The sequence below is a fragment of the Megalobrama amblycephala genome, linkage group LG13, assembly GCF_018812025.1.
Source record: "Megalobrama amblycephala isolate DHTTF-2021 linkage group LG13, ASM1881202v1, whole genome shotgun sequence".
NCBI classification, from domain to species: Eukaryota; Metazoa; Chordata; class Actinopteri; order Cypriniformes; family Xenocyprididae; genus Megalobrama; species Megalobrama amblycephala.
In genome coordinates, this window is record NC_063056.1 from 17,954,112 (window position 1) to 18,015,059 (window position 60,948).

Here is a 60,948-nt window from a genome sequence, read left to right on the forward strand (position 1 = left end):
GAAAGAGAGAAACAGTAAAAAAAAAAAAAATGTAGTTGACTTTCTGCGAGACTGTGCTTGTTACATTAATGGTTGGTACCTGCCAATAATGTGGCATGTGCACAAAAATCAGAATCAGTGTAAGCCTGCAACAGTCTCTTAAAATGAATTCTCAGGCAGTATAAAGAATTTACGTATAATAGTGAAGAGGCAACATTATGGACAAAATGGCGGATAGTTGGTGTCAAAGAGGCTCGCTACAATGTGGCTATGAAATGCTTAGGGAAGAGTGCTATTTTAATCATGTTGGGCATAGACGTTGTTGAGATGTAGATGTTGAGGCAAAAGGGAGATCTGCAATGGAGTTGTTAGCATAGCAGTGGTGAAAGAAGATGTGATTGGATGAGCGGCCTGAATGACCTGGCGTAGATGGAGATGATTAGAGCTTCAAGACTTCTGGAACTGTAGTTGTTGAGGAAGCTGGATGAGGAGTGTGAGTATTTTTCTGTATTGAAAAGCACAATGTATATAGCATATTCTAGGTCTAGGATGTTGTTGCATATTTATGCCACCAGAGGGCAAACTCACTCCAAGTTATGCACGGCCTCATCAACCTAAAGCCATGCAGGTAAACTGGAGCATGTAACTAGCATGTGCAACTAACTATATAATCATATATATAGTTAGCTTTATAATATGTCTAATGCAAATACAATATTTGACCCATTTTTTTAAAACCTATTCAGCCTATGTCATGTTAATAATAGTGCACAATGCTAATACATTTTAATGTTTGATTTTTAAGAATATTCTTGCTTACATTTGAAAGATACACAGTTCTGGTACAGTTTTTTTTTCATACTTATGCAATGTACCTTTCAGTTTCTTTAAGCATTAGTTATTTTATGATTATCGTTTTGACGCGATTAGCAATTCCAACCCTATCCTGTTTTCTGCAGGCCTATGAATTCATATTGCCTGGAGAATGGCATGAGATGAAATAGAGGTTCCCACCTTGTGTGCAGAGATATTTTTCATTCTGACATTCTTTCTTGCATCCCTCAAAGCCAATGAGACATGTGGCGTCAAGAATGTATAGAATGTGTTGTTTCAGTTAAGCTGCTCCTGCTGTGACACAAAATGAAACAAGCAAATTGAGGTGAGGAGGAAGGGATGACAAGAGAGAGACAAAGATGGACAGTAACAGATGCTAATCAGAGGGATTCCCGAAAGGGGGGCTTGGGGGGGTCGATGGAAGGTAGGGTGATTACGTCACTTTTCCCTCAATAGTACATTGTGGCATTAATTGCATATGCGTCACACACTAAGGGGCCAAGTTTTTTTCAGTTTTATCATTAACAACCTTCATGCTCAAAATGGTTCATATAGTTATATTCAGTGTCAAGGTTGAGACAATGTCTCTTAATAACATATTGGCTTTACCAGCTGTTCAATGCTGTTATGAACAGAATCCAACTTTGTTTGCCTTTTTCCTGCCTGTCGCACACAAATTGTTGTGCACTCAACTTGTAACTCTTGTTTTGCCTTTTTTTTTACTCTTATATCTCTCTTCTCTCTCACTTGCTAGCTGTCTGTGACCTGCTGATACAGCAGCACACACCAACCTGTCCATCAAAGCCACCAAACAGGTGGTGCAGTAATGATCTCCCTTTTCCAACCCCCTCCTCTTCCCCCGGCCCCGTCTCACACGCATAGACAAACATATTTGCATGTTTGTGGATTAAAATTGAATCTTATTGGCTAATGTGATGTGTTTTATATGCTAAGTATCTCTATAGCTATATGTACATAACTTTTGATGGAGCAAATTCATTTTTTAAAGTACATTTAAACTGGATAGTTCACTCAAAAATGAAAATACTGTCATTATTTACTCACCCTAATGTTGATCTAAATCAGTTGCTTTCTTTTGTGCAACATATTTTGAAGAACATTAGGGTCCAAACTACATTGGACTTTCATTGTACGGACAAAATGCACATTTTTCAAAATATATTCAAAAATTAGGAGAAAGAAAATCATACAGGTTTTGAACAACATAAGAGTGAGTAAATTATAACAAAATTTTGGGTTGTACTATCCCTTTGAGACCTCATGTCTGCATCCCTGACTATTTTTTTCATTAATATTTTTCAAATTTTTTCATGAATATCGGATATATTTAAATAAAATTATGTAAATTAACTTTTTTTCAAAAATTGCATTTCAAACACAGTTCAAAAAGTAAAACTGAATGCCATGAAATACAATTTCGTTCTCCACATCCCTTTCTGATCCAGCAGTGTCACATGTCTGTTTGTAGCTTTTATACTGTACATAATGTGCTGCTGAAAGTCACCAACTTTTACAGTTCAGGTACCTGTGGGGGAAGGTCTGGCCTTGTCACCCATGAGAGAGAAAGAGGAGATAGGGAACACCGCAAGTTACCCACCCAGTAGTGTCATCCACATTGAATCTATCAGCAAATGTGTGTGTGTGTGTGAGGTTTGTGAGGGGGCAGGGGCAGGACGTCAGGGTGCTCTTTTGATAGCCCAACACAGTTGGCTCAACTCCTCGGTGTGGGGGTAGAGAGAGAGAGAGAGAGAGAGAGAACGAGGTGCGCAGGGTGAATTCTGCGTGGAAGAAAAGAGGAAGAAACACAGGGCCCTTTTCTCCCTAGATTCACCTGTGGAATGGAATGAACAAACAGGCGCAAAAGAAGATAAGGAACAACCTTGTCATTGAGCATTGCCTCGATTTAGCGTGCCTCAAGTTCTGCCCTCATTTTCCACCTCAATCACAAGAATCTCTCTCTCTCTCTCCACTTTAATCTCTGTTCAACGCCACTCTGACAAAACTCGGGGGAGTTCAGTCTGACTGTGAGTATTCATTTTCATTCATGCTATTGTGTTTATACATTTATCTTTGAATATATGTGTTCTTTTGTGAAGGCATCTGGGTGCGTATGTCTGTAAAGACTTCATCTGACAATAGAAGTTTTTGTGATTTTCATCTAAGGCCAATTTGTTGCTTCAGAAGCTGTAGTCAGTGGGTAGTGCAATATGAATAACATTGAAGAGAGATGTACAGTGAAAGGTACTTGAACTCCAGCTCTAGGGCACATACGTAAATAAAACCAATTATTTCTGTAACTCAAGCTTCTGAACATGCACTCACTCTTATCTGCTCCAACAAGCCATTTTATCCTTGGCTAGTTGGGCAAAAAATCCTCCGACTGGAATCATTTAAAAATATAGTTCATCTAAAAATGAAAAACTATTAACAACCTCTTGATGTTCGAAAGCTGTATAACCTTCGTTCTTCTGTGGAACACAGAAGAAGAAATTTTATTTTTAATGTACTAGTAGCTCTTTTACATGGAAATATAGTCAATGGGGACTGGAGCTTTTAAAAGAATATTACAGCCAAAAATGAATATTCTGTCATCATTTACTCACCCTCATGTTGTTCCAAACCCAACTTTTGAAGAATGTTTGTTCTTCAAAGCACAAATAAAAATATTTTTAATAATAATTTCTGTCCCTCCATTGAAAGTCCATACCACCAAAACTTTGATGCTTCAAAAAGTTCATAAAGGTATAGCAAAAGTAATCCATATGAATCAAGTAGTTTTCAAAGATGAACAAATGTCTTTTGGTACAACATGAGGGTGAGTGATGACTGAAATGTTTATTTTTAGGTGAACTAACCTTTTGAAGTTTCAAAAAAGGATTAAAAAGCACCAAAAAAAAAAAAAAAGTTGCATATGACTTTTGCACTATAAGCCTTCTGAAGCCACATGATTGCTTTGTGTGAGAAACGGACAGAAATCGTAGACATTATTTAATCCACTGAGATGTTGATCGCTGTGAGTCAAGAACCAGATCTCTGATTCATAAACAAATTATTCAGACTGGTTTTGTGAATCAAATCAACTGATTCATTAAAAGATCTGTCTCTCTACTTCTCTAGAACATGCCATGGACCATTAGTGTAGATGTATAACAAAATCAAAAATGTCCTGTTTCTTACACAAACTTATTGTATGGCAGCAGAAGACTTGAAACATAGTGCACAAGTCATACGAACCACACTGTAATAAATCAAAAGTTGAGAAAACTTAAAAGTTTTAGGCAACAAACTTCAGCAGATTTTTGAGTTTTTTCAACTTGTTTTTGTAGGAGATTTTTGAGTTTTCTCAACTTTTTGTTGTATAAACTGAATGAAAGTTGTGAAAACTCTGATATCTGCTGAAGTTTGTTGCCTTAAACTTTTAAGTTCTTCCTTTTTGAAGCTTGAAAGCGCTAGTCATTGTTCATTGCACAGAAAGAGGAAAATCTGTTGTATTTTAAGCAATGCTGTTTACTGTCTCTCTGTGATACTGTTAGAATAGCAGTTAGCTTCTGATTGCTCCTGTTCTGTCAGTCATACACAGACTACACCAGTTGTTTTTTTCTTGTGTGTTTTTGCCTTGCCGTCTTGATGGTGATTAGGATAAGTTCAGGCCTCCTGTGACTTTGCTTTCTTTCTCTTCAGGGAGAGGAAAGGGCATACGAAATCATCACAAGGATCTGCCCTGTAGGAGGAAGACGTATCTTTAAAGCCCCCACCCCTTCTTCCTCTGCTGTCTCTCCATTATGACCTTGCTGGCATCTGAGAGGTCACTGCTCATCCGCAATAAGTTCCGTTCAGGTAAGAACAAAGGAAGGATCACACGAGCCGGCTTTGAAAGCCCACATGTGTAGCTGTCTGTCTGTTCTGGTTGGTGATGTGAGTTCTGATTATGCTCCTAGTGGCTGTTCTGGTGATGGAGTCTGAGTGAAGCTCTTTGCAGCTTTGAAAACCCTGGTGAATGTAGATGGTTTTACAGAGCAGATGCCTGTTCCATAAAACAAGTTTACCAAATAAGCCAAGCTTCTTTTTTTTTCAGTTAGTCTGACTCATTGTCAGTTGATTTGGTTCCATAAAGTAAATTTAACATAGCTCGAGCTCAGTCACTCTGGCAACTTATGCTGGGAAACTAACCTGGTCCAGGGCAGGCTAGGGGGTCCAGGGCTCTCTCACATACCATTATGTGACTTTATTAACCACTATCAGTCCAAAAATAAATATACAGTATAAAGAAAAACAACTTAAATAAGCTAAATAGGCTACAGTGATAAATGATACAATATAGACCTACAAACGTGTTCAATTATATTGTATAATTTCAAATGTTTGATTGTTTTATATATATATATATATATATATATATATATGCTTCCTGTGAAAAGTAAGTTATGCACTGAGAAAAACACCACGTCACAAATGCAATAAACAGCACAAAATATGTATACTGTTTGCCATAGTGGATCAATCTGATCCATGATTGACCTTTAGGTCTGCTTAACCCTTTTAAACCCGAAGTGTACACCCTTAGCTTAGAAACTCAGCTTTTAATGCATCTAAAGATTTTGATCAACTCTTAACAAGTGCTGAGTAGTCCATCTAAAGCGGAGTGTACCGCCCTCAGGCGCCACCTAGCTACCAAAAGAATAATAATCATATTTTTCAAAACTGCAAAAAACATCATACAGCTCAGATAGTCATGTGTCATATGTCATTTGAAAGGTCTCACAGAGTGGAATACAACGAGCTTAATTGATTTGGGCTTTGACTAAACTTGAGAGAGTGTTTGTACGTAAAGCCAAGGGCTAAACAAAAAGGCTACCTTGGTTCTAAGTGCTGTAACTTTTGTTTACTTAATGTTATCACCACAAAATTTGATCCAGATGCACCTCTCATGTAGAGGAAGTTCACAAAAGAATTTTTCTCCTACCTTATTTCCTCCCTGAGTTTTTGCTTGTAAAATAAGAAAGATATGTAAAATTATAATATATATATATATACACACACACACACACACACACATATATATATATATATATATATATATATATATATATATATACAGTATCTCACAGAAATGAGTACACCCCTTACATTTTTGTAAATATTATCTTTTCATGTGACAACACTGAAGAAATGACACTTTTCTACAATGTAAAGTAGTGAGTGTACAGCTTGTATAACAGTGTAAATTTGCTGTCCCCTTAAAATAACTCAACACACAGCCATTAATGTCTAAACTGCTGGCCACAAAAGTGAGTATACCCCTAAGTGAAAATGTCCAAATTGGGCCCAATTAGTCATTTTCTCTCCCAGGTGTCATGTGATTCGTTAGTGTTACAAGGTCTCAGGTGTGAATGAGGAGCAGGTGTGTTAAATTTGATATCATCGCTCTCACTCTCTCATACTGGTCACTGGAAGTTCAACATGGCACCTCATGGCAAAGAACTCTCTGAGGATCTGAAAAAAGAACTGTTGCTCTACATAAAGATGGCGTAGGCTATAAGAAGATTGCCAAGACCCTGAAACTGAGCTGCAGCACAGTGGCCAAGACCATACAGCGGTTTAACAGGACAGGTTCCACTCAGAACAGGACTCGCCACGGTCGACCAAAGAAGTTGAGTGCACGTGCTCAGCGTCATATCCAGAGGTTGTATTTGGGAAATAGACGTATGAGTGCTGCCAGCATTGCTGCAGAGGTTGAAAGGGTGGAGGGTCAGCCTGTCAGTGCTCAGACCATACGCAGCACACTGCATCAAATTGGTCTACATGGCTGTCGTCCCAGAAGGAAGCCTTTTCTAAAGATGATGCACAAGAAAGCCCGCTAACAGTTTGCTGAAGACAAGCAGACTAAATACATAGATTACTGGAACCATGTCCTGTGGTCTGATGAGACCAAGATAAACTTATCAGATGGTGTCAAGCGTGTGTGACGGCAACCAGGTGAGTAGTACAAAGACAAGTGTGTCTTGCCTACAGTCAAGCATGGTGGTGGGAGTGTCATGGTCTAGGGCTGCATGAGTGGTGCCGGCACTGGGGAGCTACAGTTCATTGAGGGAACCATGAATGAGCAGAGCATGATCCCCTCCCATCGGAGACTGGGCTGCAGGGCAGTATTCCAACATGATAACGACCCCAAACACACCTCCAAGATGACCACTGCCTTGCTAAAGAAACTGAGGGTAAAGGTGATGGACTGCCCAAGCATGTCTCCAGATCTAAACCCTATTGAGCATCTGTGAAGGTGGAAGGTGGAGGAGCGCAAGGTCTCTAACATCCACCAGCTCTGTAATGTCATCATGGAGGAGTGGAAGAGGACTCCAGTGGCAACCTGTGAAGCTCTGGTGAACTCCATGCCCAAGAGCGTTAAGGCAGTGCTGGAAAATAATAGTGGCCACACAAAATATTGACACTTTGGGCCCAATTTGCAATTTGGACATTTTCACTTAGGGGTGTAACCACTTTTGTGGCCAGCGGTTTAGACATTAATGGCTGTGTGTTGAGTTATTTTGAGGGAACAGCAAATTTACACTGTTATACAAGCTGTACACTCACTACTTTACATTGTAGAAAAGTGTAATTTCTTCAGTGTTGTCACATGAAAAGATATAATAAAATATTTACAAAAATGTGAGGGGTGTACTATATATATATATATATATATATATATATATATATATGTATGTAGTTATTTATCAGCATTTTTCAGCACGAGAATGTACAAATGTAATGAGATATATATATGTTTTAAAAGTTTTCTATCAAACGTCACCTACCTTTTGACTCTCCTTGTTATAGTTCTGGAGTTATGAGTTTTTACTTTTGTGTATGTAACTAAGAAAAACAACTCTAAAAATGCCTTCAGGGCTTAAAAGGTTAGAATAGCATGTGTTTGAAATGATCTTGACTCACTGAACCTAGGTCAAATTAGTGGGATTGCATGAACTTAAAATGTCCTTTATGGAACAGAATTACCTGATTTGTTAGGTTAATTCAAGTCAGGTTTTGGATTGTAATCCCAATTTTTAGCGCACTTTGAGGAACAGGCCTCATTGAGGGTGGGCTTGCTTGTATATAGAGAATACAATTTTCTGATGAACTACTCATGCAGCTTTATGTAACTAAAAACTGTGTTGAATCAATAACTTTTCAAAGCTTAGAACCTTCAAAGGCTAAACATTCGGACTAGGCTGTCAAGCCATCATACTTTTTTTTTCTTTTTTTTTGACAAACCTTCCTTCTCTTTTTAAACGTAACACTCGCAGTTATATAGATTTCAGTTCATTATAACTGGAATTTAAAAGCATTTTCAATTCAATTCTGAATGGCGCACAACTTTGTGGGCGCACAACCCTGAAATTGTGGACCTTCAAATTTTACCAACCAACCCGTCTTCATGAGGTTCCATGGTCTCTCGTACTTGCCCATATTGTACAAATGGGGCCAGCAGTACGGTCCTCCCTGAAGGACATGTGGACAGTGGACAGATTGTCTTTGTTGGTTCCCATCTGTGGTTGGAACCCCTTCAAAAGCGGTGCCCTCTCTTCTTGGGTTCCCTATAAACATCCTGCTGGCAAGATTCTCAGACAAATGTCCAGCAGCACTCTTTGGTAATAACAAGGCTCCTCCATCAAAAGTGCATTGAATTAACATTTTTTAAACTTAAACAGTTTAGCTAATATTCTAAAAAGGACTGTCATTTTTAAAAGGAGGATCACATGTATAAACAGCAAGGAGAATGTAATGCGAGCAAAACCTCGTCCTGCTCTGGCACTGACCCTTCAATCAGCTGTGACCTTGGATATGTTGTGTTGTGTTGTGTTGTGAGAAAGATGGCTGCCTCTCTGGCAAATCCTGATCCACAATGTAAACAAAGGGTAAAATAAATTTGGATAACAATGTAAGAACGTTTAAGATTTATAACAAAATTGTTTATTTCTCATTGACTATATAAATCAGTCTTTAATGCTCCAGCAATTGATTAGCAAAAACAAAACTGAAGAAATTTGAAATGTTTTCATTTAACTTATTCATAGTGTGAGGATGAACATAGGGAAATTTGCCAATATTTATGAATTTAGTCCGTTTATGAAATTTGCATATGTAAAATATTACATAGCCAACAAAAATGTCACTGTTATTCATTATTACTTTACAGGCTATATGTGACTGATTTATGTGTTATGTGTTTATTGATTCATGTGTTGATTATACAATAAATAATGAATTAGCTATGGAGGGGTCTTGTATTATTTAGATTTTTTTTAATATATATAATGACATTTTCACATTTTACATGACTGCAATATTTTTAGAAAACCAGATTCCAAAGATCCTTGTAATATGTATTAAAAGTATATATATTAAAGATATATATTGAAGTCTTTCCCTCTGTATGTTTCTAAACACTGAACCTTGTTTTTAAAATTAGATTTCATTTCAAATTTCACTTGTTTGTTTCTTTTTAATACCACACTGCTAATCTGACAGATATCAGTGAAATTGGTGTCCTGAGAAATAACACTGGTCTCTGTGGCAGCCTTAAGCTCTGTAAACAGCAAAACAAACAAAAAATACACATAGCAGCCTTTAGTTTTATCATCTTTCGGGTCTAAATAAAAAACATAATGATAATACAATATCCTTATTAAAATAACTATTCAAAGAAAAAAAAAAAAAACGCAGATATTATTCAGGTCATGAATCTAAAAGGCAAGTTGTAAAAGTGAAGAATAAACACCATTTCAAAGACGCCAGAGATAATGTAAAACAAATGCATAAATTAGGAAAAGGGTACAAAACCATATCCAAGTGTTTGGATGTCTCAGAGGGCACTTTTGGCTCAATTATCAGGAAGGAGGCTTCATCAAACCGCCCAGATGCTGCCTAGAAAAGGTCAACCTCTAAACTTTCAGCACAAATAAGAAGGATACTTATAGAAGCCACAGAGAAGCCAACAATCACTTTGAAAGAGTTCAGTGGCTGAGAACGGAGTAAAAGTGCACCAGTCAACCACAACAGGAGAGCTACTTAATGCAGAGAAATACTGCAAAAAGGAAGTGCTGAAAGATGCTAGGAAAGGGTGCTAAGGTAGTACATAATTACCCCAAACTACACTAATGCTCTCATTCCTGCTCACAGTGGCTGTACACAACATTGAAATGTTGGGATCAATATACGGATTAACAGTTGAACTTCAGAATGTCTCATGAATGTCTTCAGAATGTCGTATTTGCTTCACTGATAGCAGCATTTTAATATAAAAACTTTTTTTTTTTTTGAATTGATATTTCTGTGCTTGAATGTGTGTGTGTAGTGGTAGTAAAATATGTAAAAGAGAATCTTTCTATTATTTTCTCCAAGAAACAAAACTAATTTAATTCTAAACTTCCATTATACAGTGAATTAGAGTGTTTTTTGTTATGTATGGATTTTCAGGCATTTAATAGTTATCTCAACGGGTGGTACAATATCATAAAATTTGAACTATCATTATGCATCTATGCCATTATTTGATCCGAGCACACCAGTTATCATCAATACTATAAGCTGCCATGACACTCAGTGAATTTTTAATCCCAGAATTCCAACCTGATTTGGCCTGATGCCACTCAGCATGTCATTCTCTTCGAGAGCAAAGTAAAAAAAAGGAAGAATTTACTTAGCACGATTGACAGCGAGAGAGGGAGTGAAAGACAGACAGCGAGAGAGGGAGAGAGAGAGAGACAGCTGGATGGGGGATGGGAACGATACAGAAATAGACATTCAGAGGGATAAATAGTTACCCCCTTCCTCTCATGTCCACTCTCAGATCTCAAAACTCAGCACAGAGGTGCATCATGGGACAAGTCACCATATTCATGACTCCTCCCACCTCTGACCTAGCTGTAATTCACCTGCTGGCTCAAGCATGGGTTTGTTTGTGCAGACCTTCTTTTATAAGTGCCTCAAACAGTGATTTGACTAGGTTAGTGAACAGTGTATGTTTGCAATGCCTATTTCATATCTAACTCATTTACGATCATCCGAATGGTGCAATTTACTTGTAATATGCTGGGCTTACTGTCATAAATTGAGCTATATGATCCACACTTGCACATTCCTCAAGGTGGGAAACTCAGGCTTAAAATCTTTCTGAAATGCAAAGACTGTATTTTAAATAAAGTATTGTAAATATTGTTTTTATTGCAAAATAATAAATATATATTTTTCAGTTCTGCAGTTGAGAATACAAAACCGCAGACAGCAGAATGAACTTAATGCAGAGTCTGGTGAGTCTGTGTGTGTGTTTATGAATTTTGATCATTGTGATTGGCCACAGGAAGTCTATGAAATTTCCCCTTATGTGGCAGGAAAATCATCATATATTTGATTCACACTTTTCAGACCAGCTGGACTGCTCTCTTTATGTATTTCAATTCTAAATAATAGCTTTATAACAGCTTGTCTCCACCTTTTTATTCATTCTCAATTTCTCTCTGCTCTATAGGTACAAAGGCCTCTGTCCCTGACAAAGTTGGGGAGAAAGAAGTCAGCAGTGGTTTGGTGAGCCATTATTTATCTATGTTTTAGGAGATATATAATGTAATATAATAATATAATGTCTCTATAGCTGATTATGTAACTGAAGCCTTTTTAAAGTTAAAGGGTTGGTTCACCCGAAAATGAAAATTCTGTCATTTATTATGCCGTTCCACACCCGTAAGACCTTTGTTCATCTTCGGAACACAAATTAAGATATTTTTGTTGAAATCCGATGGCTCAGTGAGGCCTGCATAGCCAGCAATGTACTAAAAACATATTTAAATCAGTTCATGTGAGTACAGTGGTTCAATATTAATATTATAAAGCGACGAGAATATTTTTGGTGTACCAAAAAAAACAAAATAACGACTTATAAAGTGATGGCCGATTTCAAAACACTGCTTCATGAAGCTATGGAGCGTTATGAATCTTTTGTGTCAAATCAGCGGTTCGGAGCGCCAACGTCACATGATTTCAGCGGTTTGACACACGATCTGAATCATGAATCATGATTGAAGCTTCATGAAGCAGTGTTTTGAAATCGGCCATCACTATATAAGTCGTTATTTTGTTTTTTTGGCGCACCAAAAATATTCTCTTCGCTTTAGAATATTAATATTGAACCACTGTACTCACATGAACCGATTTAAATATGTTTTTAGTACCTTTATGGATCTTGAGAGAGGAAATGTCATTGCTGGCTATGCAGGCCTCACTAAGCCATCGGATTTCAACAAAAAATATATTAATTTGCGTTCCGAAGATTAACGAAGGTCTTACGGGTGTGGAACGGCACGAGGGTGAGTAATAAATGACATTATTTTAATTTCTGGGTGAACTAACCCTTTAATTTGAGGGAGAAGTTCCAAACTAAAACTATTGTTAGATCTAATGGCTTCCAAGCTTGACACACTCCAGCAGCAGTATGTGTAAGCCTTTGGTTTATATGAAAACAGACTGATGTGAAACAGGGTGCCAGTGTAGATAAGCAAACTACTCAGTGATGCCAAAATGGTCTGATAACTGACATGAGTTGGTCTTCAACCTCTTTAGCATAATTTAATGTTTGTAATTACATGTCTAGTTACTGTCGCAAACTATTAGTATTAGCCGTGAAACGCTGTTAGCACAGTTAATTATGTTTAGTAAGACAGTAAACAGCAGCTGGTTCAAGATAATTACTGTCAGGAGGGAAAAATGTAGTCTTACAGGAGAATGTTACCACCCAAAACAAACAATTAGTTCTTTTCAGAAACTTCACCCATGTGCTATCTTTCATTAACTATTGGAAAAATAAAGGTTTTAAGTATTTGTTGATGTTTTCTGATGTTGATTTGACTGGGCTGTTTCCCAATGCAGCGTCAGACAGAAGATGGTGCCACTCAGAAGTCGCCCCCTAGTGGTCTGACTGCTCAAACTGCACCAGGTGATGCCATTGAGAGTTTGCCAATATTTCCTGACCTTCGGTTATAAAAGAATATTCCAATACCAGTACTGAACAAAGCTGTAACCTTAAAGCTGGAATGAGCGGTTTGTCCATTAGCCATTCACATATCCATCGGTCCCCATTCATCAAACAGCTCTTTGTGTTTGCAAGTCATTCAGCTGAAGGTCCTTCTGTACGCCACTTATTATCAGTAGCTTTCTGAATGCCTGAATTGGATTACTCAACAACAAATTCTTTTGTGAAAAATCATTCATATCTGTCTTTAAAATATTCCTCCTCTTCTCCTCTCTTATTATAAAGCAGAGCAATTGATCTTCCATTTACATTCCTCATCTATTCATTTTGTTCTCTCTCTGATTCACTCGTTTTTTGTTTTCACTTTCTCTCTTCGTATGTCTCTCGCTCACAGACAGGAGTTATAGTGGAGCTCACAGGCAGAAGAAGGCTCGTCTGGCTGAGGATCTGAGTGAGAAAAGTCGGCCTGGACCACTTGAACTCCTGCAGAGGCATATTCTGCCTCTAGAGAACAGTGAGTCATTGAAAATAACTGAAACTGATGCTTCACGAAATAGCATAAACTCAAACTAAATATTTTATGTACATAGACAAACACACACACACACACAAATCCTCTCATATAATAATTTTATGCTAACATTTTTTGGGGGGTCATATTTCTCATATTTGTTTTGTGATTAGCAAATTAGTTTTTTTGATTAACACTAAAGAGAGTATGCTATATAATGCATGTTTACACAATTATTGGTTTTCGCAATGTGTGTGGATGACACTTATAGCATAATATATGACATTATAAAAAACAAACAAAAACATAAAGTTGAACATTTTAGGGTACACAGGCTAAGCAAGAAGGCTAATCGGTTAGCGCTATGCTAAGTGGTTAGCTTGTAAAACATAAGCCAACTAAAAAAATGTTTACTTTCTCAATCTATAGCTTCGTGTTATGTATTATATGTAACATTAATGAATATATTTTTAATGGTGATAATAACATAGTTCAGATGATGCACATCATAAAGTACCATACCATAAAATACTAACTGAAAGTTTTTTTGAGCCAATGGGCAGACTTGATTCAGCAGGCAGACCAAATTGTCTAAATAAAGGAAAAAAAGGAAAAAAAACCCCAATAAAAATAAAAAATTAAAAACTATATTCTCACAAACTTATTTTACAGTTTCACATTTCCACATAACATTTAACTTATACACAGAATTGTATCAGAAAAGCTCACACTTCACCAATTCCTTTGCCTCAGCTGCTTCGTTGCCATCAGATGTCTTCGATGATGACAACTCCTCTTCTGCCTCTGCATCTCCCGAGCAACTCGGGATGCACCAATCTCCTGGCTTCTCATCGTCACCTGGGCAAGGAGGTGACCAATCACCAAGTGATGCGTCACCTATTGCTACACCCATCAGCCCAAACAATGTACAGGTATAAGAGGCATAAAACATCTACCTAATATTAGACTAACTCTTTGGATAAAGTACTTTTTGCCGTGTATCCTCTTCTTAAGTTTAAAGATGAAGTGTGTAATTTTGCTGAGCTATCAAAATATGTCTTTGTTCATTTGAGCATCCCTACCAGCCAAATATAGCAACAGTGGGTCAATCTGGTGATATTGGTTGCTATATGTTTGCATTGTTTGGGGGGAAAAAATGATAGAAAACCGCTGATGGAGAACAAGTTCTGTTTCGTGCCACTAGTGGCGCAGAAATGACACATTTTACCTTTAAAGGATTAGTTCACTTCTGAATGAAAATTTCCTGATAATTTACTCACCCCCATGTCATCCAAGATGTTCATGTCTTTCTTTCTTCAGTTGAAAAGAAATCAAGGTTTTTGAGGAAAACATTTCAGGATTCTTCTCCATATAGTGGACTTCACTGGGGTTCACTGGGTGGAAGGTCCAAATTGCAGTTTCAGTGCAGCTCTACACAATCCCAAACAAGGAATAAGGGTCTTATCTAGCGAATCGATCGGTCATTTTCTAAAAAAAAATAAACATTTATATACATTTAAACAACAAATGCTCATCTTGCATTAGCTCTACGATCCACACACATGGCGTAATCACGTTACAAAGGTCATGCGTGACATAGGCAGAAGTACCGATCCAGTGTATACTAAGCGAACGTGCAAAGATTAAGCCAAATGCTCTTTACAAAAAAAAAAGGTAAAACGATATCGGATGATTTTGAAGTTGGAGGAGAAAATTAGATTAAGTTTTTCACATTACCGCGGTATTTCCACCTACGTCACGCGTGACATTTCAACAATGTGTGGTGCCTCGCAGAGCTAGTGCAAGATGAGCATTTGTGGTTAAAAAGTATATAAGTATTATTATTATTATTTTTTTTTTTTAATGACTGGGATCATCCTTTGAAGCTGCACTGAAACTGCAATTGGGACCTTCCACCCGGTGAACCCTACTGAAGTCCACTATATGGAGAAATATCCTGGAATGTTTTCCTCAAATACCTTAATTTCTTTTCGACTGAAGAAAGAAAGACATGAACATATTGGATGACATGGGGGTGAGTAAATTATCAGGAAATTTTAATTTAGAAGTGAACTAATCCTTTAAGTTCAGGTTAAATGGCTGGAAAATGGTTGATCTCAGAATGTTCACCACCATCAACTCATCTTTTCAAAGCAGTGCAGATTGGCATTGCTCCCGGCAACCGAGTGCATCAGCCAACCAATGACCATGACAGTAATGGGGTCAAACTCCATATCAACAACTGGGAGACCCAAAGGGATGTACATGCCCTCCCAGACACCACCACTGCTGCCAAAGGTACGTATTCACACAGAGATTTAAATAATGATTTGTTTTACTACTCACCCCATTTCATCATTCATTATTTCCCTGATCCACTTGCTCATGTAATTTTTCCAAATAATATTACTCACATTCTCTCTTTGTATGCCTCAAGACAGCACAACCTCCAGCTCCATCTTCTCATTCCATTCTGGGTGGGTCCTTAACTTCATCCCGCCCTCCACGGCCACGAAAGCCTCGCGATTCCAAACCTAAAATGAGGAAGCTGAAATACCATCAGTACATTCCCCCAGATCAAAGGACTGGGACTGGAAGCGGAGCCGGAAATGCTTCGCAAAAGAATAACAACAGTCAGGCTCCGACCACTGATTCCTCTTACTCCCACCTCTTGCAACAACAGCAGGTGTTCTTACAACTACAAATTCTTAACCAGCAACAACAGCTCCCTGTGACAAACAGGTAAACCTCCAAACAAAGCACCATAAAAAAGACCATGAATTGTACAACTAAAGCCGGGTGCATGCTGCACGATTTTTACGGTCATCTTGAGTAAAATCCATGGCACACTTTACAAGATCATCCTGTTATGTTAGTCTGTACAGAGTTGCCGCTGACCAAATTGGGTGGGGTGGGGGGTTAAAATCCTCAGGCTAAATGGCTGTAACCATCATTCACAATGTGAAATCTGTCAACTCCAAGCTCCCAAAATGTGTAGATTAACTCTGACTCAAGGCAATTAGCATGGACTTGCCCCAACTGCAGATTGCGGCAAAAGTCTGGGTTTAAGTTGTGTAGTGTAAGCCAGCGTGATATAAGACTTATGCATAGCTAGCATAGAAATCGTACAGTGCACACCCAGCTTAAGAGATGCTATTCTATGATCTGAATGGTAATCATGAAAAAGTTACTAATATACCTTTACTATAAATCTAAATAATAGTGAGAACCATTTGAAGATTTCCGGAACTACACCTCAAAGTTCCCCTCAGTCTGGAACCCCTTCAACAAACCCTTCTACACCTGATTCAAGTCCCATCCACCAGGCAGAGTTACTCCCCTCAAACCTCGATGACCTAACGGTAGGAAATCTCATTGGTTAAGATGACTCACTCTAGATCCAGGTGAGCAGGTGCCCAATCCTGCTCTTGGAGGGCTACTTCCTGAGTTCTACTTCAGTTCCAATCGTTCTTCAACACACCTACCTATTGTTTTCAAATAATCATGAACACCATGATTACCTGGTTCTTGGGTGTTTGATTAGGGTTGGAGCTAAACTCTGCAGGACAGTGGCCCTCCAGAAGTAGGTTTGGACACCCTTGCTCTAGATTATCTGATCTTCATAAACTGTTTGTATGAATATGCTTTGTACAGCACATTAAATGTATTTCCTCCTTCTCAGGTGTCAGTTCTTCGTCAGCAGTTGCGGAAACGTGGACTCCCAGTTTCCGGCACTAAGCCAGCACTACTAGAGAGACTCCGTCCTTTCCAGATGCCTCGTCCCCCGTTAACCCCAGCTCCACTTTGCCAGCTAGGGGCCACACTAGAACCTTCCCACCCTGCTGGCCTCAACCAAATCCCTAGCAGTGTAGACAATGCCAAGTCTGCTCCAATGTACATCCACCCTTCAGGTTTAGCAGAGCAAAGCTTAACTGGTGATAGTTACCTCACTTCTTCTTCAGCTGGCTCCAGTCCCACCTTACATGCATCCCCTCCTCCAATGCCCTCTGGCGCCACGTGGAGACCAGGCCAGGCAGTAGATGAACTTAGTGTGGAGCTGGAAATGAGAGAGAGGATGAGGAGTAGACCCAGAGAAGGAACAAAGGACACTCAGGTGAGTATGGATAATCCTGGCTTAGGCTAAGCCCTGTCTGTGAAACCAGGCCTTAATGTACTATTTTATTCCTTCTGTTTTTTCCAGCTGTGTGGAAGTTCGATTCATCCGTTCCTGCAACAGGAGCCAGGATGCACCAGAGGGAAAACAGACACAGGCGGACACGAACTGCTCTTTACGTACTGCACTGGTGAAGGAAAAGTACGTACTTTGAGTATTTAGTTAGACAAGCAGGGACATACTAGTAAGACAGTACTTTGGCATACTACCAAATTGCATCTTGATGTATTGAGTTATTTCGTAGTTGAAATGAATGTGGGTAATGTAAGGCAAAAAAAACAATCCCCATTGAAATGAATTACATTCTTTGTATTTATTCCTAATTTTAGGTTAACTGCTGTCAGCTTTGTGATGCAATTGGTCAAGACTTTGATTTGCCAATGCAAATCACTGCCAGTCCAGCACAGGCATCACCCACTGTCCGGAGTTTGGAAGAGGAACTACAGGAGGCTATTCAAAGAGTGCAGGTGAGTGTTTTTGAGTTTGTGTGCTGTCTGCTGTCTCACAGTTACTTATGTTATGCGACTATTGATGTATTGATTGCTGTTCATCAACAATGAGCACTGAGCATTCGACTTCCTGTCCACTCTTTCTCTCACCATGTAAGATGGACCCTAATCAATCCATAGATGACATTTTGGACGAGACTATTGGTTGTTCAGGTGAGTGAAATTTTGAACAGTGGTGGTTAAAACATTTCAGGAGAGAGGAAGCAAAGATGTTGCTTACCAATGGCAATTCATAAGATGACATTTTAGGTTGGCAGGGACATACTGACATGCCTGTGTTGGTCACAGCTGGCAAATAGGTTACATCTGACTAACATTTCAAACACCATGAAGTAACCATGAACTCATGTCCTTATCTTTCAGATAACTCCTCACTCATCACAGACGTCCAATCAGCTTCTACCATCCTTTCAGGCTCCTCCCCTGTACCGCAGCCTGACCAATCACAACTCACCAAGCGCCAAAAAGAAGACAACTTTCTTTCCTCTCCTCTGTGCTCTTCGCTTCTTTTAGAGCTTCCTCCCTCACCTAACAACGCTCCACCCCTCGGTTCAACCCCAACTCTACTTCCTCCTCCCCCCATCTGCACCACTCCACCATCCAGCTCACTGTCCAGGAAAAGAAGGTCGGAGGTTCTTGTTTTTGACCCTGCTGATTGGCTGGAGAACTTGACCTCTGGCTTGCACCCGCTAACGCCCCCCGCCGCCCCATTTTTAGAAAATGATTTTGGCCTTGACTCAGACCTGAACGTCAACAGGGTTCTTGACCTGATGGTGGAGCAATGGTGAGGAAAGGGTGTAGTAGTGTGTGTCTGTATGTGTGTGTGGCTAATTGGATGCATGATTGGAAATTAACCACCTTTCAAATTGTGTACCCTCGAGAGGCGACCCCTCATCCTCTCATTCGTTCTTCCATTTTTGCATCCATCCATCTCTGTCAACTGATGTGACCAAACAGATCTGACTGGTGTTGACTGCTCACCTCTACTCCACGCAATGTCGAGAGAAAGAGGGAAAGGGAAAAAGAGATATGCTTTGGTAACTCGTTCAGAAAGAGTAACAAAGAGCCTGTGCACATACGCCACACTTTCACAATGACTTGTATTTTTATAAAAGCTTTAAAAATGAAGAAAAAAAAGAATATATTATACAAAAAAGCGGGTTTCCCCGTTGATTTGCCTCTTGCTTCAGTGCCAGACAAACTGTCGGCATGTGGCAACTGCGTGGAGCAGCGGGAGCTTTAAACAATCTGTGTGTATTTACAGGGAAGTGTATGCGCTCCCTGTATGTGTGAGCACGCTTCTCTTGGCTGCTTTGTCCGTGCGTGTGTGTGTTTGTGTTGGCACATACACACTTGCCAGCATGTTCTGTATCTACAATTTCAATGCAACATAAATGAGGTGCCTAAAGCATCCAAATGCACTTGTGTCTGTTTATACTGGTGTACATTTTTCCATTTAGTATCAAGTTATTATCTGCTTTGTCTAGTGCATTATGGGACTGATGTTATCCCAAAAGCATTGGCCTAACAAAAGATCCTCTGAAGATTTTAGAACAGAATAACTCAAGCTACCTTTAGACACCAATACAGAGCAAAATACTGCTGTTCTGACGCCAGTACGCACCTTCAGCAGGATTGAAACCACAAATTAGAAAATGTGATTTTTAAAAGCCTAACATAATTAAGTTGGAAAATCTCGAGGCTTTTGAGCTGATTGATCAGCCTGCCCAGAAAACACTATGCAAAGTTAAAGAAGGAATCTTTCAACTGCTACTGTTTAAATTTTCTTAATGGGACCCATATCACATCGTCTGCCATTGTTGTTTACAGACATTTGACCTTTTGACTGCCCGTTGCTTTTATGCATTACTACACAGGGATACACATTTAAATGTCCAAAGAAAGTGAAACATGAACTCTTTATTCTGTCCCAGTCTTATATGTATGTGTAAATAGGACAATGTGTTTGATAATCAGATGTATTGCCCTGAGTTCAGTATGCAGACATGTGCTGGAGAATCACAGCATTTGTGCAGCTGGACATTGTTGGTTCTGAAATGAGTTTTTTTTTTATTATTTATGTAACCCTTCTAAACACAACTACTGTTTCTTTTAAGCCACATGTCTAAATAAATCAATGACCAATTAACCAACCAACAAAAAGCAAACATATCAAGTGTTTAATCAGATATGTTCACTGATATATCTATCGAGTAATTTATTTAAACTCTGTCAACTATCCACATTAAAGTCCTATAGTAAACTTAAAATAGTAAAATTAAAGTCTTAATTGATTTTCCCACATGTGTCTGTTTCTTTCTTTGTTTTTAAGACTTTTTTGTTAGATTTTTATTTTGTTATACTGATGAGCTCAGTATTTACATACATTTTTTAAAGGAACACTCCACTTTTTTTGAAAATAGGCTCATTTTCCAACTCCCCTAGAGTTAAACAGTTGAGTTTTACCATTTTCAAATCCATTCAGCCAATCCCCGGTTCTGGCGGTACCACTTTTAGCATAGCTTAGCATAGTTCATTGAATCTGATTAGACCGTTAGCATCTCGCTCAAAAATGATCAAACAGTTTTTATATTTTTCCTATTTAAAACTTGACTCTTCTGTAGTTACGTCGTGTACTAAGACGAACGGAAATTGAAAAGTTGCGATTTTCTAGGCCGATATGGCTAGGAACTATACTCTCATTTCAGCGTAATAATCAAGGAGCTTTGCTGCCGTACCATGGTTGCAGCAGGCGCAATGATATTACGCAGTGCCTGTGACCCCCTGCTTGCACATGGAGCATGCCTTGTAACCATGGAGACATTTGTGAGAGACGGTGCATAATATCATTGAGCAAAGTTCCTTAATTATTACATCAGAATGAGAGTATAGTTCCTAGCCATATCGGCCTAGAAAATTGCAACTCTTAATTTCCGTTCGTCTTAGTACACGACGTAACTACAGAAGAGTCAAATTTTAAATAGGAAAAATATAAAAACTCTTTGATCATTTTTGAGTGAGATGCTATAATGAACTATGCTAAGCTATGCTAAAAGTGGTACGGCCAGACCCGGAGATCGGCTGAATGGACTAGAAAACAGTAAAACGCAACTGTTTAACTCTAGGGGAGTTGGAAAATTAGCCTATTTTCAAAAAAAAGTGGAGTGTTCCTTTAAGTTTTATTATTATATACGTTTGGTAAATTTAGAATATCTTGTGCGAAATTACTCTAAGCAATCATGGTGATCACTATGCTTTCATTTTCTGCCTTAGGCTGCCTAATTGAATCATTTCACTGACCATAATGTTCCTGCAGTGCGGTGTCAGCAATAAATTCTTCGCACACCTTTTCAGTCTAGCCGCCTTCGCTCCTGTTGGAAGTGGGTTGAGCCTCTGTGAAGTTCATTTAATTTCCAACATTTCAAGTCTACATTTGTAGATGGTTAGAACTTAGCAGGAGCTTGATTGCCTTTCTGTCTAGAATCTAGATCATGGTTAGTGTTAAACTACACTGTTAATCATCTAAGCAGAGATGGCTTTTGAAAATGCTGGATGGTAGAAATTAAATATATACATCAGGCAACCCTTATGAAAAGATCTGCTTTCAGATTTGAAACACACTGCACACCAATCACATTAATTCACACCAACTGATTAACTATTCAGTGATCCTAATAAATACAGTTTACACAACCATGCATTATTCATCATTGCTACCTTTTGCAAAGCAGAATTTCAGCTTCTCTGTGCTTTAATTACTTGAATGTGTTAATTAGATCGCTCAAAATGTTTGATACGGGCTGTGAGCTCACTAACACAATGTGACAAATTCAATACACATCTTGATCAAAGAAAATATGTCAAATTGGCGGCAGCTTATAAGGGACATTGGCATAATATTATGATTTATTATAGGTAAGAATATGTGTCCTCTTTTGGTAGGATTCATAAATATTGTTTATTCTGTTATAATATGCATTACAGCATATAGATTTCTTCATTATTATTATAGTTTTAGATCATTGTTTTATTACACAGCTTTCTGTTATTAATTACTGACCCCCATGTTGTTCCAAACCTGTAAGACTTTCGTTCATCTTCAGAACACAAATTGTTATTTTTGATAAAATCCGATGGCTCAGTGACTCCTCCATTGCCAGCAAGACAATTAACACCTTCAGATGCCCAGAAAGCTACTAAAGACATATTTAAAACAGTTCATGTGACTACAGTGGTTCAACCTTAATGTTACGAAGCAACAAGAAAACTTTTTGTGTGCAAAAAAACCCCAAAATGATGACTTTATTCAACAATATCTAATGATGGGCGATTTCAAAACACCGCTTCATGAAGCTTCGAAGCTTTACGAATCTTTTGTTTTGAATCAGTGGTTTGGAGCGCATATCAAACCGCCAAAGTCACATGATTTCAGTAAACGAGGCTTCGTTACATAATAAGTGTTTCGAAATTTCAATGGTTCACCACTGGGGGGCGTGACTTTGGCAGTTTGACACATGCTCCGAAACACTGATTCGAAACAAAAGATCCGTAAAGCTTCATGAAGCAGTGTTTTGAAATCACCCATCACTAAATATTGTTGAATAAAGTCGTTATTTTGTTTTTTTGGCTCACAAAAAGTATCACTTCATAACATTAAGGTTGAACATGTAGTCACATGAACTGTTTTAAATAGGGCTGCACGATTAATCGCATGCTATTCTCACGCGCATTTCGTCAGTAAAGCCGGTTCCCTGATTACCGCTAAATCGCCATCACCTGCTTTCAAATGAAGCGGCATTTAATAGACAGAGCCGTAGGTCACTGAAAAGCCACGCAATATCACGTTCATATCGCAGATGAATCGCCTGCGATAATGAACGCGATATTGCGTGGCTTGTCCGTGAACTACGGCTCCGTCTATTAAAAGGCGCTCCGTTTAAAAACAGGTGATGGCGATTTAGCGGTAATCAGGGAACCGGCTTTACTGACGAAATGCGCGTGAGAATAGCATGCGATTAATCGTGCAGCCCTAGTTTTAAATATGTCTTTAGTAGCTTTCCGTGCATTTGAAAGTGATAAGTGATCATTTTCATTTTTAGGTGAACTAACCCTTTAAGCTCAACACAAGTAAGATAATTTCAAATCAATTCATGATTTCATGTCCATGAAATTATATAGCCTTGTAACATTCAGGATAATGTAGCTTTCAGATATTATCACCAAATAAACAACTGATGTGAAGTGGACATATCCCTTAACGCTTGTGAAATATGTAAATGGCTGAAAATGAACCTACAATAGTGACTTTACAAATGAATGTTGAAATAGAAGGCTTAGCCTACTGCAAATTTCACAACATGGAAACACCTCTTGCAATTACCAACAAATTCAATCTGACATAGGCCTACTCAGGAAAATTAAGATGAATAGCACATGGATTTTTTTTTTTTATGTGCTGCATTTCACAGATTTTTTGAAAAGTAGGATGTTCAGAGAGATAAAAAGGTTCTTAAATATGTGAACTGTGTAAAACGAAGATAACCATCAAACAAGCAGCCTAATCCAACATAAATCAAGCATGCATTCATCCGTCTCCACACTCAAGGCCTCGCTCGAGCCAATCCAGCGATTTAACGCTCTGCTCACGTGAACGGTATGTAATGAGTTTCCGTATAATGACTTATGCTGTCACGGATAACGTGCTTTTTTGCTTGCTGCTGAGTTTTACTCCCGCTTCATGGAAATTAACCGCTAAAAGGTACATTTCATGTGTAAAGCAGCCGAGGAGAGTAGAGGTGGAGTCTCTGTGCGTGTTTTTGCATTTCCGTTCTTCCGCCACGTGAATCCGCTGGGACTCGCTGTGGGTGATTAGAACAGCGAAAGAAGGTCAGGTTTGTTCGATCGCTCACTACACTGACCCTGATCAACCCCTCAGGCGCACGAGCGGAAGGAGCGTTTAATTGCATGGATTTGGAGCAACAGAGGCTGCGTCCGAAAACCTAGGTAGCTGTCTTGCTGCCTCGCTGTCTTATAAGAGAATGACTTGTACTGCAGCGTTTGTGCATGAAGGCACCTCACGAAACTGATTTCGGACAGACTTCTGAGGCAGCGTAACAGTTTAATGATTTACAGCAATATAGCGCGAGCTTTGGTGAGAACTAAACAAATATTTAATTATTACAGTAGTAATTTCCCAATAGAAATTATATCAAAATTTAAATATGTTGGTCAATACGTTGGTATACACAAACTGAGCAGCAAACGCAACTTTCGGACGCCATCTTTATTTTTCTAGCTCAACTGTCACAGAATGGAAAGCACAGGATTGTGGGATATCAAAGGCAGCTAAGGATACATCTATGCTTCCTTCAAAAATCGATCTGAGCAAGTTATCTCATGAGACAGGAAGTGAAGCTAACATTGGATTCGGACATACCTTGATGCCTTACTACCTTGAAATGTGTCCTCAGAAGGCAGCATTTTCCAGTTTTCGGACGCAGCCAGAGTGTGATCAGACACTTGAAGCATGGTTTTCAAGTAGGTGTCCAGGAAAGTATATGATAACACCTTACAATAAGGTTTCATTGGTTAACACTAGTTAACTACTTAACATGTTAACTAGTTCACATGAACTGAGATCGAACAATACTTCTACAGCATTTATTAATGTTAGTTAAATGTTAATTTCAACATTTACTAATATAATTATTAAAATCAAAAGTTGTATTTGTTAACATTAGTTAATGCACTGTGAACTAACATGAACAAACAATGAACGACTGTATTTTTCTTAACTAACATTAACAAAGATTAATAAATACTGTTACAACTGTATTGCTCATTGTTAGTTCATATTAGGTAATACATTAAACTAATGTTAACAAATGAGACCTTATTGTAAAGTGTTATACATATTTCCAAAAGAAACCTTGTATAATCTTTGGTTGATTTAGTTGCTTTTCTGTAAAACCAGATAAATCTCTCTCTGTGCAATACAGTAGTGGGCCAATGAACCCAAAGTATGGTAATTTAACCCTTTATGGTACACATTATGTTCTAACCATGAAATATTTTTTCAAATAAGTTTTATTACGTGAAATATCTTCAATTATGCAAATCAAAAAGGTTTTTCTGTGGGGTTCTTAGGGAAACAGTGTTGACTGAAAAGGCCCGTTCACATCAAGTATGATAACGGCATAGGAAACAATATCATTGAAATAATTTTAACATTTTTTTTCTAGCTTATGAATGATAAAAAACATTGACAGCTAATCAAAATCCATCCTGCTTTAAAGAGCTTTAGCATTTAAAGTGGGAGACAAGTGCTGTGTGCTTATAATAATCATGGGTCCAAGGTTGACAACCTCTGAGTTAGTGAGACTGACCCAGTAAACATAAAAAATGTGAGTATATCAATCAGTCATTGTCTGTTTCATATGTCTGAATGTGTGTGTGTGTGTGTGTGTGTGTGTGTGTGTGTGTGTGTGTGTGAGAGAGTTAGAGGAGCTCATGATCCATGCTGCTTGCCTGAGCTTTTATTGATCCCTTTAGATTCTCTTACCTTGACCGATCATAATTTTTACAACTTGAGTCGTATTCACTCCATTACACACTGAAGACAGACCACACATCAGTACTATGTGAGAGCCCTGCTGGGAACTGGAGACTTTTATATATTACTCAGTGGTCTAGTGTGATTTTGATGATTTTTTTTGTTACAACTTTGCCTGTTTTAGACCTAAAACAAGTTGCCTCAGCAGTATCTTCGGAAGGCATGGAGTGATTTGAAATGAAGAGGAGATACAAGGGTTTTACACTATTAAAATTGGGTCCAGTGTACTTTGTTAATATAAAGGAATTTCCCCTATTTATTTTTCACAGGTTTTGTGTGTTGTGTTTTAGGGTTAAAAGAAATGTCTGTAAACTTCCTAGCAGAAAATGACCAGTATCTTTTCGATTTTTATATATATTTTCTTACAGTGCTCTTCAGTGCCTCCCATAAGCAGAGTCCATGTGCCCATTTATTACTGAACGGTTAGTTAAAATGTTAAATCAAGGAACGTCTGTATACATAGAAACCTCACTTCTATTTATTTTTTCAGTTTTCTCATTAATATATGTCCAAATCAAGGGCAGACTTAACGGTGGCAAAAAGGTGCTGTTTTTGGATAGGGTTATCAGATTATGAATAAACAGGCTGCATTCCAGGTGATAAATAGATACAATTATATATTCAAGAGCTCATCATGCATGTATTATGTAAATGAAAGTTGCCATCTGATCTGCCAGCACTTCACAACCACCTCACATTGCTGCCATTTTCAAAGAAAGTGCAATAATGTTTAATCGTCATGTTAAACAGCAACTGTCTACAGGCCATGTTTGAGTTTGAGGTGTCTCCATCTTCCCTAATGGTCAATAGTCCCAGAGAGTCCATTTATAAATCAGCCACTAAACATTAAAGAATTGATCGGTTAGTTATAATAACCAATTAGCACAGTGCTGGAAACCCCAAAGCAATTACATTCCTAATCAGCTGCACTCAGTTCCTCTCAGGTTTGATGACTCATCAGCACCATTGTAAGGAAGCAGCCCATGGGGGAATGAACTGCCCTGACCTTCTCAGACACTGATAAACACACATTGGGGAGGCTGGGGGCTGGTTTAAAATATTTCTGTAACTCTGAGGGTTCTACCTGCCATAGACTGTTTACTTATCTGCATCTTCCTATTACTGCATTTGGTGCAAATAAAAACCTCACAGGTCTCTCTGCATCTGAGTCTGGTATATTCCCTCACAGAAGACCAGGCCAACACAGAATGAATCCAGCAAACTCCTCTCCATTTAAGAACCATGCAGCATTGTATCCAGTTCACCCTGCTGACCTGCTCCTGTCTCTTTCCCAAGATGGCCGCCCACTAGAGGATTATGTGGAGGAGTTCCTTGAGCTCTCTCATCTGGTGCCCTGGAACGATGATACCCTGAAGTCAGTCTTCTGGAGTGGATAGGATAATCATCTTATTCTACAAATACCAGCGGCAGCTACCATGTGTTCCCTGGAGTGATACATTGAAAATGTGCTGTGGCTGAGTGGATCCTCCTTCATCATAGGTGAAGCTGTTGAAGACCCCATTTCCCCTCAGTCACAACCACCCTAGACAACTCATGTCTTCCAGACGCCAGTGGTCATCGCCACCGAAACACCTCCTGTCTCGAACTCCTCCTAATTCATGCACCATCCTCACTCACGTGAGCTCAAGAGTCTCTTTCCGGCCCAGAAGTCAGCTTCAGGGTTTCCGTACCCAGGTCGGGAAGGCTATTTCTGCAAGTATAGATCTGATTTCCAAGTTGGCAGACCCTCCAATAATGTCAGTATGGGTGGCGATGAGAGGGCTTTGTTTCTCTACACTCGAAAGCTCCTGTCACGGCTAGTGAGACCTTACCAAGTCCCCTCATATGGGCCAGTGAAGTCAATCCTGTAGTTTCACCCTGTCTAGAGTCCGCTCCAGCCCATGAACCCAAGTTCTAGTGTCACTCCAGCCCAGGAATCCGCTCCGGCTCCAGAGTTTCAACCAGAGCCTACTCCTGTCCTGGAGCTCCATTCTGAATTCCCCATATTCTTTAATTGGGGCACTACTGTGGTCACGGCACTATACTGAGCCCAGAAATCTTCATCAGAATCAGGAGATCCTAGAGTTTTTATCATTGTCGTCTGAGCTTTCTGTGATGGCTACTGCCATCTTGTGAGCCATGCACACTTCTGCAGCTTCTCTAAAGATTGTAATGTCCATTTGTGAACTTTCTGGAGGGGGAGGGATGTAAGTGTCTCCCATCAAAAACCCAGTCATTATAGCACACTACATCTCCCAGCAACCCTCCTGTTCCTCACCTACACTCACTCAGCCATCACCTGTACCTCATCAGCACACCTCTGGCATATAAGCACTCACCTCAAACACTCATTAGCTCCGTCCCAATTCAGAGGCTGCATTTGAAGGCCAATTGCATCATCACCGTGCATTGAATGCGGCCCTTTTTCGAAGGCTTCTTTACATGTGGCCTCCAAATATGTCCTTCATTTCCCATGAAATGAAAGATTCACGGCCTTGCCTATCCCAGAATCCATTGCACGCCAGTGACGGCAGGATTTTTTTAGAGAAATTGCCAAATTACACTTGTAAACGTAAGTATTGGATTTCAACTTACTGAAATATCTAATGATATGAAAAAAACTTTAAAGCAGTTCAAATATTGACTTGTATTTTGCCAAGATGTGATTATATATGGTTTATACTCTTTATTGTGTAGATATATGGACCAAGGTGAACACATTTAGACAGGTTGTGAACCCTGTTTTGTTTTTAGGCAGTTGAATATAACTTTTAAAAAAGTCAAACGTTTCTGCCGCTCATCAACGGCATCTGTCACAGTTGCTAGGTGACAACAACAGTCCTCTGTAGGCTAGACTGTCCCATTTAACAATGCTCAGTCTGACCTTCGCAGCCTTCGAAGACGTGGCCTTTGAAGTCTGAGTCCTTCGAAGGATTCAGCTTTTGAATTGGGACACAGTCTGGTCCCATACAGACTACTACCTGTATGCTTGCCTCCAGTGATTCCTAGCGAAGTTCCTACTACTCTCCTTGCTTCAGCATTCCCTATCCTCACCTGTAAGATATGGTATTACGTGTTATTTACCTGCTACTCACATCTGTTGAGGTGTGTGTGCTTCCACAATCTCCTCATCCACGATCACCAATCAAACCTGCATCACAGCTATTAATCATTAATCTCCTGCCACTTTGATTCTACCTGCCATAAACTGTGTACTTCTCTGCATCTTCCTATTATTGCATTGCTGCAAATAAAAACCTGTCTCTCTGCCTCTGAGTCTGGTATATTCCCTAACAAAACAGTCCAGAAGTCAGAAGTATAGAAGTCTGGTCAGACTTGTATATTTGTGTGTGTGTGTGTTTACATATACCATTCAAAAGCTTGGCCAGTAAGATTTTGCTTTTAAAGAAGTCTCTTATCCTCACCAAGGCTGCATTTATTTGTTCCATTTGTTTTTTTTTAAAAAGCATTTCACAGTATTTTTAAGTATTTCACTGTTTTACTGTATTTTTGACCAACTAAATTCAGTATTAATTACCCTAATATTTTTTAAAATGTAATTTATTCCTGTGATGGTAAAGCTGAATTTACAGCATCATTACTCCAGTCTCCAGTGCCACATGATCCTTTAGAAATAATTATAATATGCTGATTTTCTACTCAAGTTACATTTCTAAAGATTATCAATGTTGAAAAAAGTTAATATTTTTTAATAATATTTTTGTTGAAAACATGATCCATTTGATTTTTTGATAAATAGAAAGTTCCAAATAACTGCATTTATTTGAAATAGAAATCTTTTGTGTCATCACTTAAGATTAATTTAATGCACCCTTGCTGAATAAAAGTATTAATTTCTTAAATTAAGAAAATATATATCCTACTGACCAAAAACTTTTGGATACTAATGAAAAGATTTCATGTTTGTTATATATCAAATTAAACAAGAAAACCTGCTGATTTGTTCATCTTCAGAACACAAATTAAGTTGTTTTTGATGAAATCTAAGAGCTTTCTGTCCCTCCATTGACTGCCTTTGTAACTTGATCTTTGTCGCTTTAAAAAGTTCATAAAGAGATTGTAAAACTAATCCATATGAATCAAGTGCTTTAGTCCAAATTTTCTAAAGAGACTTGATTGCTTTTTAAGATTAAAGGTGCCCTAGAACTTTTTTTTAAAAGATGTAATATAAGTCTAAGGTGTACCCTGAATGTGTCTGTGAAGTTTCAGCTCAAAATACCCCATAGATTTGTTTTTTAATTCATTTTTTTTAACTGCCTATTTTGGGGCATCATTATAAATGAGCCGATTCAGGGTGTGTGGCCCTTTAATTCTCGTGCTCCACACCCCAACAGTTCGCGCTTGCCTTAAACAACATAAAAAAATGTTCAAACAGCTAATATAACCCTCAAAATGGATCTTTACGTGTTCGTCATGCAGCATGTCTAATGGTGTAAGTACAGTGTTTATTTTGATGTTTACATTGATTCTGAATGAGTTTGAGGCTATGCTCCGTGGCTAACGGCTAATGCTACACTGTTGGAGAGATTTATAAAGAATGAAGTTGTGTTTATGCATTATACAGACTGCAAGTATTTAAAAATGAAAATAGCGACGGCTCTTGTCTCCGTGAATACAGTAAGAAACGATGGTAACTTTAACCACATTTAACAGTACATTAGCAACATGCTAACGAAACATTTAGAAAGACAAGTTACAAATATCACTAAAAATATCATGTTATCATGGATCATGTCAGTTATTATTGCTCCATCTGCCATTTTTTGCTATTGTCCTTGCTTGCTTACCTAGTCTGATGATTCAGCTGTGCACATCCAGACGTCCTGCCCTTGTCTAATGCCTTTCATAATGTTGGGAACATGGGCTGGCATATGCAAATATTGGGGCGTACAACCCGACTGTTACGTAACAGTCAGTGTTATGTTGAGATTCGCCTGTTCTTCGGAGGTCTTTTAAACAAATTAGATTTACCTAAGAAGGAGGAAACAATGGAGTTTGAGATTCACTGCATGTCTTTTCCATGTACTGAACTCTTGTTATTTAACTATGACGAGGTAAATTCAATTTTTGAATCTAGGGCACCTTTAACAGATTTAATTTGATTCATTTAATTTAATTTAATTAATGGTGGTTATGTATAATAGTGATTTCAACCCTGTTGCTTATTTCTAATTAGTTAAACTGATGGTGTAACTCACCCTTCCACCACATTACAGATGTACATGAACAAGCTATAGAAATAAAATAATCTTAATATGATATGTCAGTATTTTACTAGTGGCTGGATGGCTTATGAATCCAATTACAAAAACCCACATGCTGTCAAAATAAGAGGAAATGGAGAACATTGGAAAAAATAAAAACACATAAGCTCTATGTCATCATTGGCCAGCAAGAAAAATCAAACTCTACACCTGTTTACTCCAGGCTCTCACTTTTCATCACCAACCAGGTCTCCAGATTCAGATTATAGTCAGTTAGTGATAAATTATATGATTTATATCACACGGTTTAAAATGAATTTAAAATGAAGTTATAGAAATCACACTTAACTCACTTAAATGGGTTGGCTATGTTGTTATATGGCTATTTGTCATGTAAATTGAAACTCCTAGCGGCAATAAACATTCAGATTAATCGAATCTATTTTGTTGTTGATATTCCAAGCCATTTATGCCAAGGTGTAAGTGAACAATGCTGTGGAACCGATAATATAAACCATAAGAGCCTGCCTAAATCCAAAAACAGAAAAGCAAGACATTGATATATTGGTGTGACATTGAATCTGGAAATAAATGAGACTAGAATTACCTACAAGTGGTTACAGCTGTGGGACAGCATGATGCACCTGACCTGTCCTTCCTGCTTTCACTTCGTCCTTTTTTTGTCCGAAGCACAGTGAATTACTAGAGTAGAGGTCAACATATGAGGCAGGCGCACGTATGCGAGCGGTGTGTCAGTGTTTGAGCGTTAGCTGAGTAGAAACACATTGTGGTGTATCTGTTGTCCCTGCTGGATGCCTGTTTGAACAGGTGGAACCGTGGGGGCCAAATGAACCCAGAGAAAATGATTACATAATGACCAACACATCATTACCTTACATATGTCAACTCGGCCAAGCATACAAGGTCAATTCAGCTTTGAATCTCTCCTTCTGTCAGCCGATCAGTTCCATTCAGCACGAGGCTGTTTATTCTGATGGAGTTGTTGTATTCCAATTGAAATGTTCTGATCCACAGTCAAGGACTTAACACTCAGTTAAGCGAAGTCATGTTTAATATGATTAAGCTTTTTTAAGCTCTGAAATGATGTAATGGATGGTGTTTGAATGCAATAAAGTGCAGTGGAGACGGGGGTATGAATTTGTAGGTCAGACAGAGAGGAAAGGAGGGATAGAGTCGAGAGAAGAGGTATAAAAGACTCTTTAGAGTAGAGAGAGGAGGAGAGAAAGTGTGAGGGCTCTCTAAGTCTCAGGAGATGTGCCTCTTGAGTTAGTGATTATAAGCTCTTTCAGTATGTAGATAACAATCTGAACAGCATGGCGGGAGAGAGAGAGAGAGAGAGAGAAAGAGTAATTACAACCTCAATTAAACAAGAGAATCTGAGATTAGGGTCAAGAGCCCTATCACACTACATCACTGATACAACTCTGCCACTTCATCTCTCTCTCTGTCTTTTCTCTTTCTTTTTCTCCGTTTCCCCTTTGCCCATGTACTTTCGATGTCTCTGGTTTTTGTTGCTAGTAATTTTTAGTTTTATAGTAATGAAACTTTTGATATGAGCTGCGGCATTAAGCCCACAGGGAGGTCTCACCCATCCCGGCTAATAAATATTCATAAACGCACAGTCGACCATCTCCCCCATCTACTGAAGGTCAGCCATTCTGTTTTTTCCACGAGGGCCCTGACTTATCGGAGAATCTGTACATCGGAAAAGCGCTTCAGGGCCATTTGTATCCTATGGGAGGTGTTACAAGATTATATGAATGAACAGCAATGCATTGCCAGTTTAAATTTGCAACCAGGTTTACTTAATATTGGATAAAGTGCGTGCTCCATATTTTGAATTTTTTGGAAAATGGGATTTTGTTGTTGTTGTTGTAATTAATGATGTAACTGAATTAATGAACTATGGACTAATTATTGAACAATTATTTAATAACTCATTCAATAATTAAGCTGTTGTACGCCATTTTTTACGTAAATATGTCACTTTTTATGGAAAAGTGTCATGCAATATCACACCTCTCTAGGTGTGTAAGGTTCTGTATATGGAGGACCAAACCTGCAGGAAAACAAACAAATAAATAAAAATGTAATATTCCCACATGTATTTATTTCCAGATTTATTTGTTTATACATTTTCTTTTTCCTCTTCGTGTGCAACATGTAAATGAGGGAGGCGGTCCTTTCATAGCTCCAGTGCATCATTGGTTGAGCGCTCACAAGGAATCTAATCCATAGAGATCAGAATTTGTTTTATTTTCCTATTATTTTATTTATTTATTTATTTAGTTATCTGTAAACTACAAAATAAAATAAAATAAAATAAAATAAAATAAAATAAAATAAAATAAAATAAAAATTCATATAATTCGCATGATACCAATGCCCGCGCCACCTGTCAATCATTTTGTACGCCCACGGTCACCACAGAGCCGTTAAGTATGGGAGCAGAGAGCTAAGAGCGTGTCAGTTCACTCTGACAGTGATTTGCACTGACATGTCAACTGGACATTGTTCATTTTCGATGAGAGTTGGCGATTCCCCGCGGCCTCCAGCGGTTTTAATCGTTTTAATCGCTGTCAACGATCTCACAGGTATTTTTTAAAGGCGGGGTCTTGGAAACTGTGGGCGTGTCTAATAATTGATATTGATTGTAGTTATGTCAAACCTCTCAAACGCTTCTTCAACAAATCACCCATATAGGTACGTCCTGGAGTAGGAAAAAGCTTCGACAGCATTCCTAAGGCAGGTCCATCATGCAGAGGAGTACAACTCTTTCTTCTAAAGATTAAATGAAAAGTAGTGAGGGGTTTAAAGCTTTGATGATTGCATCATTTTTTTTTGTTTATTTATAGTCCTCAAGTGTGCAATGACCCTTTGTTAAATATTTAACATTGCTTCTATCTATCTATCTATCTATCTATCTATCTATCTATCTATCTATCTATCTATCTATCTATCTATCTATCTATCTATCTATCTATCTATCTATCTATCTATCTGTCTGTCTGTCTGTCTGTCTTTGGCAACATTTGCTGGTGGCTATCTGATGTTTTAATAGAAGCTGATTTCATGAAAATTGTGGAGATTCCCTGGTTTCCTGATTAGGATCTCATTACTATTATGGCCATGTTTAGGGTGGAGAGGCTTTTTGGCTGCTTGTTGGTGAAGCTTCATTACGTAATGACATCTGATGACCCTTGTATGTCACGCCCTGTGTGTTTTTGTGTGTGCATTCACATAATGTCTATATAATGACCATACTAACAATTCATTTTCTACCCTTGTTTGTGTCCATGACAACACTCAAGGGTATGTGTGTGCAAGCTTATGTTAATATGTGTGTGTGAGTATATAATTATCACAATGTGTGCTTTTAGGTTCTCTGCTTGTATGGAAAAGTGTAATTCCACCTTTGCGAATCAATAATACATCTCTATTAAGATCCATTGGGCTTTATTAGGCAACATATGCTGCGTTGTAGTGCAGTTCTGGCTATGTAATTAATGGGCTGGGTGGGCCAATTAAATTTGGGTCCTTTATGGTTGTGTTGATTGCTATGTTTAGGGCCTGAATTTCAATGAATGCCTCCCAAACATTCCCACCCTCTTGGGGGAGTATGTGCGTGCATGTGTAACTCTCTACATTTGCTTGCATGAGAGGATGCTTGTGCGTGTGCCCGTGTGTGTGTCGACTAGGGGTGGCTCCAGCAATATAATTACTGCTCATAAATTACCCTTGAGATCTTTTTAACCCACCTATACTTTTTTATGATGATAATAATGATTAGAGACAGGCAATAAAGGCATCGGTATCTGGGTTAGTTTGCAAGGCTTGGGTCAGTCTGTCTTTTAAGCAGCTGGTACAAGATTAACAGATCTGCTCTATTGATCCAGTTCGCAGTTACAGCGAATTCTATGAGAAAATGAGTGATGTTATCTTTGTCAGTTAAGTCTGACATTTAAAGGATTAGTTCCCTTTTAAATGAAAATTACCTCAAGCTTTACTCACCCTCAAGCCATCCTAGGTGCATATGACTTTCTTCTTTCTGATGAACACAATCAGAGTTATATTAATAAATATCCTGACGCATCCAAGATCTATAATGGCAGTGAACGGGACCAGCAAGTATGAAGCTCAAGAAAGTGCATCCATCCATCATAAACGTACTCCACTCCACGCTATAATAAAGGCCTTCTTCGATGTGTTTGTGTAAGAAAAATATCCATATTTAACAAGTTATGAAGTAAAATATCTAGATTCTGCCAGACCGCCTTTTTTCGTAAGTTGAATACAGAAGACTGGCAGAAGCTGGATATTTTACTTTATAACTTGTTAAATATGGATATTTTTCAGACAATTTGAATACGGAAGGCGTAGGGTGTTGCATAAGCATTTTGAACCGCAAGATTTTTACACTTTCTCCGTAAGGTGAATATGGAAGGCGGTCTTGTGGAAGCTAGATATTTTACATTATAACTTGTTAAATATGGATATTTTTTTACACAAACGCATCGCTTCACTTCAGAAGGCCTTTATTAACCCCCCGGAGCCATGTGGAGTACGTTTATGATGGACAGATGCACTTTCTTGAGCTTCATACTCATTGGTTCCGTTCACTGCCATTATAAAACTTAGATGAGTCAGGATATTTATTAATATAATAATGATATATTAAAGGAACACTCCACTTTTTTTGAAAATAGGCTCATTTTCCAAATCCCCTAGAGTTAAACAGTTGAGTTTTACTGTTTTCGAATCCATTCAGCCGATCTCTGGGTCTGGCGGTACCACTTTTAGCATTGCTTAGCATAGTTCATTGAATCTGATTAGACCGTTAGCATCTCGCTCAAAAATGATCAAAGAGTTTTTATATTTTTCCTATTAGCTACATTGTGTACTAAGACCGACGGAAAATGAAAAGTTGCGATTTTCTAGGCCGATATGGCTAGGAACTATACTCTCATTCATATAATAATCAAGGAACTTTGCTGCCGTACCATGGGTGCAGCAGGTGCAATGATATTACGCACCGTCTCTCACAAATGTCTCCATGGTTACAAAGCACGCTCCCTATGCAAGCAGGGGGTCACAGGCACTGCATAATATCATTGCGCCTGCTGCAACCATGGTACGGCAGCAAAGTTCCTTGAATATTACAATGGAATGAGAGTATAGTTCCTAGCCATATCGGCCTAGAAAATCGCACAACTTTTCATTTTCCGTCAGTCTTAGTACACAATGTAACTACAGAAGAGACAAGTTTTAAATAGGAAAAATATCAAAACTCTTTGGTCATTTTTTGATCGAGATGCTAACGGTCTAATCAGATTCAATGAACTATGCTAAGCTATGCTAAAAGTGGAACCGCCAGACCCGGAGATCGGCTGAAGGGGTTAGAAAACTGTAAAACTCAACTGTTTAACTCTAGGGGAGTTGGAAAATGAGCCTATTTTCAAAAAAAGTGGAGTGTTCCTTTAATATTAATATAATATACTCTGATTGTGTTCGTCAGAAAGAAGAAAGTCATACACACCTAGGATGGCTTGAGGGTGAGTAAAGCTTGGGGTAATTTTTATTTTAAAGTGAACTAATCTTTTAATGGTTGTGAAACAGATGCAGATGGATATTCTGTATTTCAATGCAGTTTATTACTTTGAGATAATATGGGCTGTCAGATTCATGCTAGATATGGTGTTGATACTTTTACTTTGTGAAATGCAAAATGTGAATTTTTGATATCAAATAGCTACTATTTTCAATATAATGAAAGAAAGTGGATGAGGATTGGAGGCTGTTCAGCTTTAAATGATGGAAACCCTGCATAATAATATAATAAAAAAAATCAATACAAATCGAATCATGCACAATATTACTAGTGTTTACATGACATGTTTATTGTGTAGGTTCTATGATTTAAAGCATTTTATTCCATTGTGCTGTTTATTCTATTCTGATAGAGAGAACTGATCTTTTAATCTGCCTGCACTAGTGGTACTGCTTTAGAAGCTTTCTTCTAATGAAATTTATACATCAGAAATGTTCTCCTGAGAGCAATAGAAATTGGGATGTGAAGGAGGGGCAGTAAGGAAAGGATGAGAGAGAATGCAGATACTGAGAAATTGAAAGAAAGAGAGAGTCAGAGCTGTAGCAGAACAGCCTGGAGTCCTTTGAGCTCTACTAGAGGACTTCAGGAACCATGGATTCAATCTTTGCCTTCCACATCCCTTCATCAGAGAGATAAAAAGAAGAAGGAAAAAAAAGCTAGTAATGAATGAATATGGCAATTGGAGGAAAAGGAGGAAGCAGCAGCAAGGATCTTTGCAATTATATGTGATGAGAAAAGGTGAATGTACTGATGACAGCAAAAATGCAGTTCTTAGAAACGCTTAAAGCTTACAACATGCTTGCTCTCAGACTTTTGTTTATAAAGTCACTTTTTATTGATGCTTTTTTGGGTTTTTTACCTCATACCTCATCAAGATGTGAGGAATTATAAGCAAGTAGAGATGCAGTGTTAAACCTGGCTAATACAAATAAACCTATTTATTTATTTCTTTTTAAAACAATGTACCATTCAAATGTTTGGGGTCAGTATTTTTTTTTTTTCTTTTAAAGAAATTGATAGTGTTATTCCGCAAGAATGTATTAAATTGATCAAAAGTGACAGACTTTTATAATATTACAAAAGATTTCTATTTAAAATAAATGCTGTTCTTTTGAACTTTCTATGTATCAAAGAACCCTGAAAAAATGTATCACGGTTTCCACAGAAATATTAAGCATGTTTTTAACATTGATAATAATAAGAAATGTGTCTTGAGCAGCAAATCAGCATATTAGAACGATTTCTGAACAATCGTTTGACACTGAAGACTGGAGCAATGACTGTTTTGCCATTGCATTATTTTTAAAATATAATAAAATAAAAAACAGTCATTTTAAATTTTAATAATATTTCAAAATATTAGTTTTACTATAATATTATTATTATTATTATTATTATTATTATTATTATTGAATGGTGGTGGTAGTATGTACAGTATAACAACTGAAATGTTTTAAATGCTACAAGTGAATTTAGTGATTATGTACAATATTAAAGATGTAATTTTGAGATTTGCCATAGTTGCTAACTTACATTTAACAGTGTTATTAAATTACTTGATCTTTAAGAGAGCTATAGATGGCAAAGATGATCTGAATGTAAAAATTAATAAAATATATCTGCAGATACTGAGTGATAAGTTAAAAGAAAACTGTAATATTGGCCCTACCCAGTGTGGTACAGATGTATCATGCATCGCTTAGTTTATTATAAAAGTTTAATTAAAAAAAATGATTATAAAAAATGTTACGATTTGACCTTTTCAGCATTCCTCTGTTAGTTTGAGCTGCTTGACATAGCAACATTGGCTTAACCAATGATGTGAGTTTGGGGTGTGGCTACTTGTTTGTTCAACAAATGCCAAAAATTATAACCAGAGACAAACACAGAATATCACCAGTGGCATGTATCCAATGACAGGTGTGATATCAGTGTCAAATAATGGATAATGTTCCATTGTAGTCTTTAATCTTCTCACCAAAAGTACTAATGATAATGTTCTATTTGCTGCGCAACTAAAAAAATCAATAAGGTTCCTTCAATGTATTGACACAGGGTCAATAACCCGTAACCCACTAGAATTTTCGGCTAGTTGCTCACAATCGCCAGAATCCATATGATTAGGTTTCACTGAACCGGTCTACTGATTTCGTCCATATGTCAATTGAGGCTTTTTATATCCATCCTGTGCTCAGGTTGGTCTGTGGTCCCCTTCATGTTCATTGGCTGTGGAATAGACAGTGTGTTTAATCCATTTTGGTGATGTGGGCTTGTCTGTGAGGAAAAGCGAATTAAGGCACTACAGTTTCACTCCAGTCTTTTACATAATATATAAAATTATTTAGTAAGATGTTTTTGTTAATGTCAACCTCCACATGAACACAAGCATGCAAGTCCAGTGGGAATGGAGAGCTGAGAGTGACAATGTGGAATGTCTTTCTATCAGTTTTGGAAAGAAGAGGAAGTCCAAGTCGAGAGAATTGTGGCAAATTTTTCAAGAAGTGGTACTGGCAGTGGTCCTTGTGGGTCTTATTCCGGGGTAGAGTTTAATCTCAAGGGACTTTTGAGGGAGGAAGGGCTGGAGGAAGAGTCTGGCATGGCTACAGTCTTTACCCCCATCTTTTTCAGTGACGATTCATCCGTAACAGAGATGGAACGAGTGAAACTGGGTCGCACTGGAGGAGCAGAGTCTGAAAAGCAGACAAGAGAATCAGTTTTTACCACAAATGCTTCTGATTTAGCGTATCATGTTGCAACAGTTTTGTTAGATGAGTCATGATGACTTCCATATTATAGTGAAGTTGCATCACAGTGCTGACTAAACTGTAACAGCTGTTATGCAGTGTGAGACATTCACCAATAGAGGGCAGTGAGAGATGACAGAGAGTTCACATTGAAGATCTATAAATCTAGAAATGTTATAATGAAAATTTATTAAAAAAAGTATGGTTCAGCACTATTTGTAGGTCATGATTCAGTAAGCAAATTTGTGATATTTATTGATATTCTTATTCTTATGCTATGCTGATAAATATAATTTCAGCATTTTGCTTGCTTCTTCTCTGAGATGTTACCTGTTAAGGTAATGTCACTCTTGAGTTGGCAGTTGGTTTCCTCCTGCTGTTTTCTCTCATACTCTCTCACCTGCTCGATCGTCATTCCTGCAAGCACAAATATTTGTTGTACGTTTGCTGTGTATTTGCGAAGAATTAAGACAGATGACTTACAGCATTCGAGTCTCAAGTGAGGGATCAGGATTCTCATGTGTACTTAACAGAGCATGTGATGAATTATGGTAATGAAGCATAACTATACGTCTCATTTACCATGCCACTCGTCAATCCATGCCACCGCCTGTCTGTGTCCCACCAACAGAATGTCACGAATGTTCTATGATGAATCATAACATGCCGTAATATGACACATGATGGGAATACATGAATAAAAAGCTTGATGTAATGCATGGGATGTTATGGTCAGTACCCTGTGAATGAAGTCCTCTGTTCTTCCCTGGAAGCCGTAGACCTCAAAGCTACAGGTGACTCTCTTGTAGGAGCACATGATGGGTTTAGTGGTGTTCCTCCAGCCATCCACTAGGGGTCCCCGGCCTGTTTTCTCTGACACCCAGTGTCTCAGATCCTGTTTGTTTTAAGTAGATACACATTACCTGCTGAGTGAGCAGATCATTGCTTGTTCTTGTGTGTGTGTGTGTGTGTGTGTGTGTGTGCATGCTGTGCATGAATCACTGTGCAGGGGTGACATTACTTTTCACAGCTGGTCATGTGGTGTCCCATTTTTAAAGCGTTAGAGGCACAAATTCCATGCTTTTTGTTGTGTGACCTATCAGATGCGCTTGATAAATGATTATCTAACATAAAATTAACCTAGCATGAAAAGTAGCTAATATTAAACACATACATTTTGTTATCAGCCTTGCATAAAATGAGTGATTTATCTAACAAATCAAATCTTTAATATTTTAACATAATCAGCTTAATCGATGTTCAGTTAATTTAATGAGCAAAAATGTAATATTTAGCTTTGTCCCACATTTTCTTTTTGCTTAAAGGGGTCATGAACTGCGTTGTTTTGTTGTTTTATAATGTTTCCTGGGGTGCACTTATAATGTTAGTATTCTTTTTACATCAAAAATTGTCATAATTTAGAAATATAAGGCATTTTTCCTACCCTTATTTTAGCCCTCTGATTTAAGGGACGTCTGCTGTGAGACTTCAGTGTAAACGCCCACTGCTGTGATTGGCTAACATCTTTAAATGTGAAATAACTAAGTATTACTCTCTCGAAAACATTTAGCAAGTTTACTATTACCGCTCTCAAGGTTAACTAATCATCAAAAGTGTTGATTATTGCATTATATTTAGATCTATGGCATTATATTTAGATTGCGGCATGAAAGGTTGCAGTGATGAACATTGTAGCCGAACACAGACATGTTGTTGAGCACATGAAAGCAGTGATCTCGTCATTGCAACTCAATTTCTGCACACTAATGAATGCTTTCATCATAACTAACAGTGCAAACGTGATATAACTAAGAGATTCGATGAATAAAACGGGAGTTTTGGTGCAAGTTGCAACTCAGTCGCTTAAAATAACTTGGGCTGTTTGATTGACAGCTCCAGCGATCGTAAAGGAAGCATTACAATTAACACAGTTAACATGTTGTTGCATTACAGTCGAGTCCATAACGTAAAAGTCATGTGATTGATTTACCAAAGAATCCATGGTGAAATGTACTGAATACAAATAAATAAAGCTCAACTGAGACATTCACATTGTTGAAAATAAATAACCATATTCCTAGCATTAGGATCCTTTGATAGGTAATGTTATTTTTGTCCTGTATCGCTCTTCTCTCCTCGTCATCTCACTAACACGCCAGTGGGTGGGGCTAATGTTGCAATGATGAAGTAGGCATTTCCGCTATCCCTGGGCCGGGTGTCAATCAAAGCTTTTATTTGACTAATGAGGAAGTTTTCAGTTTTGAAACTTAAAGGATATTCTTATAGTACAATGACCTCTTATAAATCAAAAGCTCACAGAAAAATTGATTTCTCAATTCATGACCCCTTTAATAATGTTACTGCACCCCAAAAAGTGTAACCTTTCCTTTCAATTGTGACACCCAAGAAGTAACATTATTTGGACCCTTTTTAAAGCTTGACAACGTAAAGTCATCTTATTCTATTTTCAGTTTCCACAAGTTGTATTGTTGATTGCATTTATCAAGCTCAACCAATCAACTCTGTTACTGTTATATTGTAACAATTATCAAACAAATAATTTACTTCATGGGGAAAACCACCTAGCTCCTATTTTCCATATTTAGCATTCATTTTTATTTAATGCTAATGGTATGTTAATATAATTTTAATTTCTGAAGATTGTCAGACCCTATTTTATACCGTTTTTTTAGCACGTTTATTTTAGCACTGTGATTATCAGGCTCTGTTTTTGTTCATTTATTACAGTAATTGACAATTACAGAACATAATTAGTCTTTACTATATTATTTGAAGTATTTATTCACCCGTCTGTTGTTTTGGTCCCTTTCGTCTGTCTGTATGATATAATAGTTTGCCTTATGTCAACAAGTCTGAGTTTGTCTTTGTATCTCAGCTGGGTTTTTTTTTTTCTCATTGAAAGAACTGTAATCCTTGGATTTGTCCTATTCCTAACTCGGCATATGACAGCTATGGATTTGAGGTCGCACATGACTGAATCAGAGTGTAAAACATGCTTTCCTCTGATGTATTATTTGTCCACTGAAAAAGCAGCAGATTCAGATGAACTGTATCTCTAAGTGGAGCACACGGAGAAATGTGGTTTTTATGTAATGTTTGTCTTGTGGTTTTTGTTTCTGCACTTGTGTGCACACATACTTCTGTAGAGCTATGTAAGTCTCTGTTGTGTCATTTAAATGCTAGCTTTGAAGACCTTTGCACTGCTGTAAGGGTGCAAAGACCTAGAGAACACAGTAAACTGGATGGTTATTTATTTGTGAGTCAAATTTGTTCACCGTTCAGAATTGAACTGAGAATTTAATTCCAATTAAATTTGATGAACATGATACAGATGATACATAAGATTCATTTTTAAGGAAGAACAAGCAATTTAGTCAATAAATTAAGTGGATTTAAATTGTTATTTTTATAAAGTTATCTGAAAACAATGTTGCTTAAAAATTGTGGTGCTGTATTATTTTCAAACAAAAAATAAACATCCATTTTAAGAAGATTTTAGATTTTTACTGTTCGATTCTGCCTTTTGTTTCTGATTAAATCAGATAAATCATTACTAATTTGTTCTTTTCTGTTCATTTTTAATACACTGACTATATAAAACCACTAAATTAATTTATTTATGAAATCATCTTTAATACATTTCTCACATAGTATACATATAATATATAATTGCTTTATATTTGAGGAAGGGGGTCTCTCTCAAGGGGATTACTGTATATTTGTGGGGGGTCCTTTACATAAAAAAAAAATGTTTTGAAAATTTTGAAATTTGATGTTCTTGTTAAAGGGATAGTTCACCCAAAAATGAAAATTCTGTCATCATTTACTCACCCTCAAGTTGTTACAAACCTGTATACATTTCTTTCTTCTGCTGAACACAAAAGAAGATATTTTGAAGAATGTCGGTAACTAAAGTGTTGATGGGCCCCGTTGATTTCCATATAGAAGTCATTGGGGTCTATTGACGGTTTGGTTATTCATATTCTTCAAAATATCTTCTTTTGTGTTCAGCAGAAGAAAGAAATTCACACAGGTTCCCTTGAGGATGAGTAAATGATGACAGAATTTTCATTTTTGGGTGTTATCCCTTTAACTTGACAGCACTCAGTTTAGTCTAATGAGCTGAGATTTTTTTTTTTAGCCTACATATCAGTAGATAAATAGGCATAATTAGTCAAAATGAATGATTTATTTATGTTTTGACAAAACTTGTGTTAGACTAATGAAATTCCTCTTATGTAGGCTGCTGTTCCATACATTCCTCTTCCTGACGTTCCCGATTCAAATGCCAATTTAGCATCCGGTGGCGTGTGGCCAATTCAATTCACATTCCAACTCATGAATTGAAAATGAGCCCACTCATAAATTCTAAATTTTACCCACCCCTGATTTAGTTTTGCCATGCATTTATGCTGAATGTATATGTACCTCCGACTTCTTGTAATGCTTATCAGGGATCGGATCGCACAAAATATCCAGAAAGCAGACACTGTCTTTTGGAGTTGGGTCATCGCCAAACATCTGCACAGGAGACATCAGACAGCATGGTCAGACAAATCATATCAAAGAAAACACTGCTTTCTTATTCCAGCTAGTCTACAATGCCCAAGTAAAATATGACACTGTAACTTAAAGTTTTGTAAACATAGAAGAATAAAATTGCACCAACTTCTGCATCTGATTGAAGACAAAGGGAAGCTGTTTCAGTGCTCAGCATAGCTCAGAGCAATCTTAATATAAAATGCCACACAATGCAACCGGTTAAACATTCTGTAGCCCATTACAGAACCTTGACACACTACATAACAGAAAGACCGTAGGGCGTAGGCAGAGACTGTGAATTAATGCAAAAAACATGGAAACAAAGAGTGCAAAATCAAGCCTACTATAGGCAGAAGTACTGAATTATGCAAACTACTGCAGGCCAATGGAGAAAGAAACCAGATAACAAGTCTTAACTTAAAGGAGACTGTGCAGCATTGCAGGTGCTTTTTGCACCCGCTGGAATCTAAGAGAAGAGAATGAATGAAAAATAAGCAATTAAGAAAATAAGTGGTGTTCTGTTCTCTCTTTTGTGGTCTCTCTCTGTTTCAAAAACTTTGCAGTCTTTTTATGTTGTTTATGGGTTAAAAACAATGCAAGTGTTTTAACAAACCCCTGCTCTTTTCCCTCTCCTGTTCTTTCCTCTGTCTTTGTCTTTTTATCTCTGTCTCCTCATGAGAAAAGCTGTTTACTGCCTCTTGTCTGATGTGTTGACACTTTCACCAGTATTATTTTGATTTGTTTGGCTGTGCTGGAGTTGTGAAACTTGTATGCAATGCCTGTATGTTGATGTTCATTTGGAGGTTAAGTGCATATGTAATATACACAGTGCTGGATAGATTACTTACAAACTGTAGTCTGTTACTGATTCCAAATTACATGACAAAAATTGAAATTAGTAATGTAATCCATTACATTACACATTTTATTTGATTACTTTTAGATTACTTTTGGCAACATGAACTGGATAATATTCTACCATACTGATATTAAAATACAAAGAGAAAGAAAATATATCCCATTCTTTATCGACAACATTAAGTGCATTAAACATTGCATTTTGTCAGGGTTTCCCAAACTGGGGTTTGTGAAGGAACTGCACAGGGTTTGTTAGTTTAATAAAAAGCTAATAATTAGATCAAAATTAAAGGGGTCAAATAAGTCTCTGATGTCCCCAGAGTGTGTATGTGAAGTTTTAGCTCAAAGTAGCATGTTAAATTTGTCACTTTTTGAGGGAGAGCAAAAACTTTCTGTTTTTGTGTGTTTCCCTTTAAATGCAAATGATCTGCAGCTCTTATGAAGAGGGTGGAGTTTCAAGAGCTCGTGTTAGCAGCTCCAAAAGAGTGCCCCAGGGATGACGCGTTTTTGTAGTGCCCCAGGGATGACGCGTTTTTGTAGGCCAACCCGGAAGTTAGCGGCGCACGGGTTCCCTCGGTTGAAAGCCTATGCATTTTTCCCATAGACTTTTGGAAAATCGCAGAAAATAAGCTCTGTGTTTAACAAAGGGTTATGACACTTACACGTTTTGTCTATCAAGATAATCTTTACAAGTGAACACAACATTTATAGATTTTGAAGCCTAAATAAAGTTGTCAGATATAAAAAGCTAACAGTAGGCTATAAACGGACTACAGCACACCATGGTCGCGGATCAACGTCGTCACCACCAAGCGTCCTAAAACTGTATTTAAAAAACAACTTTATTTAAAAACATGCTCGCTGATTATGATCTGTGCTGTTATGAATACTTTTCCACTTTTTCATGAGAAATGCTGTCCAAATGTCCCGTTTTTAGTGATGACGTCTAAAGTCCCCGCTAAAGGAAGTAGTCCCTTTTAGCAACTTGTTAGCAACCGCCGATTTTAAGACACAGTAAAGGTTTAAAAAATCACAAGTGGGTTATAACTGGTGTGTTTTATGTCATAGATCAAAACGTGAAAGTATTTAGAGGCTTTGTTAACCACAGACCTTATTTCAGGCGATTTAGCAAAAACCCATTCAAAAAACCCATAGACTTTACGGCGTTGGAACCGGAAGTCCTAAAATGCTAACTCGCTTCCGGGTTTTGCCTACAAAAATGCGTCATCCCTGGGGCACTCTATTACCTCACGCAGACTCACTGAAAATGTCTCTGGGGCAGGGTTTATGTAAATTTTAGGGTTAGTAATGTCACCAGTCTGGGAAGAAGCTCGTTGTAGTTCCTACCAACCGTTTGTTGTAGTCCTTAAACAGAGAATTCTTTAAAAGAAAATATCTCCCTTTGCATTGAACTTTCAGTGCTGTAACTTTGCAGATACTGTTTATGCTCTAACAGCAACATTACACACTAACTAAAGTTAAAAAAGTGAAATCGCACTGAACCACCACTTTAAAATAAATAATACAAATTATAATAAATTATGTTTAAAAAAAAAAAGAAGCCTTCCAAAGACATGGCAATGCATGGTTAAATGACTTACTGAGTAATAATTCAAATAATTAGGGGCCAAGCACCGAAGGTGCGGAGGCACCTATTGTTATTGTTGGCGTTCTTTTTTTTTTTTTTTTTATTCTTCTTCTTCTTCTTCTTCTTCTTCTTCCGCTCTTGAAGTCTATGACAGCCCATAGAACCGCTTGCGGGAAAGTTATGAAATTTGGCACACAGTTAGAGGACAGTCTGAGCTATGTCCATAGCAAATTTGGAGTCTCTATCTCAATCCCTTTAGCGCCACCAGCTGTCCAAAGTTGCACTTATGTTTATGCTAATAACTTTTGAACCGTAACAAAAAATTGAAACAAAATTCTTTTTTCCTCTGATTCCTTAGGTCAAGACGAATCGATTGCACCATATGACGTCATTTTCCGTCATGAAAATTTTTCCGCCATTTTGAATTTTCTGAAAAACGTACTTTTTCGAACTCCTCCTAGGCCGTTACTCCGATTTTCACGAAAATTGAACCAGATCATCTTCAGACCATGCCGACAAAAAGTTATGGAATTCAAGTTGATTCCTCAAACCGTTTTCGAAAAACACGCGAACAAATTGTACGTAGTGCTTGTGAAAATAGACATAAGACTGTATCTCCGCAACGCTTTATCGTATTCAGACCAAACTTGGTACCTGTCATCACAAGCATGACCTGAGGCAACATGCAGCGTTTCGGCGCAGCGCCACCTACTGGTGCGGAGATATGAAAAATTTATGTTTTTGCTTATAACTTCTGATGGGTTTGGCCAAAAATCATAAATTTGGTCTCGTTGGATTGGGGGCATCATGCTGAGTCGAATGCTAACCAATTTTCCCATATCGGACATTTTGGCCGTCGGCCATTTTGAATTTTGTGCTAAAATGCTGTATTTTACGAACGCATTAGCGTATCGTTACGAAACTTGGTATTGGTCATCAGCACAATGCCCTGAAGGAGCCTGAGAAGTTTCGGACCAGCGCCACCTTGTGGTCAAAAGTTATAACAAAATTTACAAAAATGCTAATAACTTTTGACTATGTTAACCGATTGGAATGAATCTGGTCTCAGTAGATTCTGTGGGTCATGCTGAGAAAATAGATATCAAGTTTGCCATAGTCAGCTGAACTTCCTGTCCGCCATATTGTTTTTCTTTAAAAACCTACTTTTTCGAACTCCTCCTAGACCGTTGCTCCGATTTTCACCAAAATCGAACCGTATCATCTTCAGACCATGCCGACAAAAAGTTATGGATTTCAAGTCGATAAGTCAAACCGTTTTCGTATGCCGGAGCAAAGAATTTGAGATATGATGCAAAAACGACTCTTGAAGCTGTATCTCTACAATGCTTTGACATATTCAGACCAAACTTGGTATGTGTCTTCATAAGCATGACCTGAGGCATCATACAGTGTTTCGGCACAGCGCCACCTACTGGAGTGGAGATATGAAAAATGGCTATTTTTGCTTATAACTTCTGATGGGTTTGACCAAAATTCATAAATTTGGTATGGGTCATCAGGACAATGCCCTGAAGGAGCATGAGAAGTTTCGGACCAGCACCACCTTGTGATCAAAAGTTATAACAAAACTGAAAAAATTCTAATAACTTTTTTTTCTAATTGCTCACTGTTGCAGTTGGTCTGATGCTCACAGCCATGTTGGCTGGCTTCTTGTGCCTTTTTTGTGCTTGGCCCCGTAATTGCTGCTTGCAGCTATATTTTTATTCTTCTTCTTCTTCTTCTTCCGCTCTTGAAGTCTATGGCAGACCATAGAACCGTTTGCGGGAAAGTTATGAAATTTGGCACACAGTTAGAGGACAGTCTGATCTATGTCCATAGCCAATTTGGAGTCTCTAACTCAATCCCTCTAGCGCCACCAGCTGTCCAAAGTTGCACTTATGTTTATGTTAATAACTTTTGAACCGTAAGGGCTAGAAACAAAATTCTTTTTTCCTCTGATTCCTTGGGTCAAGACGAATCGATCGCACCCTATGACGTCATTTTCCGTCATGAAAATTTTTCCGCCATTTTGAATTTTCTGAAAAACGTACTTTTTCGAACTCCTCCTAGGCCGTTACTCCGATTTTCATGAAAATTGAATCAGATCATCTTCAGACCATGCTGACAAAAAGTTATGGAATTCAAGTTGATTCCTCAAACCGTTTTCGAAAAACTCACGAACGAATTGTACGTAGTGCTTGCGAAAACAGAAGTAAGGCTGTATCTCCGCAACGCTTTATCGTATTCAGACCAAACTTGGTACATGTCATCACAAGCATGACCTGAGGTACCATGCAGTGTTTCGGCACAGCGCCACCTACTGGTGCGGAGATATGAAAAATGTGTATTTTTGCTTATAACTTCTGATGGGTTTGTCCAAAAATCATAAATTTGGTCTCGTTGGATTCGGGGAATCATGCCGAGTCGAATGATATCCAATTTTCCCAATTCGGCCATTTTGGCCGTCGGCCATTTTGAATTTTGTGCTAAAATGCTGTATTTTACGAACGCATTAACGTATCTTTACAAAACTTGGTATGGGTCATCAGCACAATGCCCTGAAGGAGCCTGAGAAGTTTCGGCACAGCGCCACCTTGTGGTCAAAAGTTATAACAAAATTTACAAAAATGCTAATAACTTTTGACTGTATTCACCAATTGTAATGAAACTGGTCTCAGTAGATTCCTTGGGTCATGCTGAGAACATAGATATCACATTTGCTATAGTCAGCTAAACTTCCTGTCCGCCATATTGTTTTTCTTCAAAAACCTACTTTTTCGAACTCCTCCTAGACCGTTGCTCCAATTTTCACCAAAATTGAACCGTGTCATCTTCAGACCATGCCGATAAAAAGTTATGGATTTCAAGTCGATAAGTCAAACCGTTTTCGTATACCGGAGCAAAGAATTTGAGATGTGATGCAAAAATTACCCTTGAAGCTGTATCTCTACAATGCTTTGACATATTTAGACCAAACTTGGTACATGTCATCACAAGCATGACCTGAGGCATTATACAGTGTTTCGGTGCAGCGCCACCTACTGGAGTGGAGATATGAAAAATTGTTATTTTGCTCATAACTTCTGATGAGTTTGACCAAAATTCATAAATTTGGTATGGGTCATCAGGACAATGCCCTGAAGGAGCCTGAGAAGTTTCGGACCAGCGCCACCTCGTGGTCAAAAGTTATAACAAAATTTACAAAAATGCTAATAACTTTTGTCTATATTAACCAATTGTAATGAAACTGGTCTCTGTAGATTCCTTGGGTTATGCTGAGAACATAGATTTTTTTCAAATTTGCCATAGTCAGCTAAACGTCCTGTCCGCCATATTGTTTTTCTTTAAAAACCTACTTTTTCGAACTCCTCCTAGACCGTTGCTCCGATTTTCACCAAAATTGAACCGTGTCATCTTCAGACCATGCCGACAAAAAGTTATGGATTTCAAGTCCATATGTCAAACCGTTTTTGTATACCAGAGCAAAGAATTTGAGGCATGATTCAAAAATGACTCTTGAAGCTGTATCTCTTCAGTGCTTTGACATATTGACACCAAACTTTGGAAGTGTCATTGTCACCTCACTCTGACCATACCACAACAATTTGGACACAGCGCCACCTATTGGTCGAAAGTTATGAACCAGTAAATCCTCATTTTTGATAATTTTTCAGCTCTTATGCCTAAAATGATCTTAATACGTCTTTAATTGTTCACTGTTGCAGTTGGTCTGATGCTCCCAGCCGTGTTGGCTGGTTTCTTGTGCCGTTTTTGTGCTTGGCCCCATAATTGCTGCTTGCAGCTATATTTATTAATGTGTTTGTCAGGAGATGATTCAATATGCAATGTTGCAATGTTAAGAAAACACTCCTTAAAAGTGAGATGATTTCTGTAAATCCAGTGATCAAATGCTTTATGGTCTCTCAATTTTCCATGTAATTATAGCCACCTGACTAGTGGCTGGTCTGTGTGTGCAATTTCACAGAAATCGAATACTTGAATGTAAGGGATATGCTTTTTTAGAAAGGAAAAAGAAGAATTAGGGAGAATCAACAAATAATAATTGATTTACTGCCATTCTGTGAATAATATGTAATCATGTAATCAATAAAGTAACTGTAGTCTGATTACAAGTTTTTTTTTTTTAAATTTAATATAATCTAATTACAAGTATTTAACTTTTTGAATCTGAATAACCAGGGTAACCAGTTTATGGGCCCCATTGACTTCCATAGTATGGAAAACAATTACTATGGAAATCAATGGGACTGACGAAAGTGATGTGACATGAAGGTCAAGTATGGTAACCCATATTTAGAATTTGTTACCGACATTCTTCAAAATATCTTTTAGCAGAAGAATAAAATTCATAGGGGTTTGGAACAACTTGATGTTGAGTAAGTGATGACAGAATTTTCATTTATGTGTGAACTATCCCTTTAAGTCATGAGTAAGCGAATGTGGGAGTGTGTCTGCTGGTATGTGGAGAGAAAGTTGGATGAGTTGGAGGAAATTGTATCATTTACAAAGTATCAATAACAAAACTTCCCCTGCCATCTCCCTCGCTCTTTCTTTCTCACAGGCAGACTTGCTCATAAATCTCTGAGCTGCTTTGTGGCAGGTTGGATCTTGTTTAAGTCTTATTTTTCATTTCTTAATAACAGAGAGCACTCCGGGGCACAACGGCCCCTCTCTCTCTCTCGGTCGCTGTATGCAAACAAACACACAGCAAACCAGTAATAACTCAACTCATCTCAATAACTACTAAGTAAAAAGTCTGAATGACAACACAGCAAAATGAATTGTTTGTTTGCAGCTATACTGTCTGTTTGTTCACTTTATTAAGCAGGAGTCTCAAATTACCTGAAGGCCAGTTAAAAAAAAATGTTTTTACAACCTAAAACTTTAACTGTCTACAGTTATTTGTGCAGTTTTATGGTTATTGATGCACAGAAGGACCTCAGAGTGACTCATGATACTGTGTTTTCTGAGAACAGCAATTTTGTCCTTGCAGGTATTATCCCATTAAAGGATTAGTTCACTTTAAAATGAAAATTACCCCATGATTTACTCACCCTCAAGCCATCTTACGTGTGTATGACTTTCTTCTTTCAGACGAATACAGTCTGAGTTATATTAATAATCACCCTGATGCTCCCAAACTTTATAATGGCAATGCACGGAAGCTACCTGTTTGAAGCTCAAACAAATGCATCCATCCATCATAAACATATTCCACACGGCTCCAGGGGGTTAATAAAGGCCTTCTGAAGGGAAGCGATGCATTTGTGCAAGAAATATATCCATATTTAACAAGTTATAAAGTAAAATATCTAGCTTCCGGTCAAACGGCCATACGGATTCTACTTGCGTCTTAAGTATGGCGTAGCATAATACCAGTAGTACTTTGCGTAAGTTACAAATAAACAGCCCTGTTGATTTAAATAGCACTGTCAGAGCTCTATCAATTTGCTACACATGTACACAGCTGCTACACTCCACCTCAGGGCAACAGTGCCTTTAAAAGTGTCCTGTGGTGTCCTGTGTCACAGGAGTGAGGAGGAGTGTTTGGATCTGCTTACCTGACTATTACTACTGCTTCAGAGACAGACACAAGCACAATGGCCTTTACAAGGACGCGGCAGCTACGTGTGCCTCTGATGAATCGTCCTCCTTTAAGAGGATTATCTCCTGTAAGAACACACACTGTGCATCTGTGTGTGTATGTGTGTGTGTGTATGCATGTGTGTTGCCATCTCTCACTCACATTTTCACTGCAACCGTTGTCATTCTCAAAGTGCGTCTCAATCTTGACATGGAACCTCGGTAGGAAGGAACACTTTTGGAAGGAGTAAAGAAACGAGAGAGAGAAAAACTATAAGGCGGGAGAGTGAGGTGATTATGTTGTATGCTCAGTGGGGTCAGTGAGCACAGAGCAAACTGCATGAGTTTGAGCTGACATGTGAGAATACTTACAGTGTACTCTGTGGTAAAACACCAATGGACGGAGAAAAAGAAAAGTATGCAGAAGAGAAACAGAGTGTTAGGTTACAGTTGGTTACTAGTGCATTAAAAACACAAGTTGGATGTATGCGCCATGAGACGGCACGTTAATATTCAAACACTGGTGTATTTATTGTAACAAAATCCTTGAACTGACCTGTAATGGTGTAAGGGTAGAAGTTCCAGGCAGTTTCTGTTATATAAAAAGCCATGGGAACAAACTTTCTCATCCAGGTTGGCAGTTTGCTGAACACAGACAAAAAGGGAAATGAGAAAGTGTTATGATCAGTGTAGGGGGTGATGCATTACAAGTAATTTGTTATGTTATGTAATCAGATTATTTTTTTCAAGTAACTATTAAAGTAATGAATTACTTTTAATTTACAACAAAATGTCTAAGTTGCTTTGTTTTTCCCATTTATTGAGTGACAGTTTTCCTGTCCCCATATTGAGAAAAATCGGCAGTAAGTGAAGAGGCGTTGTGTGCGCTTACTCATCTCACTTGCACAAGAACAGAGTCAGTAATCCTCAAAATTAATAAAAACAGTGAAATGCAATCTCAGAATACTGCAAAACCTGCAATAATTAAATCTATGAAATGAAACAAATATACTTTGTGTATTTAATCTCACTTTATTAACCAATGTTAATGCTGCTGACCTTCGATGATGCAATTAAACCATACTAGTAAGCAAAAATGACTTTAAATAAACACATTTGTGTTTTATTTTTTATAATTTTTACTGAAGTAAGAGTGTTGAACTAACTTCTCCTGCATCCGCATCTGAAAGGTTTGTACGAGTTGCGCTCTCAACTATACAGGCGTGAATTTGCATTTCCTGCAGCCTGAGGCTTGGCTTAGTCATTTCACTTTTGGTGTGAAAGGGCCTTCACAATTGCCAAAAATAGAACTTGTTTGTTTTTTTAATAACAACAAAAAAGCAAGCCCAGACCAGTTGAGAAAAAGTAACGCAGAAGTAATGTAACACATTACTTTTCATAAAAAAGTAACTAATGCAATTAGTTACTTTTTAGGAAGTGATGCAATATTGTAATGAATTACGTTTAAAAGTAACTTTTCTCAACACTGGTTATTATGATGCAACAGACGCATTATACAAAGATATAAACAACCCTCAGCTTAATCCTGCATGAAGTTTGAAATCAGTAAGATTTTAATGCTTTTATTCAGCAAGGATGCAGTAAATTGATCAAAAGTGACAGACATGTAATGTAATGTTATATTTCAAATAAATCTGTTCTTTTAAACTTTACATTCATCAAAGAATCCTGAAAAAAATCTTAGCAGCACACCATATTAAGCAGCACAACTGTTATTTTAAATTGCATAATATTTTACAATATTAGTGTTTTTACTGTATTTTTAATCTTACTGACCCCAGACTTTTGAACGGAAGTGTACATTGTTCAATGGTTGGCTAAAATTATTTGAAAAAAAGTTAATTCTGAGAAAAAAAATCTCGCATTGTTTGTTTGCAGTTGCCCTTTGTTTTGATATTTTGTGTCTTATTTAATCATTATTTAAAGGGGACCTATAATGCCCCTTTTCACAAGACGTAATATAAGTCTCTGGTGTCCCCAGAATGTGTCTGTGAAATTTCAGCTAAAAATACCCCACAGATCATTTATTATAGCTTGTCAAAAACATGCAATATGTAAAGGAGCTGCTACTTTTTCCAAAAGAGGGTGAAGCTTTAACAGCTCATGCTCTGGTTGCTCAACAACAACAAAGCTGGAGAATCTCACACAGCCAAAATGAGGATTGTCAGTAGCAGTGTTCAGCGTTAAATTGTTCAAACCAGAGTCAGACACTGATGGAGAGACTCAGGAAGAAGTTACAACTTTTAAAATGCAACTGAGCGTTTCTGAATGGTTAGTGGATACATTTTTGTAGTTGCTGCGGAGTTGATTCAACTCATTGACTAGCATGTACCATCATGTTAATCTTTTGTGCAAAACCCGTATGGACGCCCACTATACATAACGTACCTGTTTGCCAAACAGAGCCATACACACCAGGCTAACGTTTATGATTGCTATCAAATGCTGTGAATGGTCTAATATTTTTTTTCCAAAAATATCACTTTTTTTGGCAATCGAGCTTGCCAGGGTCAACTTGCAGGCTATCCAAGCTAACGAGACTCTAAATAGTGTTCTGTGCTCGTCTGTGCAGCCGACGACAGAACGGTTAGCATGCTTTGCTCAAACCTTTGCCATGGCCTTAGAACTGGTACAGCATTTTTACTTGTGAAAACAAAATGGCAGCACCATGGGTGGAAACATGCAGATTAGGGGGCGGTAATATTATAATAAGATCCCCTTCCTATGTCACAAGGGGAGTGAAATCTGAGCAGCTCGCTTTTTCACATGCTTGCAGAGAAAGGATTGCCAAAACAAAGTTACTGGGTTGTCCTTTTTCATGTTTTCTGTGTTGGTAGATGCACCGGGGAACTGATTATAACACCTAAACGTGGAAAAAGTCAGATTTCCATGATATGTCCCCTTCAATCATGTAAAGTTTGTGCCCAGATACTTTTTAGGGCCGCTGTAGATATGTATGTGTGCTGGGGTAAGAGGTCAGGCATCCGTCACAATAGCTATAAGTCTCACTTCCAGAGGTGTCTGGTGCCATCTGTCCCTCACAAAAAACGCAGTCAGAGTCCAAGAAACCCCACTACAGAGAGAGAGAGAGAGGGAGGGAGAACAGGCGCGAGAGATAATGAACTCAGCACTGTAAGATAAGGCAGCACAGACAGCGGTTGAGATTTACAGCCTGAGGACTTGAGTGATGGATGGATGGACAGAGGATGAGAAAAGAGGGGTGGAGAAGAGATGTAGATCATTCACGGTCAGCCAGCTGTGTCGAGTGCCACGGATGTGGCTGTGCGTTGTCACACTCTCTCTTTCCCATTCCTGAAGTGACAGACATTTCCACAGTGTGTCCTGCGGAACAGCACATTCCCACCAAACAACTGGCAATACATTACAATCCTTTGACGCTCGTATCTTGACGATACAAGTTAAATTATTCATAATTACAATGCAGTGCTTCAGCATGATGTACTTGTAAACAGCATATAATGATCTCATCTGCGGTAATATCAGCATTTGAATTAGACTCACATGCTTCACGATAAGATTTATTTGACCATTAGGAACTTAATGCTCTGCCCTTTTGGTCTTTGCTAACACATTAATGGCTTGAAAAATTTGTTTTACTGCTAGAGGTGCAGTAATTCATATTCACCACAGCATCTAATGACTGAGTGTGTGTGTGTGTGTGTGTGTGTGGGGGGGTGTTTTGTCCTTGTAGGGCGAGAGTGTAAAGAATGTAAGAAAACAGGCAATTACAATAAGTGTCTATGCATGTTCACAGCGTGGGATGATATCAGACTGAATGCCTACGTGATCTTCCTCAGGATGGTTATGTTGCTGTGCAATTCTACTTAAACCCAAAAGGGAGAGAAAAGGTATTTTTGGAGGGAAAGTGAGCGATGGACGGAGCTCTGCTGCATGCATAAAGGTGTTAGCTGCAGTCATCAATAATAGCCGATCGCAGGCACGTTGGCAGGTGGGTGATGTAAACCGTGAACGAAACAGGATCGCTTATGCATGCACGTGTGTGTGTGTGTGTGTGTGTGTGTGTGTGTGTGTGAGCGAGCGCTCTCACCTGTTGAGGTAGATGCGTTTCTCTGTGATCTGACCGACTCCGTGTTTGTGGTCTGTGCAAGGTTCATTACGGACGACCTCCACCCCTTCGCCTCCCCCGCTCTGCTCTCTGCTGTGCTTGCTGATCATGTATAACTGGCCGATCTTGTACTGAGGAAGAGAGAGAAAAATTGCTGACCTCTGTTTGTGACCTCATATGTTTCATTTCTCTTTTTTTGGCCTTTTTTTAGATGTAGGTTGAGCAAAATCCTGGGTTTTAGAAATGGCTCCCTTTCAGCTCACGATTTGGAATGTGAATTGAATTGGCCACGTTCCACATGGATGTTGAATTGGAATTTAAATTGGAATGACAGGAAGTTAATTCAAATAGAGAGGTTTCTTTATTCTTGCGTAAGACAACATAAATATTTACCTCACTGATCTGGACTATTTCGGCCAATTTAATCTCTGATATGGACGCTTCGTCTCAACTGATTTAAGTTTAATAATGCCAAATTACATAGCAATCAAGATTTTAATTTTGCCATGCAGCAATAAAAAAGTGATCACATTGTTTTATAGTCTATTGACTATATATTACCATTTATTACTATAATTTTATTTATTAATAATATGTTGTATAAATTAGGGCATTTTGGAAAAATTTGTGTTCTGCCATAATGATCCATGAAACAAAATTTAATTTGTTAAATATAATAAAACATCTATAAATTGAAAATTTCAATTAATTATATTACATTTCTCTAGGTACCATTTTGCAATCAGACATTGATTTTTAATAATACATTTTGTGGTATGTGCTATTACGATAACGTAGCAATTTATGGAAAATTTATTCTGAAAAAAAAAAAGAAAAATGTTATTAACAAAATGATCAATTTCATGAGTTTATTTTATTTTTATTTTTATTTTTTGAGAATGGCTTGTCCCATAATCTATTAAATAAAAATTGACTATGCCTAATGAATCACCTATAAATTAAATATTTTTCTTAAATTATATTACATTTCTATAGGTGCCTTTTTGTGATCAAACATTGATTATTAATATAATATAATATTTTTTGATAATATATGTGCTGTTATGATAGCATAGAACAGTTTTTATTCTGAGAAATGTAAAGAAGTGTAAACAAAATGAGTTTAAAGTTTTTTTTTTTTTAAATACTAAACAGTTACTTAAACTATGTTTCCATAAAATTTACCTTATACACAAAATTGAAATGTCGCATAAAACATCCCATGTGTTCAAGAGAACAAAATCATCACTTCCTATTGGGATATTGGGATATTCAGATGCCTGGTGTTTAGGAACTGAGTCGTGTGAGACACTTCTCGGAGGGAATTAAACCAAATCATTTTGATGACAGACTTTGGCTCAAGCATTTCAGAATGATCAAAACCAATATTTGAGATGCTGTGCAATGAAATTGGTCCACTGGTTAGTCCAGTTATCCAATCGCATCCACTTTTGAGACACAATTTTTGTTGCGCATTGGGAGATTTATTCGGTAAATGTGTTTCCATCACTGTGCATGTCTTCTTACCAGATAAAAAAATGATCCTCCTCAATTGAGCTCATACGTTTCTCATGCGCATTTTTAGAATTTATGAGCAGATTGGCGCTTCCATCCAAGGTTTTTTTTATGTGATATCCCAAATTGCACATAAAAATAGGTGGATGGAAACATAGCTATTGTCTTTGTCATAGTGTGCTTGATCTTTCATCTGACATATGTTTTGTTTTTTTGTCTAAAGTTTGATGTTCTCCGAAGAGCACACATTTTTTTCAGGCTAATTATTTTTCCACATGTTCTCCTGAAAAAATGTGTTGGCTGCACCGACAATGTTCCTGCTTTTTGTCTGAGGACTAATTGTTTTGAAATCTGTTTACGTGAATAATCATTGTCACTGATGATGACGACAAAGACCTTGTGAGGCTTGAAGCATAAAAACGGCGTCTGTACGCACAACAGAGCTTCTCCATAAAAAGGGGGTGGTGCTCCTGTCTGGAAACTATGCGGTCTAGTGCTGATGTAGTCCATAGACGAATTCTAAGTCAGACTTTTAGGCCAGGTGTGCTTGTGTGGGCTTGTCTGAACGAGCACAAGTTGGCTACTTGAAGGTGAAACATAGACAGACTAAATAATCCCTGACCCTCGTGTAGAAAGCCGAAGCTGTTTGTGGGAAAGACCTTTGTGTTTTGTTTCTAGCCTGGAGGTGAATCACTCACTCCTGCCTTCAATTGAAAGCACGTAACTGGTCAGACCCGTTTTGGTAAAGAAACTGAAATGGGGAGATTATGAAATACAACCCACAGACATCCACAGAACTAGATTAAGGATTCATCTGCATAAACAGAGTGGAATAAACATCTCAATAGTGTTTACTTTCATGCACACTAATCATGTGGACAGCTGCAGTACACACAAACATATGGAAGGCAAACCCAAACACATGTAAAAAGTTACAAACTTACCTCATCGACAGTGAGCGGCATGCATATCCGGTATTCTTTTATCAACATGTTTTGGTTTAAATGAGGTTTGCTTTATCCTTTTGCCTTTCTCTCTCTGTTTCTCTTAAGCGTCTGTATCCTACTTTCAAACTGTGTCAGCGCATGAAACTGTCAAGCGGTTTCCGTAAAGCAATGTTGCACCCCTCTTCCTCTCTCACTTCACTGATGTCAGAGCTGCTCCTGTAAACTCTGCCAATGTGTATCCGCCGTGTTTATTTTATTGTTCTCATAGTCTCTCTGTCTTTTGTCTGTCTTTCTCTTTCAGTGTCCCTCTTTCCTGGCTCTCTGTGTCATGAATGCACTCACTCCCTTAGCATTTAGTTCTTCCGTTCTGTTTTTAATTTATGGTTTAGTGTGATATTGCAGAGATAAGAGCAAAACCGAAGCTTCCTCTCTCTACTTCTCTCTTTCTGTGTCTGTCAAAGAAGAAAACAGACTGCAGTTCATGTGTAACCTTGCCATGTTCTTTGCCCCTCCCTCTTCCCTCCCCTTGTCTCCGTTGTGTGTGCATTCTTTTCTTCTGTGCTTATCTTTATTCTCTTTCCTCCTTTACTCATTCCTCCCCTTCCCTCCTCCACCTGACTTTACTTTCCTCTGCTGATTTCCCACACAATACCAGCTTTCCATCTTTTTCATCTTTCATAACTACAGTCCTACTTTCACTTTCTACCTCTTTCCTTCTTTGTCCCGCTCTCTAATATATCAATATAACTTTACTTTGCCCCAGATCAAACACTCACACTCTGTTTACAATACAAAATGCACTTGCTCAGCCTGTAGAATCCTTTCTGCCAGATTGTGTGTGTGTGTGTGAGAGAGAGAGAGAGAGGTTTACACTATTGTTCAAAAGTTTGGGGTCGGTAAGATTTTTTTTTTTTTTAAAGGAATTAATGCTTTTATTCAGCAAGGACACATTAAATTGATCAAAAGTAGCTGTAAGACATTTAAAATGCAAAAAAAGATTATTGCTTTCAATTAAATGCTGCTCTTTTTTACTTTTTATTTATCAGAGAATCTTGAAAAAAAAAAAAAAATGTATCATGGTTTTCACAAAAAATATCAGGAGCACAACTGTTTTCAACCTTGATAATAATATGAAATGTTTATTGAGCACCATATCAGCATATCAGAATGATTTATGAAGGATGAAATTCAGCTTTGCCATCACAGCAATAAATGACATTTAAAAAATATATTGAAATAGAAAACATTTACTTTAAACTGTACTATTTCACAATATTAATTGTTAATATTAAGTTTTTAATGTATTTTTGATCAAATAAATTTAGATTATTCTAAAAAAAAAAAAAACATTAAAAATGCATTTAATAAAGACATAAATAAATTTAATAAATACATTAAAAAAAAAAAAAAAGTTATTTTTATATTTTTGGGGTGAAAATTCAATAATGTTAGTGTGGTACAACTGTCATGATATTGTAAAGAAGAAAAAAACTTTATTAAAAGAAAAAATGTCAATAAGTTTCTTAAAATAGCAGATTTGACATTGAAATGACAAGAGAAGGTAGTTCAGGTTACACTATGTAATGTGGTGCGACTCCCCAAAATGTAATAATTCATGACATTTGTAAAGATACATTATTGAAAATATATTTAAAAACATTTTTGTGTACAGTGACATATATTGAAGACATAAGGAAAAAGTTGTGCTACTATTTGCTTGATGGTTATACCACATGAAATTTTTAGATTCATTGTAATTTTTCTTGAAAATGGTATATAAAGCTAAAGGTGCCGTAGAACGTCTTTTTACAAGATGTAATATAAGTCTAAGGTGTCCCCTGAATGTGTCTGTGAAGTTTCAGCTCAAAATACCCCATAGATTTTTTTTTAATAAATTTTTTTAACTGCCTATTTTGGGGCATCATTAAATATGAGCCGATTCAGGCTGCGGCCCCTTTAAATGCTCACTCTCCCCACCCACGGAGCTCGTGATTGCCTTAAACAGCATAAACAAAGTTCACACAGCTAATATAACCCTCAAAATGGATCTTTACAAAGTGTTCGTCATGCAATATGTCTAATCGCGTAAGTATGGTATTTATATGTTTGTTTTCATTTGATTCTGAATGAGTTTGATGGTGCTCCGTGGCTAAAGCTAACATTACACACTGTTGGAGAGACTTATAAAGAATGAAGTTGTGTTTATGCATTATGCAGACTGCAAGTGTTTAAAAATGAAAATAGCGACGGCTCTTGTCTCCGTGAATACAGTAAGAAACGATGGTAACTTTAACCACATTTAACAGTACATTAGCAACATGCTAACGAAAACAATTAGAAAGACAATTTACAAATATCACAAAAAATATCATGTAATCATGGATCATGTCAGTTATTATCGCTCCATCTGCCATTTTTTGCTATTGTTCTTGCTTGCTTACCTAGTCTGATGATTCAGCTGTGCACATCCAGACGTTAATACTGGCTGTCCTTGAACATGGGCTGGCA

The 60,948-nt window shown here is 37.8% G+C and overlaps 2 protein-coding genes across 3 annotated transcripts; one reads left to right on the forward strand and one right to left on the reverse strand.

Moving 5' to 3' along the window:
* Positions 1 to 2,486: 2,486 nt before the first annotated feature.
* Positions 2,487 to 20,346, forward strand: si:dkeyp-69b9.3 (myocardin). 2 transcript variants are annotated; one of them, XM_048153358.1, is made up of 15 exons: positions 2,487 to 2,858; positions 4,516 to 4,671; positions 11,082 to 11,138; positions 11,357 to 11,412; positions 12,751 to 12,817; positions 13,248 to 13,367; positions 14,118 to 14,296; positions 15,522 to 15,662; positions 15,802 to 16,106; positions 16,588 to 16,726; positions 17,047 to 17,478; positions 17,566 to 17,679; positions 17,868 to 18,005; positions 18,146 to 18,200; positions 18,411 to 20,346. In XM_048153358.1, the coding sequence occupies exons 2-15, from the start codon at positions 4,617 to 4,619 to the stop codon at positions 18,833 to 18,835; spliced, it is 2,283 nt and encodes a 760-aa protein (XP_048009315.1). In that variant the 5' UTR covers positions 2,487 to 2,858; positions 4,516 to 4,616; the 3' UTR covers positions 18,836 to 20,346. The 2 variants fall into 2 exon arrangements, with proteins under 2 accessions (XP_048009315.1, XP_048009314.1); XM_048153357.1 differs by having other exon boundaries at positions 2,488 to 2,858; positions 15,519 to 15,662.
* A 17,866-nt stretch (positions 20,347 to 38,212) lies between these two features.
* Positions 38,213 to 58,937, reverse strand: pitpnc1b (phosphatidylinositol transfer protein cytoplasmic 1b). Its single transcript, XM_048153101.1, has 10 exons — positions 58,438 to 58,937; positions 55,961 to 56,109; positions 52,427 to 52,515; positions 52,243 to 52,250; positions 52,034 to 52,105; positions 43,707 to 43,799; positions 39,997 to 40,152; positions 39,840 to 39,903; positions 39,588 to 39,674; positions 38,213 to 39,203 (listed from the first exon to the last, which is right to left on the reverse strand). Exons 1-10 carry the CDS (start codon positions 58,483 to 58,485, stop codon positions 39,043 to 39,045), a joined length of 927 nt encoding a protein of 308 aa, XP_048009058.1. The 5' UTR covers positions 58,486 to 58,937; the 3' UTR covers positions 38,213 to 39,042.
* Positions 58,938 to 60,948: the final 2,011 nt, after the last annotated feature.

Coding starts and splice junctions, on each gene's coding strand:
- pitpnc1b (XM_048153101.1), bottom strand. CDS start 58,485: ATGTTGATAAAAGAATACCGGATATGCATGCCGCTCACTGTCGATGAG. Junction 40,153..43,706: donor AGCATTACAAGAAGTCGGAG/GTACATATACAT, acceptor TAAAACAAACAG/GATCTGAGACACTGGGTGTC. Junction 39,904..39,996: donor CAGAGGACTTCATTCACAGG/GTACTGACCATA, acceptor GATTCATCATAG/AACATTCGTGACATTCTGTT.
- si:dkeyp-69b9.3 (XM_048153357.1), top strand. CDS start 4,617: ATGACCTTGCTGGCATCTGAGAGGTCACTGCTCATCCGCAATAAGTTC. Junction 4,672..11,081: donor CCGCAATAAGTTCCGTTCAG/GTAAGAACAAAG, acceptor TATATTTTTCAG/TTCTGCAGTTGAGAATACAA. Junction 15,663..15,801: donor CACCACCACTGCTGCCAAAG/GTACGTATTCAC, acceptor GTATGCCTCAAG/ACAGCACAACCTCCAGCTCC.